Source organism: Onychomys torridus, chromosome 8, assembly GCF_903995425.1.
Source record: "Onychomys torridus chromosome 8, mOncTor1.1, whole genome shotgun sequence".
Lineage (NCBI taxonomy): Eukaryota > Metazoa > Chordata > Mammalia > Rodentia > Cricetidae > Onychomys > Onychomys torridus.
The window spans coordinates 75,211,606-75,278,732 of record NC_050450.1 but is presented as its reverse complement, the minus strand read 5'-3'; the positions used below and the strand labels follow the sequence as shown (position 1 = coordinate 75,278,732).

The 67,127-nt window shown below is 46.3% G+C and overlaps 1 long non-coding RNA gene across 1 annotated transcript; it reads right to left on the bottom strand.

Moving 5' to 3' along the window:
* Positions 1-29,576: 29,576 nt before the first annotated feature.
* On the bottom strand, positions 29,577-42,533 carry LOC118588813. The gene is made up of 3 exons (XR_004945619.1): positions 42,472-42,533; positions 30,029-30,202; positions 29,577-29,606 (listed from the first exon to the last, which is right to left on the bottom strand). It is a non-coding gene; the product is annotated as an uncharacterized LOC118588813 (long non-coding RNA).
* Between the last annotated feature and the right edge of the window lie 24,594 nt (positions 42,534-67,127).

Genomic DNA, 67,127 nt, shown 5'->3' with positions numbered 1-67,127 from the left:
GGTAAGAGTACCAGCTGGAAAAGTTTGTTCTGAGCCTTATGTGGTAGCAATTCCAGTGTTTAGAAAACAGTTCTGAAGACTGGTCCAAGTTCAAGGCCAGTATGGTCTATGTTGTGTGACCCAGACAATGCAGGGCTACATGACTCTTTTTCAAAAATGAGAGGAAACCTGAATACTGTGTTTCAATCAGCAGCCCCACTTGAAGTCTGGACCCTGGTGTGTGTGGAAGTCAGAGGACAAACTGTAGGGATTGGCTCATCCTGGGGATTGAACCAGGTCATCAGGCATGGAGGCAAGCACGTTTCCCCCAATGAGTCAGCTCCCCAGCCAGCTCTCGAACTCCTAGAAGCTGTGATAACTTGCACAAGACCGGGTCTGTCAGCACTCAGTGACACAAGGGGAGGAACTCATCCAGCCCACCACTTCCTTAGGATTTATACCAGTAAGTGGTTAATGGGGGAGAGAGACATTCTTTAGTGATGTAGCCACAAGTAGGGTGCTTCTTATTGTAAACAAACCCTAATGAAACTCACTGGGACACACATAAACAAATGAGGGGGATACAAGACAGGGTAACAGTGAATATGATCAAAACACATTATATCCATGTATTAAAATTATGAATAATTAATATATTCAAATACAACATTATTTAAAGGGAGAGGTATTAATCCTTTCCCTTTCTTGGTGTCCTGTTGACTCTCATATGCCAACAGATTTCAGAACATTAAAAAGAAAGAAATCAAAAGCCAGACATGGTGACAAACCCTTAGTTCCAGCACTCAGGAAGCAGAGGCAGGTGATCTCCATGAGTTCAAGGCCAACCTGGTCTACAGAGCGAGATCCAGGACAGCCAGGGCTACACAGAGAAACTGTGTCTCAAAAAGCAGAGAGAGAGAGAGAGAGAGAGAGAGAGAGAAAGAGAGAGAGAGAGAATTATAATTCAGGGTGGAAACTGAGAAGAAAAAACAAAAATGAGTCCAGTTGGTGATATATGCCTGCCATCTCAGCACGACAGATCCCAAGTGCCAGAGATCAGTCTGGACCAGGCAGCAAGACTGTCTTGGAAAAACAAATGTCCATCAAGTCTACGGTGATGTCATCTATTAGCCACAAAATAAAAGCATCGATCACTGAAATGGAGAGACCAGCTTCTGAGGGGAGAGTCAAGGGAGTGTGGCATGGGGAGCAGAGATTTAAGTCTCAGAATCTGGTCGAAGGAGGCAAACTGTGGTCTGGGAAACAGAAGTGGAGGAGGCCAATGTCCCCAGCCTGTGAAAAAAGGCGTTTGTCAGTGGATCACCAGCTTGACAGTGAGTCAGGAAGGCAGGGCTAAGAAAGGACGGTGGCATTTGGTGTCCAGGAGGCACCTGTGACTGGTTCCTTTGTTTCTTCCCTTGATGGGACTGATAGCAAACTACAAAGGGAAGAGGGGGATTGAGTGGCTCTCGATGAGGCTGGTAACACTCGGCCCCTTATTCAAAGAAATAAGACAATGGAGACAGAGACATTGGAGGGCAGCAGGGTGGTGTGTTCTGAAAGCAAAGGCCTATGAATATGTGAAAAAGACCTAAGAAGGGGATGCAAGCAAACCCTGGGTTGTATCAATTCACCTTTTAGCTAAGACCTACCTGGTTATGATGCCTTCAACAAGTATTGATGAACGCCTGCCTCGCCAGGCCACTGGGTTACAGCTGTGAACCATCTCAAAGAAACCCTGCCCTTGCTCTTTGGCTAGGAGAGGAATCCAGAGCTGAGAGAGGCAGAGTGTGTGGTTGCTTTGGCAGGGATGTTGGGAAGCGAAACCAGAAACTGATGCCTCTGCAACATTATACCCTGTTGCTGAGCTGAATCCCCAGGGGGGAAACAACAATAAAATTGAGGATAAAAAATAAAACAAAGAGGCAGGCGGATCTCTATGAGTTCGAGGCCAGCCTGGTCTACAAAGTGAGCTCCAGGAAAGGTGCAAAACTACACAGAGAAACCCTGTCTCAGAAAAAAAAACACAAAAGATAAAACAAGAGTGGTGCTGCCCTGAATCCCAGCACTGGGGAGGCTCAGACAGTCAAGAGGATCCCTGTGCGTCTTTATAGTAAGTTCCAGCCCAGCCAAGGCTGCACAGTGAGCCCCTGCACCAATATGTAAACGAACAAACACAAGAGGATGAAACAGCGAATCAAACGGAGCTGGGAGAGGTCTCTGATGCCCTCTTCTCTACAGGGATTTCAGCTCTTTGGGCATGGCGGTGGAAGCCTGTAATGTCAGTGCTTGGGAGTTGAGTCAGAACTATAGGCCCAAGCTTGATTTACATAGTGAGTTCCAGGCCAGGCAGGACTATTCGGCAAAACCCTGTCAAAAAACTGGGAAGATGGTTCAGTGGGTAAAGTGCCGCAGGGTGTTTGTTTACACTGTGTGAGGATGTGTCATTGTGATTGGCCTCATAAAAAGCTGAGTGGCCAATAGCTAGGCAAGAGAGAACAGGTGGAACTTCTGGGGGGAGAGAGGAACTCTGGGAAGAAAAGAGGCAGAGATATGCCGGCGAGACACAGAGGGAGTCGGACATACAGAACGGAAGAAAGGTGGAAAGCCACGTGCAAAAATGTACATTAATAGAAACAAGTTAATTTGAGTTATAAGAGCTAGTTGGGAACAAGGCTAAGCCAAAGGCCAAGCTTTCATAACAAGTCTCCGTGTCATTATCTGGGAGCTGGTGGTCACTGAGAGAAAGTCCAACAAGAAAGTCCTACTACAGCAAAGCACTTGCTATGACCTGAGTTTGGATCCCTTGAACCCGCATAAAAGCTGGACACAATAGTGTGAGCATCTGTAACCCCAGTGCCACCCAACAGGAGGGAAAGAAACCTAGGCAGGAGAATTGTCAGAAGCTCAAGGACCAGCTAGTCTGGCACATGGGGCAGCAGTGCACAAGAGACCCTGTCTCAAACAAGGTGGCACTGAGGATGGCATAGAGTCACCTCGGATCTGCGCACATGCACCCACAGAGAAAATAGAGTCACCTCGGATCTGCGCACATGCACCCACAGAAAAAAGAAGAGGGATTTCAGTCCTGTCAGACTAGGACAGCACCTCTACCACCTAATTTAGCTTTAGCTACCTCTTTAGGCCCTGGCTCCAAGTACAGTGGCTTTATAGGATCATACATATGAATTTGAATGGGAATATACATTCTATAACAGACAGGGAAGGAAGTCCAAGTTGGGGGAATCTGGAGATGGGTTGTTTATGGGAGTGGGTTGAAACTGGAAGGGCCAAGTGAGGGAGTGTAGACAAGTTGGAAATAAAGATCTCATAGCCAACAAGCACGGATGGCTAGAACACAGAGGAAATCTAGTCTGCCCAAGAGTATCAGAGAGACGGTGGTATGTCTTTCTTGGTGTGATAGAGCCTCTTCACTATCAGCCATACTCCATTTGAAATCACCTAGGAGACACTTTCCTGGATGTGTCCATGAGGACGTTTCCAGAGAGGATTCACATGAGAGAAGATTCACACTGATGTGGGTGGCAACACCCCATAGACTAGCGTCCCAGACAGAATTAAAAGGGAAAAAAAGAAGGAAGCCAGCTAAGCATTCATGATTGTGGACTGTCCAGAACTTCCACCACCGTGCCTTCCAGCCCTTACGGACTGTGTCTTTTCTTAAACCAGGGCCGAGATAGAGCCTTCCCCTATGTCACGCCCCTCAGGTATCATAGCAATGAGTTTTCCATGCTGTAGGGTAAAAAAGGCCAGTGAGAGAACACCCTGGCCCTGAGACCAGAGCCAAGGAAACACACACTGCCTCTAACAGACTCAGGTCTTGAAATCTAACCAATCCTTGAGCACAAAAACCAACCAGTCTCTGAACTTTTCTCAAGCTCAGGACTAGAGTTCCTACCAATCGTCACCCAGAAAACCTTCACTCTGGAAAGCTCTCCCCCTAAGAAGCTCTATATAAGTCCTGTCCCTGTTCGGTTTGCTGCTGCCTTTTCCACCCTGGCAGAGGCAGCCGCTCTCCTGGATTCCTCCTTCCCAATAAATCTCTTGAGTGAGGTTTGTTGTAATGACTTTCTTTCTCTGGAGCGGAGCAGAGCAGAGCTGTAACAGCTCTTGCTGGAGTGGAGGAACATAGTTGCGGCACTTCCACAGGGAAGCCTTCCCTTAGCAGAGCAGAGCTCTAAAGACCTTCCCCAGAGCGGAGCAAACTGTTAACACTTTGGCTGGGGGAACTTTCCCCTGCTGGAGCAGAGTTATTACAAGAAACCTTCCCTGGAGCAAGGACTATAAAACTTTGCTGGGGAAACTGTCCCCTACCAGGACAGAGCTGTAACACTTGTTGGCATATCTGTCCCTTCAGAGCTGCTCTGTAGGTATTTCTTTGCTTCTGACTGCCAGGATTATCTTTCTATCAGAGCTGTAACATGTACACATGACACCTACTTAGAGAATTCCAGAGTGCAAGATCAAACAAGCCTCTGGACTCCTGGAAAGGGAAGATCGCAAATGTTTTTATTCAAATGAAGTTTCAGAAAACAGTGGGGTTTGATGGGGCTGGAGAGCTGGTTTAGCTATTAAGAGCACTGTTCTTCCAGAGGACTGGCCTCAGTTCACAGCACCCACATGGTGGCTCACAAGCATCCATAATTTAACTCCAGCTCCAAGGATTGGAGAGCCTCTTCAGGCATAAGCACACATGCAAGAAAAACACACATGCACTTAAAAATAAAGAAGTAAACACACACACACACACACACACACACACACACACACACACACACACACGAGTTTGAACCTATGGGCAGTGTGGAATTATGGAAGAACTGTGAACTGATGTTCTCTGTAGATGCATCTGTACCAAAGATTCTGTAGCTGGCTGACCTTGGCTGACTGCACACTATGATTGCAGAGAGCTGAAATGTTGCAAGGCAAGCGCTGACTTCTCTTGGGTCATCTGAAGACCTTTAACAGCCACTTTTGTAACTGATCTCATGTTTCTTGACTGTGATATAAATTTCTCAGAATGTGTTACTAAGTAGAGCACGTCTCTAGCATCCAGGAAGCCTAAGGCTAAGAATACTGGCACATGGGAGAGAGAGCTCCACTTTGTGATTATGCCGCACCCAGTCCATTGCGTGCCACAGGAAGGAGAGAGACTATACTACAGGTTCCAAAGACTGGAAAAGTCACCACAGAAGCGGGGTCACTAATCAATCAGGGCTGCAGGACAGGGACTCAGGAGACTTGCTTTTCCTGACAGCCCTGAACAGAGGTAGAAGCGAGGCTTATAAGCACAAAAATCTCAAGCGTTTGTTGCCAAGTAACTGTTACAATTTTCATCAGTCAGAAAATTAGGGACTTTCTCTGTGTGTTCCATCATTGTCAACCGACACAGAATGAGAGCTTTCCAGGCCAACCAAGCAGATTCATTTGTTCTTTCTGTTGTTAGGGACAGCCATAATGTTTTAGAGAACCGAGGGGCGTAGCAGAATATTTCTGTTGTCTAAGGAGGAGGCTGGGCAGACATTGGAAAGTTATCAGCTTCCCTAGGGCTTGGAGACCTGAATTTTATTTCACCATACAGGTTAAATGGAGTCTGAAGTCAAAATGGCAGAACTTAGGCCAAGGTGCTTTTGCCTGCTCCCTTTATTCCCCCGTGCCTTTATGACTGAGATGCATCTTTGTCTAGGGGCTCGAATACGGGGTTGTATTGTGCCCTTAGAATCACGAGCTCAACGGCGCCTGTGTGATCTCGAACAAAACACAATGGTGTTGACAATACAGGAGACGCACAGTAGAGCAAGGAGCAGGGGGGTTAAGGAAACTATTAAACTTGTAACAAGGGTCGTCAGCCGGGAGAGCCAGTTGACAAGTGATTCATACCAGCTGGAACTGCTTTCTTTCCTTCTCCTCAGTGAGATTTTCTTTACCTTTTGTTAGGATCTCTCTAATAACACCAGAATTGGAGGCGCACGCCTGTAATCCCAGCACTCGGGAGGCAGAGCCAGGTGGATCTCTGTGAGTTCGAGGCCAGCTTGGTCTACAAAGCAAGTTCCAGGACAACCTCCAAAGCTACAGAGAAACATTGTCTTGGGGGGAAAAAAACCAAACAAAACAAAAAAACCACCTGAATTATTGGCATAAAAGCAACATGTTTCTCTCAAAGAAAATAGGTCGTTGGGCTGGAGAGATGGCTCAGAGGTTAAGAGCACTGACTGCTCTTCCAGAGGTCCTGAGTTCAATTCCCAGCAACCACATGGTGGCTCACAACCATCTGTAATGAGATCCGGTGCCCTCTTCTGTATACATAATAAATAAATAAATCTTTTAAAAAAAAGAAAAAAGAAAAGAAAATAGGTCCAGCCCACAGCTAGTCCGTCAATTTGATTTTCTAGGAAAGAGATGGAAGAATGGAGGTGAGAAATTTCTCTGTTGGTTTGTTTGCTTAGGGTTCGAGAGTTATGATCCCCTGTGATCAAGGCTGCTCCTATCAAGAGAGGGAGGAGAATGAGGGGTGCCCTCCTGGTGTGCAGAAAGCCTGTTGTCTCCACATGCGTTCTCCCTGCCTCCCTTTCCCAGTATTCTCAGTGGAATGTCCTAGGGAGAGGCAGGGTGTTAAGCCAAAGGTGCAGGCAGACCAAGTTGATGGGAGGGCAGCCAAGGGGAATGAATACTCTTGTTGAACTTGTGAGGACATAGGTATATACCAAGGAGTAGGGTGATGTTGCCAGGGGTAGAAAACAGGTTCCTTCTTCTCAGAGATCCCCCAAAGGGAATTTGCCTTTAACTTCGGATTTTCAGCCTGTTAAGGAAGCAGAAGCAATGTGGTGTTCTCTTCTGTAACTACTTCCAGCTAAAACTGGGGTGTTGGTTGTCAGGGCCCAGGAAAGGCTAGCCAAAGGCTGGGCAACAGGGTGTTTATCAGAAACATCGGATTAGCTGATCTAGGAGAAGGGACAGGGAGCAATCACGTTGGCTGGACTGGTTTACATCAGCTTTCAGCAAGTCCAGAGCTCAGCAGTTTGTAGTCCACAGGTGTTCTCTGGGTGGCGTCTGTTAAATCTGCTGAGACAAAGACAGACTAAGGACAGAACTTAAAATTTAGAAGCTTAAAAGAAAATATTATATTTGGAAATCAGACTTATCTGGAGTTCGTTTGATCTGTGACAGGTAGATTCAAGCCTTATGACTTTTTTTTTTTTTTTTTTTGACTTCCTGAAGCTTACATGAGGTTTTAATTACCAAAGGAGATAAAAGTTCTAGATACAATATCAGTTTTGTCATACTGAAATCCACATTGTATAAAAAGAAGTTAACAGGTATCTGTAAAACAGCTGGAACATATTTACACCTTGGAGACATAGCAAAAGCTGTGGCTTTGGGTTACCCTGATGAGAAGCACCTTTAAGTCTGTACTTAGAAACAACCAAAGGAAATTAAGATCTTGAACTTGTGACTGAATAAGTAGTCAGCGTTCTACCAGTTTATCAGAACCCCATTTATCAATGCCTAAACTTTAAACCCTTGAAATCTCAGGGTAACAATATTCCTTTACAGCTTGTATTTATATATTGTTGTCAGGACATGGTGAAGTTTGCAAGTCATACAGGGTCTATAAATATCTAAGACCAATGGTCCTGTCAGGTTTAGTGCTTCTTTGACCACTAAGGGAAACACAAGGCAGCCTGAATACTTCATTGCCTGAGAGAGTGCATCAGTCTTTTGGGAACTAGGAGGCACATGGTGCCCCAGGAGCCACGGACTCTAACCTGACAAGCCTCTCAAGGTAGCTAGACCAAGCCAGCTCTGTGGTTCTCAGCAATTTCTTCTCTCTTTCCTATTTTCTTTGTATTATACTTATTAGCACTTGACATTTTATATATGAACTCACTTGATTATTATCTTCTCTCCCAACATCATTAGAAAGTGAGGGGGTTTTTTTGTTTGTTTGTTTGTTGTTGTTGTTTGAGACAGGGTTTTCCTGTGTAGCTTTGCGCCTTTCCTGGAACTCACTTGGTAGCCCAGGCTTGCCTTGGACTCACAGAGATCCACCTGGCTCTACCTCCCGAGTGCTGGGATTAAAGGCATGTGTCACCACCGCCCGGCGAAAGTGAGCTTTATGAGAAAAAAGACTCCATGCTAAAGAATGAATGCTTTTGAACTTTTTTTTTTCTTTCCATAATCATTTACCAGAGACAGGAGTAGTTTTTTTGTTTTTGTTTTTTTGTTTTGTTTTGTTTTGGTTTTTTGAGACAGGGTTTCTCTGTAGCTTCCTGGACTAGCTCTGTAGACCAGGCTGGCCTCGAACTCACAGAGATCCACCTGCCTCTGCCTCCTGAGTGCTGGGATGACAGGCGTGCACCACCACCGCCCAGCAGGAGTAAGTTATTCTCCTTTAGGGAAAAGTTATACCCGAAACCTGTTTATTTGACATGAAGCTTGTGAGCAAGGTAAACCTGTTTGCCTTTTCTTAACAAGAGATCTAGTAGCTCTAACTGACCAATGAACTGACTAATGATCTAACAAGGTGGCCGTAGCCTTGAGGAAAGGAGCTGATTTTCTGCTGTTGCCCAGCTGACAGAGCTACAGTTAGCCTAGTTGTCAATGTGATCAGAGACTTGAAAAGGGTTAACCAAAAGGACAGAAGGTAGTCCATGGTCCGTACCCAGATAGATATCCCAGGCTCCTGTGGTCTCCATGGTGATGAGAATAGAGGAAACAGGACAGCGGTCTTGGCTGCCAGGCCCAGAAGATGAGAGGCTTTTCTGTCGGGGAGGAACATGGGGGACTGACCTCACCTTGTCTAGGCAAAGTGGGGCAATCCCCAGTGTCCTGCTTGTCCACAGTTCAGGCCGAACCCTGGAAAGGCAGATGACACATAGGGGCAGTCTTGCCCAGGAGTTAGCATTACCATAGTTCAGGCAGAGTGGCCCATTGCTGTGTCCATTGTCTTCTTGGAGACCTTGGGAGTCCCTGCTAGGATCTGGGAGTCTCCATCTGCCATTTAAGTTTAAATATCTTAAATGCCATGGTCATCAGATCTCTGACAGTTTGAAGGCCTGAGCCAAACAACCCTGGTTTGTTTTCCGTTATTTGTTTTAGGCTATAACTTGAAAATACAAAAGGAACTAAATAAAGTTTTTCCTGTGCTTGACTATAAGTACTTAGAATGACTATAAAGTATAGTTCAGAACATCTCAAGGCTTAATCAACTTTAACAGTTTATAATAAAAAAAAAAAAAAAATTTCTGCGGGGCAGTGGTGACTCAAGACTTTAATCCCAGCACTAGGGAGGCAGAGGCAGGCAGAATCTCTGAGTCAGAGGCCAGCCTGGTCTACAAAGTGAGTTCCAGGACAGCCAGGAGTTACACAGAGAAACCCTGTCTTGAAAAACAAACAAACAAAAGATTTCTGAATTGAAGCTCTTTCAGTTTCAGTGTTAGACTTCTAACTTATAAACACAGTCTGTAAAAGGAACTTTCTTGATCCTTACATAGTACACCATTATAGAATACAGTACTTTCCTGTATGACTCAGTTTACCAGAATAGCTACAGCTTAACAATGCTAGCAAAAACAGAGATTATATATAAATTCTTTAATGATTTTGTAAATCCTTGTATACTTGAATAATCCTTAAGTAGAGGGAGACATTCTTTAAGCCAATGGTCTTTAACTTTCTGTGGTGCATTGTTATGCAAATATCTGGCATGCAGGCCTCCCTAGGCTACTCTTGTAAAAAGCCCTGACCCCAAAAGGTCATGACCCATAGGTTGAGAAACTGCTCCAAGTTCTTTGCCAGACTGTTTTTTAAGGTCACCATCTTACTCCATCATAAGACAGAAATACCCCAGTTTCTGTTGCTTAGCTGTGGCCCAACATTAGTTGGCCAGTGATTACTCTGTGTGTTTGGAATCTTAGTGCAATCTTCTCAGGGTAAGTCTTTAAGCATAAAAACCATGTTCTGGGTTGACATATTTCAGTTAACAAAAATAGTTAGTTAGAACTAGAATTAAAAGGGTAAAAAGCAAGGTTAGCATATTTGAACACTTGCCCAGAACCGTAGATGCTGATGGATTATTAGGTCTTTGTTTTAAGATTATCTATGCAACCTTCTGATTATTAACCCTGTGTTAAAGTTTTAAGGTAACCTTTTTGTTACAAATATTACAGATTTTTAACCATACTCAGTGACCTATAAGCCAATAATTTCTTAGCCTCTCCGTTCTTGTTCTTCCTGTCCACCGATTCTTTGACCCTGGTCATAGACACTGTAAAAGCAAGCCTGGGTGAGAAAAATGGCGGGCCATAACCCAGTCTCAGAGCCAGCTTTTTAATAAAATAGAACAGCATAAAACAACTTTAATATTATTTATACCCAGGTGACATTTGAATCCCTATTATATCAAATCCAATGGCCAGAAAGCCCAAAGATAAATTCTGAGCCCTTGAGGCCAACTGCAACAGCTGAGCTGTAACCAAGACACACAGAACACAGTGAACTCAGACACTGAGGACCAGTCAGATGCAAACACGCAGTGGCCACATTCATGCCTTCATAACAGACAAAACTTTCATTACTTCCTCCAGCTGTAATTTCAAGGGCGTGGCGGGGAGGGGGGGGGCACACACCAGGTTATCCCACCAGTGGGGCTCAGACATCCTGCTACTCTATCAGCTGGGCCCAAGAGGCAGCTGAGGCATCATCTCTGGGAAGACCATATCTCACAAAGCATAAACTTTTCTTTGAAAACCTTTGAAGCCCTGTAGGGTGAGATCTAGGGCGTAAGAGAAGTTGAGGTGATTTGCCCCATAATCTCAACGTATAAAACAAGACAGAGACCAGAACAGAACAGCAACATTAAAAAAAAAAAAAAAAAAAAAAAAGCTGACAGTTATAAAAACATCGAGAAAGAGAAACCGAAAGTAGTGTCGGGAAAAACAACAAAGCGGACAGATATCCAAACAACCAGGATAACGCTAAAACAGACGAAATAAGACAACGGACAAGACAGACAAGTAAGATGAACAAGACTTCAACCAATAAAGACACCATCCCCCGTCTGCCCGGGAAGCCCCTGGATCCCGCCCCACTCGGGATACTGATCTCATCTCATCTAGCCAGAAACACTTGGGTCCACCAAGCTGGGAACCCACTGTGTAAGAGGTGCGTCTATCCTCTTTCCCGGATTCAGGGAGTTCTGCCATGTCTGGCCTCCTTATTGAGTCCAAACCTTCGGCACCAAAACCTTACCTGCCTCTGGAGGACTCGTGGATTCCCCCTAAAGGATGTCTGGATCCAGTTCCTCAATGGGGCACCTCAGGGGAACCTCCAAATGTTACACCCAATCCACTGTGTACCACAGCCCAGATAGCCGATAAGCATTGCCCTGTTGTGCAAACCCCCTAGCTTGTGAGGCACGTAGGGGAACAAAGGAATTCAGCTAGAAGGCAACCAGAGCAGCTGGAATTCTAGATAGGGGTTGAGTCGACACACATATCTGGTTACCAAGGAAACCCACAAACCGCCCTGAGCCTGAATCCACGCCCCATTTGATTTATGCTTATATATTCGCGCCTCACTTGAATTGTCCAATCAGAACCATTCGCGCCTTGTTTAAACTATCCAATCAGAACCCTTTGACTATTCGTGCCTCACTTTGAATTGTCCAATCAGAGCTTTGTCCAATTAGAACCCTTTGACTATTCGCGCCTCACTTTGACAGAGCTTTGTCCAATTAGAACCCTTTGACTATTCACGCCTCACTTGAATTGTCCAATCAGAGCTTTGTAACCATTCGTGCCTTGTTTAAATTATCCAATCAGAACCCTTTGACTAATGCTTTCCCGCGCTTCTTGCTATAAGAGGAAGGAGGGGGATAAGACTATGGGTTCCGAAGACTTTAATAAATCACCACATAAGCCTGGTCACTGATCAATCAGGCCTGCAGGACAAGAACTTGGGAGCCTCAGTTTTCCTGACAGCCCCAAACAGGGGCAGAAGCCAGGCTTATAAGCACAAAAATCACAAACATCTGTTGCCAAGTCACACTTGCAATGTTCACCAATCAGAAGTTAAAGATTAGGGACTTTCCTTGTGCATGCCATTGTAGACAGAATTTTCTCCGGTCCTGCCTTGCCCAGCAGTCTGGATGAATCTCTCCCATCTATGGTCTCATAGCCGCTTATAAAATAATTACTCAGGGCTGGGGATTTAGCTCAGTGGTAGAACACTTGCCTAGCAAGTGTGAGGCCCTGGGTTCGGTCCTCAGCTCCGGAAAGAGAAAAAAAAATTTACTCAGAGACTTATATTAATTACAAACTGTATGGCCAATGGTTTCAGCTTCTAGCTAGCTAGTTCTTTCATCCTAAATTAACCCATTCCTTTTAATCTATATGTTGCCACGTGGCTGTGGCGTTACCGGTCTGCTGGCATCTTGTTGCTCCATGGGCAGCGGCCGGCATCTCCCTCAATTCCTCCCTTCTTCTCTCTGTATCTCTGCTTGGATTTCCTGCCTGGCTGTAAGCTTTCTTGCCATAGGCCAAAACAGTTTTATTTATTATCCAATGGGAGCCACACATATTTACAGCATACAGAGAGATATCCCAGACATTCCACCATTGTCAACTGACACAAAATGAGATCTTTTCAGCCCAATCAAACAGATTCATTTGTTCTTTCTGTTGTTAGGAACAGCCATAGTGTTATAGAGAACTGAGGGGTGTAGCAGAATATTTCTATTGTCTAAGGAGGAGGCTGGGCAGACATTGGAAAGTTCTCCCCTAGGGCTTAGGAACCTGAACCTTATTTCACCATACAGGTAAAACAGAGTCTGAAGTCAAAAAGGCAGAACTCAGCCCAAGTTGTTTCTGCCTGCTCTCTTCAATAGCTCCCTACCTGACGCCCCACCCATGCAATGAGGAAGTATGCTGATGCATAACCTTTCGTTCTGGGACCATAAAGTTAATGTGACCTCTCCTACAGTGAAACCCACCACTTGAGGGAATGAAGCAGTGTCCCCAGCTCACACTCAAAATAAACTATTCACTTGTTTCTTTCAAAACAGCGTTATTCTTTTACAGCAATCATATTTAGATTTTACTCACTTTTACATGTATCCTCATGTGTTTTGTAAAATTACCTGGCAGAATAGTTGACCTTGTCACATTCCTATTTCTTTTTAACATGGTAACTGAATGTTAGATGAAACTTCCAAAGGTAATTTACAAGGTCACTTTGCTCAAAGTGCTGGCTTAGTTGGGGGTCCTTCTCCTCTTCTTAGATTTCATTTACTTTTTTATGTGTATAAATGTTTGCATGCATGTGTATATGTGCACCACATTCATGCCTGGTGCTTGAGAAGGCCAGAAGAGGGCATTAGATCTCTTGAAATTGGAGTTACACAGGCCATTGTGGGTGTTGGGAACCCAGGTCCTCTGCAGGAGCAGCAAGTGCTCTGAAAGACGGAGTCTTTTCTCCAGCCTCGTGCTTGGATCTTCTTTCTTTTCATCTACTGTGATTTTTCTGATTTATCTTCAGTTAACTCTTCAAAGATGACAGGTAGAGAACATGGTTTCAATATGGGTTTTGGGGGGACTGGGCAGTGGTGGCACATGCCTTTAATCCTAGCACTCTGGAGGCAGAGGCAGGAGAATCTCTGTGAGTTTGAGGCCAGTCTGGGCTACAAAGCAAGCTCCAGGACAGCTACGACTGTTACACAGAGAAACCAAAACCAAAAAGGGTTCTTTTGTTCTGTTGTTGTTTGCTTTGGTGTGTCGGGAAGAGGCAGGGTCTCACTTTATAGCTGTGGCTGGCCCAGGACTTGCTCTGTAACTTAGGCTACCCTTGAATTTGAAGCATTGGTGGGATTATAGTTGTATGCTACCACATCTGACTTGAATACTGTCTTATAACAAGTGAACTTTCCCAATATGAGTTTCAAAAGAGAACCTTCCCATATGTCAAATGTATTTGATCTTCTCTGACCCTTTTTTTCCCCCCAGAGCTGAGGACCGAACCCAGGGCCTTGCACTTCCTAGGCAAGCACTCTACCACTGAGCTAAATCCCCAACCTCCCTTTTTTTTGGGGGGAGGGGGACAGGGTTTCTCTGTGTAGCTTTTGGAGTCTGTCCTGGAACTTGCTTTGTAGACCACGCTTGGTCTTGAACTCAGAGATCCGCCGGCCTCTGCCTCCCGAGTGCTGGGATTAAAGGTGTGAGCCACCACCACCCGGCTCTCTGACCCTTCTTAAAGAATGTTGACAATACTGGAGTGAGAGAAAGCAAGTCAATATTCCCATCAGTGACCAAAAATATTTGTGAGAACAGACAGAAAATGGAAATAACTTTTTTCCAAATAAAGAGATTAAGAACCGGGCGGTGGTGGCACAAGCCTTTAATCCCAGCACTCCGGAGGCAGAGACAGGTGGATCTCTGTGAGTTTGAGGCCAGCCTGGTCTATAGAGCAAGTTCCAGGACAGCCAGGACTACACAAAGAAACCCTTAAGGAATGTCTGTGGGGCTGCAGAACTGGCTCAGTGGTTAAGGGCACTGGCTGTTCTTCCAGCGAACCCATGGCAGGTGGTTCGAAACCATTCTAACTCCAGCCCCTTCTCTGGCCTCTGCAGGCAACCTCATACACATGACACACATGTGCAAATCCATATTCACACATACACATGAATAAAAATAAATCTTGAAAAGAAAAAGAAATGAAGGGCTAGTGAGACCTCTCAGTGGGTCAAGGCTCCCGCTACCGAGTCCGATGCCCTGAATTCAATCTCGAGGACCCACAGGGTAGAAAGAGAAAAATGACGCTCACAAGTTGTCTTACACAAGGTGACATTTCCACACTGCACACACAGACACTGCAGTTGTGGACGATTGCGAGCCATCACGTGAGTGTGGGAACTGAACCCATGTCCTCCACAAGAACAAGTGCTCCTGACTACTGAGCCATCTCTCCAGCCCTATTGCGGTCCTTTGAGACAGGCTTACTCTATGGCTCAAGTTGGCCTCCATCTTGACATCTTTCTGTCTCTACCCTTCTGGTGCTGTGGGGGTGGTGCATGTCTACAGCCCACACCTGGCGGCCTGGGTTAGTCTAGGCTTCTCTCTCATTCCTTATTCTTCATAGAGGAGCCACAGTGATCTCTTCCAAGGATAGACCAGCAGCTGGAGAGATGGCTCAGTGGTTAGGACTATTCTCTGCTCTTCCCGAGGACCTGAGTGTAGCTGCTCCCAGGGAAATCCAGCATCCCCATCTGGCTTCTGAGGGAACACCCACACACATGGCATACACACACACACACACACACACACACACACACACACACAAAATCAAGCTTGTCTGGTCTGCAATCCCAGCACTCTAAAAGCTGAAGCAGGAGGACTGCCATGAGATCAAGACTAACCTGAGCTATCTAGTGAGTTCTAGGCTAGCCTGGGCTACAAAGTGAGACCCTGTCCCTCGTCCCCACCCTAGAAAGAGCAATCTTAAGATCAAAAAAACAGGGAGGGACAGGTAGATCTCTGTGAGTTCGAGGCCAGCCTGAGCTATAGGGTGAGTTCCAGGAAAGGCTCCAAAGCTACACAGAGAAACCCTGCCTTGAAAAACAAACCAAACAAAAACAAACCAAAATAAAAGATCAAAAAACAAAGCCAGGAGTAGTGGCTCACACCCATAATCCCAATATTGGGACACTGGGGCAGAAGAATTACCAAGGGTTTAAAGGCAGCCTGGGCTACACAGTATCAGACTAGCCATAGCTACATAATAAGACCCTCTGTGTGTGTATGTGTAAAACCTAAAACATGAAACATCTGTGCACCTAACACCCATGTGTATGAGTGTTTTGCTTGCATGTGCCTGGTGCCCTTGGAGTCAGCAGAGAGCAGATTCTCTGGAACTAGTGTCTCAGTTAGTTATGAGCCACCATGGATGCTGGGAACTGAAACTGGGTCCTCTGCAAGAGCTGACAGTGCTCTAACCACTGAACCACCTCTCCAGCCCCATCCTAGTTCTTTTCTATTGAAACACCTTATAGATGGAGACAAAGGGCACTTTGAGCCCTACCCCAATTGGAACCCTACTTGAGACCAGAGAGAGGGAGGTTAATGTTTATTCTTTCAGGTCTCTCTCTTGGATCACCTTGGGCTAAAGTCCCACCCCGTGGCGGAAGGACAAGCCTGGGAAGCTTTTCCCTTGGTTTGAGTAACAAGCAAGCTTTCTCCAGTCTGCACTGTGTGATAGCTGCCCTTCTTTTCTTAGCTGGGGAGGTTCCTCCACACCCGTGTAATCAACCTCCTGTTAAACAGTTACTTCCATTTGCCTGTGCCTTTATTTCCTGCTTGTCTTCCAGCCAATTCATCTGGGAAGTCAGCCACAAGATATCTCCCTGGACAGTTTCTTCCTCTTCATCCCCTCCCCCCTACTCTGCTCTTCCCTCCCCTCCCATCCTCCCCGCTCCCCCCCAACCCCCCCGTTCTTTCTTTTTTGAACACATCTCATGTACCCAAGCCTGGTCTTCAACTTCTGATCCTCTGCTTCTATTTCCCAAGAAATAGGATTACAGGCATGCTCTACCATGCCCAGTGTTTATAAGGAGCTGGGAATCCAACACAGGGCATGGTGTGGTTCAGAGGTAGAATGGGGCTAGTCCAGCATGTGGGAGGCCCGGAATTGAATCCCCAGTACTGCAGAACAATCTAAAAGAAGGCGGCAAACAAAGTGGTGCCAGGCCTGACGAATCCCTGAGCAGGTAAAACCAGTTAGTCATCAAGGTCTCACAAGTGACCTCAACCATTTTCGATTTGCACACATAGGCATTGCTCTTTTTTTTTTTTTTTCCAGAGCTGAGGACTGAACCCAGGGCCTTGTGCTTGCTAGGCAAGTGCTCTACCACTGAGCTAAATCCCCAACCTCGTAAGATGTTCTGAAAGATTTTTGTTTGTTTGGTTTGGTTTGTTTTTTTTCAAGACAGGGTTTCTCTGTGTAGCTTTGCGCCTTTCCTGGATCTCACTCTGTAGACCAGGCTGGCCTTGAACTCACAAAGATCCGCCTGCCTCTGCCTCCCAAGTGCTGGGATTAAAGGCGTGTGAGGCTGCTTTATTAAAGAAGGGTAGAAGTTGCCAGATGTGGTGGCACACGCCTTTAGTCCCAGCATTCTGGAGGAGGCAGAGGCAGGCAGATAGATCTCTGAGTTCAAGTCCAGCCTTGTCTACAAAGTGAGTTTTAGGGCAGCTAAGGCTACACAGAGAAACCTCGTCTCAAAAAACATAAAACAAAACAAAACAAAACAACGAAACAACACAAAAGAGGGGCAGACACTGAGAGTGTGGCTCACACAGGTAACCCTGGCATTCCGAAGTCTGAAGCAGGAGGATTGTTATGAGTTTGCGGCCAGTCTGGGTTAGACGGTGAGTTCAAAACCAGCATGGTCAACGTAGCAAGTTCCAGGTCAATCTGAGATACACAGTGAAATTCTTTCTTGAACAAATAAACAAAATAAGATGGGTGTAAGTATATTTTAAATAAAAATTAAAATTAAAAATAAAGCTGGGCGGTGGTGGCACCCGCCTTTAATCCCAGCACAGAGGCAGGTGGATCTCTGTGAGTTCGAGGCCAGCCTGGGCTACAGAGTGAGTTCCAGGAAAGGCGCAAAGCTACACAGAGAAACCCTGTCTCGAAAAAAAAAATTTTTTAATTAACCAGTGATGGAGCTATAATTCTTAGTGCTAACACACAATGTTCTCGGGTACACTACAAATGCTCTTCCCAACCCTCTTCCTCTGTAATGGATCAACTTCCCTTTGGTTGGGTGCATGCCGATTGCTATCGTTTATTTAGGTCTTGCGATTCTGAAATAAACACGTAGAAACTGTACCTGGCGGTACACCCTCGTAATGCCAGTCCTTGGGAAAATGAGGCAGGATAATGAGGAATTCAAAACCAGCGTTCTTTTGTGTTGCTAATTCAAAGTCACGCTGGGCTATTTGAGACCCTGCCCCCAGAAAAGCCACAACAGGGGCTTGGAAGACAGCTCAATCAGTGGTGCATCTGACAGACAATCATGAAGATCTGAGTTCAATCCCCAGAACCCATGTGAAAAAGTCAGGAATGTTGGTTCACTCATGTAACTCTAGCATCTGGGAGGTTGAGGCAGGAGGATCCTGTCACTAGCTAGCCAGGCGGGCTAGCCTAATTGGTGAGCTCCAGGCCAGTGAGAGATTGTCTCAAAACAAGGTGAGGGCTAGAGAGAAGGCTGAATAGTTATTTATCTATTCGTCTGTGTGTGTATGTGAGAGAGAGACCAAATAGAGTTTCCATGCCTATAACACCTCTGAATCTTCCAGAACTTCCCCTCATGGCATAATACCTTCATTTCGGGAATTCTCTCACCTTTTTCTTTTTTTCTGGGGGTGGGGGATGAGGTGGGGGGAGGTTCAAGACAGGGTTTCTCTATGTAGCCCTGGCCATCCTGGAACTTGCTCAGTAGACCAGGCTGGCCTTGAGCTCACAGAGATCCTCCTGCCTCAGCCTCCTGAATGCCAGGATTAAAGGTGTGCACCGCCACTGTCTGTCTATATTAATTAATTTTAATTTTTTGAGACAGGGTCTCATGTAGCCCATGCTGGTCTCTGAACTCCTGACCAGAACCACCCCTCAAAGTGACCGGACAAGAGTGTGCCACCGTGTCCACTGATCTGAATTCCTGCTTTCTTCTCCACAGCTGCTAACCCAACCTGAAACATTAGCCTGTTAGTGTTCTAGTTGCCTGGTATCTTCACCCTTTTGTGGTCTCGTCAGTGTGGTTAACTAATTGGAACCCAGAGTTAAAAGGAGGTGCCACTGATTCTGAGTTCATCGTTGAACCTTGGCCATCTTCCCTGACTTGTGTGGTATAGTCACATAGTGTACTGCTTTTAACAATTTTTAATGCATCAGCAGATCTCGAGCACATGCTTGTAGTTCCAGTGTTTAGGAGGCAGGTGCAGGAAGGTTGTTAGTTGAAGGCTAGCATGAGCTCTATAGAGAAATCTCACACACACACACACACACACACACACACAAACACACTTTTTTTTTTTTTAAAGGAAATAACTCTGCTGGTTACTTTCTTGTTTTGCTATTAAAACAAAACACCGGCTATGGGCCTGCCTGGTGGCTCAGCAATTAAGGCACCTGTCTGCCGCCAAGCTGACAATATGAGTTCAGTCATGGAGATGCACATGGTGGGAGGAGAAAACCAAATCCCAAGGGTTGTCCTCTGACATCCATGCACAGACAAAATTAATAAAGGTAATAAAACGTTCTTAAAAGGATCTGGTAAAGGTAACAGGAAAGAAGGGCCTTTGTGGGCTCCCAGTTTGAGGGAACATTGGTGTGGGTGTCATGGCAGCCGGAGTGGAGGTCACATTATATTACAGCCAGGAAACAGGCTGGGGAATTCTTGTGCCTGACCCACCTTCTGCGTTTTATTCAGTCCAGGACATCAGCTCACGGACTGGACCGCCACGTTTAAGGTAAATTTTCCCACCCCCAATAGCCAGAATCTAGGTAACTCCCACACATGCCCAGCTAATCTCTTGCGGATCCTGTCAAAACACCAGCTTTACCCATCACAGTAGTCAAAGCAGCAGCTTTCAGGTTCCGAGAGATTCTCTTCTTCCTCTGTGGTTCAGAGGTCGCCTCAGGTTATCTGGCTTGGCAGCAAGCACCTTTATCTGCTGAGCCACCTTGCCACCCCAAGGTTCCTCGATTGTGGGCTTTCCTGTATCTGCAGGAGGAAGTCTGTATTGTCGACCTTTGACCTGGCAGAGGTCATGACCTACCTCCTTCTGGAGAGATACAGACAGAAGTGAGCAGGAGTTTTGAGAGGGACTGCTCATGGGATTCTCTCCTTTCTAGTTGTTTTTTCTGTGCCAAGAAACTAGATAGACCAGATAGGAGCTGTTCTGCCACGTCATCGCCAACGCCCCTTAAAGTTGAAGGCTACAAAGGTACACTGTCTGAGGTGTAGAGAGCATAGTACACTCCTAACCGGGAGGATCTGAAATGCTGGTATCTGTGGTGTGTGGGTGTAGCAGAGCAAAGGAACCGATCTGCAGATAGGTGGAGTGAAGCCCATGGAAGGAATGAGGAATTTGCTTACCTTCTTCCAGAGGAATGCCTCAGCACTCACGAGGCAGAGCCAGGATCTCTGTGAATTCAAGGCCAGCCTGAGCTACCAAGTGAGTTCCAGGAAAGGCAAAGAGCTACATAGAGAAACCTTGTCTCAAAAAACAAACAAACAAAAAAGACAACATCAAATTGTTATAAACTATAAATAACTTAATTTTTAAAGTTTCCTTCAGTAGAAATTTCTTTTAGGGACCCACTAGTCTGGTGGTAAGACAAATTTACACACACACACACACACACACACACACACACACACACCACTTTTATTATACTGATCTTTTGAGAAAGCTGATCTTACCACATCTACATTTCTCTTTTCCCTCAACTAAATGCATATCAAATATGTGATAGATGATCCTTAAAATTTGAAGCCGGGCAGTAGTGGTGCACGCCTGTAATCCCAGCACTTGGGAGGCAAAGGCAAGTGGATCTCTGTGAGTTCGAGGTCAGCCTGGTCTACAGAGCTAATCCAGGACAGGCTCCAAAGCTACAGAGAAACCCTGTCTCGAAAAACAAACAAAAACAAAAATAAAAACAAAAAAACTCAATGGGAAGAGGGTCAAGCAGTGGTGGCACATGCCTTTGATCCCATCACTTGGGAGGCAGAGACAGACAGATATCTGAGTTAGAGGCCAGCCTGGGCCACAGAGTGAGTTCCAGGACAGCCAGGACTGTTACACAAAGAAAAATCATGTGCCTGGTGCTGGGATTATTAGAATGTGCTACCATGCCAGGCAGTCACTAGGTTCTAATCCTTAAATGAAACAGGAACATCAAATATAGCTACTTCAGCCTTCTTAAAGTAGAGACCAAGAACAAAATGGTCCTGTGTCACCACACACTGAAGAAAATGTGAGGATCGTTGAGATGGCTCAGTGGGTAAAGATACTCTCTGAGCAAAGTTGGCAATCCTTGCTTGATCCCCGAAACTCACATAAAGGTAGAGGAGAGAAGTAACTTCACAAAATTGTTATCTACACACACACACACACACACACACACACACACACACACACACACACCAGACATACACACAAATGATTATTTTAAGAAGAAATGAGAACACAGTCAAATTTCTTCAAAAGTGCTTGCAGAGAGCCCATTATCATTTAATTTGTCCTCTAAATAGTTTCCCATTACAATGTATCATGTTCTAGGACACAGTGGTGAAAAATGTAGGCCCCTCTTCCGAATGTCCATGATGAAGGTTTTCAGTCAACCCCATGCAGTTTGGCTGGACTAAGATTGTATGTGCGGTGGGACCTAGCTGCAAGTGCCTCCCTCTCCTTGGCTGAGTCCCCATGACAGTCTGCAAGCAGACGGCCCAAGTACCGCCCCTGCCTGACTGGTCCTTTGGGGAAAGCGGTCCTTTCCTCTCTTGCCCCCGGAGACTTAGTGCCAAGTGCTTCAGGTAAAGCTGCCTGTGTACAGCACTGTTTCACAGAGAAACCCTGTCTCAAAAACAAACAGCCGGGTGGTGGTGGCGCACGCCTATAATCCCAGCACTCGGGAGGCAGAGGCAGGCGGATCTCTGTGAGTTCGAGGCCAGCCTGGTCTACACAGTGAGTTCCAGGAAAGGCGCAAAGCTACACAGAGAAACCCTGTCTTGAAAAAAAACAAAAAACAAAAACAAACAAACAAAAAGCTCTCACTGGAACTGGCTATGCAGACCTGCCTGACCTTGAACTCACGAAGATCTACCTGCTTCTGTCTCCAGAGCGCTGGGACAAAAGGGTTGCACCATCACATCTGGCTGAAAAGCATGAGTTAGGTAGGCTAGCTGTGATCTAGGAAGCTGACTCAGGCATGGCAGAGAATTCTCTAAGTAAAACATCTGTGTTGTACATGGTTTTAATCTTGAACTCGCTGTTGACCAGGGCCGTTTCATTTTGTGAATGCCCTAAGCAATTCCAGATGATCTGTCCTTGCGTGGGAGGCTGGGGACGGGGGAGGGAGGAATTTGAGGACTAGGACACAATGTTTCCGGTTGGAGCCAGGCACTCAGAGCACCCGGCCTCACTAAGCATTGCAGGTAGCTTGAGCTCTTTCTGTAGGGAAGGCTTGAGCTTTCCTGACCCAGTTCCTTGACCTCTTTCACACTTCTGAAACGGCTTTGTTAGAGGGATGACGCAACTCTCCAGGTGGATCTGGGACTTGTGCAGAACCACGGGGTAAGATTAGTAAAGAGGCGGTTATTGTAAAATGGCATTCATCCAGTTTAAATGACTGCGTGTGTGTGTACATTCACATACACATGTGTGTGTACGTTCTTCACAGTGTGTGTGTGTGTGTGTGTGTGTGTGTGTGTGTGTGTGTATGAGGTCAGAAGATGACCTCACATGCCTTCCATCTGGTTTGAGACAAAGTCTCCTTGTAGTTCACCACTATGTATGGCAGACTGGCTGGCTGGCTGATCTTGGGGGATTCTCCAGACTCCGTGTCTTGTCTGACTCTCGGAGCACTGGGGTCACCAATGTGTGCTACTACCCTGACTTCCCGTGGGTTCTGAAAGCTGAAACACAAGTTTTCACACCCGTACAACAAGCTTTACCCACTGAACTGTTTCTCAGCCCTACCCAACTCCATTTCTTTGGAAATTGGGTCTCCCTGAGTTGTGCTCACTGGCCTGGCATTTCCTATGCTGATCAGCTGCCCTTGAATTGGCCAGCAATCCTTCTGGCCTCGCCTTGTCAATGCTTGGATTACAGGCATATCCAAGCATATTTGGCTTAAATGACTATTTTGGGAGGTGGTACTACAGCCTATCACATGCTCGGCAAGGACTCCACCACTGACCCAGAATGCCAGATGTTCTCTTTTAAGAAAGCAAAACACAGCTGGAGGGATGTCTTAGCTGTTGAGAGCACTTGTTGCTCTTGTGGAGGACCTAGGTTCCGGTCCCAGCACTCACATGATGGCTCACAACCATCGGCAACTCCAGCTAGCCAAATACTCATCTATACAAAATAAAACAAATAAATCTAAAAAAAAAATAAGCAAACAAAATCAATTTCTTACCCAGCCAGGGCTTTGCTAAATTGTACAGGTTGGCCTTGAACTTATGAGCCTTTTGCCTCAGACTTCCAAGTGGCTGGGATTACAGGCCTGCACTGCCAGGCCCAGCAAATCAGATCATTCATTTCCTTCGATGTCACAGCCTTGCTGTCACCCCAAACCATTTCCTTCCTGCATTACTGCAGAATCGCCCCAGCTTCTTCCCCTCTTCAGTCTGTTATTAAGGCAGACTGCCAAAGCAGTCCAGTCCAATCAGCTTAGTGGTTAGGAGCTCTGGTCTCCTCTTGCAGAGGACCTGGGTCCATTTCCCAGCACCCACACAGCAGCTCACAATCACCACTGAGTGAGTGAAGGCATCAGCCACTCATGTGCACACAGACATACATGCGGGCAAAACATTCACACACACAAAAATGAACAAATCTAAAAACAATATTTTTTTTAAAACTCCAGAAACAAATCTGAGCAGTGGTGGCCTAAAACTTTAATCCCAGCACTTGGGAGGCACAGGCAGGCAGATTTCTGAGTTCAAGGCCAGCTTGGTCTACAGTCCCAGGACAGCCAGGGCTACACAGAGAAACCCTGTCTTAATAATAATAATAATAATAATAATAATAATAATATTAATAATATTAATATTAATATTAATAATAAAATCCAAAAACGTAAGTCAGGATTACAAAATGTAAGCTCAGTGGGTAAGGCACCATGCCAGAGTTTATCCCCCGAATGCACCTGGTGGAAGTGACTACTTGGAATGATCCTCTGACCTCCACATGAGTGCTCCATCACACACCTGCAAATACTCCTACAAACAAACAGTTAAAAACAAAAAAGAGGCTGGGCAGTGGTGGCACACTCCTTTAATCCCAGCACTCAAGAGTCAGAGCCAGGCGGATCTTTGTAAGTTCGAGGCCAGTCTGGGCTACTGGGCTACTGAGTGAGTTCCAGGAAAGGCGAAAAGCTACACAGAGAAACCCTGTCTCGAAAATAGCCAAGAGGCTGGAGAGATGGCTCAGCAGCTAAGAACACTTGCTGCTCTTCTAGGGGACCAGGTTTAGTTCTGAGCACCTATATGGCAGCTCACAAGCATCTAACTCCAGTTCCACGGCATCCAGTGCCCTCTTCTGGCCTCTGTAGATATTGCATGCACTTGGTGCACGTGGAGGCAAATGCTCAAACACATAAAAATAAATCTTTTAAAAAATCAGCAAGGAAGAGCTAGTTACGGCAATGCACAACTTCAGCTCCTCAGCACTTTAGGTGGAGTGGCTAGTGGTTCTCTGTGAGTTCAAGGCCAACCTGGTCTTTTTTTTTTTTTTTTTTTTGTTTTTTCCGAGACAGGGTTTCCCTGTGAAGCTTTGTGCCTTTCCTGGAACTCACTCTGTAGCCCAGGCTGGCCTCACACTCACAGAGATCCACCTGCCTCTGCCTCCTAAGTGCTGGGATTACAGGTGTGCACCACCACCACCCGGCCAGCCTGGTCTTTGTAGAGACCCTAAGAGAAAAGAAACAAAGGAAGAAGGGAGTCATCTGGATGTGCGCGTAATCCCAGCACTGGGAGACTAAGGCAGGAGGATTGTGAGTTCAAGACCAGTCTGGGCTATATAATGAGACCTGTCTCACAAAAACAAAATGGAGACACACACACACACACACACACACACACACACGAAATCAAAACCGAGCAATATCAACAAAGTTATACCTGAGTCTTCTTCTATCCAAAACCCTCCAAGAGGCAGCTGATGACAACCTTTATCTCCAGCTTGAGAGAATTCAGTGCCTTCTTCTGGCCAATCCGGGTCCCTCAATACATATTTATTCATTTTTTAGTTTTTTTGAGACAGGGTCTGTCCATGTAGCCCGGGCTGTCCTGGAACTCGCTTTGTAGACCAGGCTGGCCTCAAACTCAGAGATCCCCCTGCCTGTCCTCCTGGGTGCTGGAACTAAAGGCATGCGCCACCACCATCCAGTATAAATAAAAATTTTTTTAAATAAAATAATCCCTCCTTTGATTTCCTCTTTTTTCAACAGAAAGCCCAGGGCCTTCTGGGGCGGCGTCTCTCTCTTTCCCTCGGCTTCCACCGCTCTACCCCATCTTACTCTTTCCACTACTCAGAGAGTTCTCCCCACACCGGCTCCTTGATCCTTCTCCACACCCCCTGTCCTTGCTTGAAAGTTATCTTGTGGGGTTGGAGAGCTGGCTCAGTTGATATGGTGCTAGGGAGGCAAGTATGTGAACTGGGTCTGAACTCCAGAACCCAAAAGAATTAGAAGACCTTAGGCATGGTCCCCAGCACCCACATTAAAAAAGAAAAAGAAAAAAAAAAAAGCTTCAGGGGTAGATAATGCTGCTCCCACAAGCAACAGGTTATTTAACAAACATTCCTGTTCCTGGTGTTTTTCATGGAGGCCCCATGCTCCCTTGCTGGGGACTGGACCTAAGGCCTCATGTATGCTAGGCAGCTGCAGTCAAGGTCTGTGGAGGCCCACAAAGGTTTCCTAGTGAGATCTGAGCTTGCTTTACTCAGCAGAGCTGCATTAGAGGATTGTTTGACCGTGTGCGCGGTTTCTAGGAAATTAAAGGGTGTACACACGGCTGAGTTAGGGGGAGGTCTTTGCTCCAGCCCTTGGCATTCCTGTAAAAAGCCCTTTAGAAGAGACAGAAGGGGCTGGTGGATAAGGATCCAGGCCTGCCCAAGGGCTATCCTGTGTTTCTGTTTCCTTCCCCTCTATTCTTCCATCTAAATCTCTTATCCCTCACTCCTCAAGAGTACCCTGGGGGAAAACTTGGGAGCGCTCTCCCTGCTGACCTCTCACAATGGTCTCAGAACTATGTTCATAGTTTTCTCTCAGCGTCTTATGGAGAAAGTGTTCTCAAGGTAATGCTTTGCCTACAGCTTTGCTCTTTTAGGAGTACCTTTCACCCGTGAAAGCAGCATAAGGTAATAAAAACCTAACCCTCATAATTAGATGAGTGTTAAAACTCTTTATGAGGTCCCAGTAGAAAGCGGCCAGGTTTTGCCTAGCCTGTGGCATCGAATGTTGGTGTAATCTTTCAGAAGAGTGATGTCTGGACTCTTAAGGAAAAGAAGATAAAGGAGAACTGAAGGTGTAGCTTGGTCTGTGGGTTGCTCGCCTCATGTGTACAAGACCATGAGCGCTCAGGCACACACACTCGTTAAATAAAACAAAAATAAGTAAAAAGAGCCGAGGATGTGGTCTGTGGTTCAGTACTTACCCAGCTTGGAGGAATTCCTGGGTTTGACACTCAGAACTGCAATACTCATACAATTTTAAAAAGACAACTCAGTGTGTTGGTTAGTTTGTGTCATTGATACAAACTGGGGTCCTTTGGGAGAGGGAACCTCACTTGGGGAAAAAAACCTACATAGGACTGGACCACTAGTGTGGTGATATATTGGATCAGCTGAGGAATTGGCAAAGTGAGGTGGCTGTGGCTTGTTCTGCTTCTCTGATCTTCCAGTGTTGACCCCAGTACCTGGCTCCAGGTTTGTTTTTATTAATGAGACCTTTTAAGATTTGTGCTACACACAGGCCAGTCTTTATTAATGATAGATATGGGAGGTCCCAGCCCACTATGGGCGGTACTATCCCTAAGCAGGTGGTCCTAAGGTATATAAAAAGGCAAGCTGAATCTGCAGTTAAAATACCCTCTGGCATAGAGAAAAGTTTTTTTCCAGCGGAATGTCACTGGGTATCAACCACACTACTGCCCAGCCCACAAAACAAACTCCAGGGTATTTTTGTGGATTTTTTGCTTCATTTTCCTTTGTTTGGGCATCTTTTGTCTTACTGGTCTTTTGCCTGTTATTTTGAATTTCATTTTTTGTGGAGAGTTTTCATTTGTTTCTTGTTTGGGGATTTTATTGTTAGTTTTTTTGTTTGTTTGTTTTAAGATTTATTTATTTATTATGTATACAGAAGAGGGTGCCAGATCTCATTACAGATGGTTGTGAGCCACCATGTGGGTGCTGGGAATTGAACTCAGGACCTATGGAAGAACAGTCGGTGCACTTAACCTCTAAGCCATCTCTCCAGTCCTGTGTAGTTTTGTTTGTTTGTTTTGCTTTTTGAGACAGGGTTCTGTATGGAGACCAGGCTGAAAAACTCACAGAGATCTCCATGCCTTGGGACTAAGGGTGTGGGCCACCACTGCTCCGGGGGGGGGGCGGTGTTTAAGAGAAAGAATATAAAATTGAGTGGGAAGGATCTGGGAGAACTAAGGGAGAGGAAAACCACAATGAAAATATATTACATGAAAAAAATGTGTTGGGTGGTGGTGGCGGCCGGGGCAGCAGTGGAGGCTGTGGGGGACACACCTATAATTCCAGCACTTGGCAGGCAGACCCCTGTGAGTTTGAGATCAGTCTGGTACACAGTAAGTCCCAATCCAACCAGAGCTACATAGTGAGACCCTGTCTCACAAACAAAACAAAATAAGCAAAACCGGTTTTTAAAATCCTAAATAAAGCTGGGCAGATCTCTTGAGTTCCAGGCCAGCCTGATCTACAGAGTGAGATCCAGGACAGGCTTCAAAGCTACACAGAAACCCTATCTCCAAAAAACAAAACAAAAAAATTCTAAATAAATAAAACAATAGGGCTGTGGTGGTGCACACCTTTAATCCCAGTACTCGGGAGGCAGAGCCAGGTGGATCTCTGTGAGTTCAAGGCCAGCCTGGTCTACAGAGCAAGATACAGGACAGGCACCAAAACTATGTAGAGAAACCCTGTCTCGAAAAACAAAACAAACAAAAAATAAAGCAATGTGGGAGGCTGGAAAGATGGCTCAGTGGTTAAGGGCACTGACTGCTCTTCCAAAGGACCCAAGTTCAAATTCCAGTACGCACATGGCAGCTAACAATGGTCTATAACTCACAGATCTGACCTGCAGGCAAAACACCAATGCACATATTATATTTATATATCTATAAAATGTGTCTCCTAGCTCCCCAAACCAGAATTTCTTTGTTCTCTCCATTATAGCTGTGTTCTTTCTTTTCCACAGTTCTTGGCCTCAGATTTTTAAACCTCAGCGATATTGATAGTCGGGGGATCCCTTGTTGTCCTAAACATGGAGAGAAGCTCTGCAGTGTCTCTTCCCTCTATTTATTAGATGACAGTAGTGGTGCTCCCAGAAGGTCTTTAGATTTGGACAAACGTTCCCAGAGGCTGGCTGTGGTCTGGACTTCTGGGTGAGAGAGAACTCATGGACTAACCTGGCTCGGAGAGCGGGGCGCTGGCTGCTATACTAAATTCCACCACAGGAGGTCGCCCTAGACCTCATAATGATTTGAATTAGTCCGACATTGGGCTGTGGGAACTACCAAAGGTTTTATCCTTTGGTGGCAAGTGACAAAAGGTTTAACTAAAGCATCTGATTAATTTCTGGTTCAAACTAATTCCAAATAAATGATGTACATTTTTTTTTTTCCGAGACAGGGTTTCTCTGTAGCTTTGGAGCCTGTCCTGGAACTCACTTTGTAGACCAGGCTGGCTTCAAACTCACAGAGATCCACCTGCCTCTGCCTCCCGAGTGCTGGGATTAGAGGCGTGTGCCACCACTGCCCGGCCTGATGCATATATTCTAAAGTATGACATTATTGTTTTCTTTCTAAAAGTTTTGTGTGTGTGTCTGTGTGTGTGTCTGTGTGTGTGTCTGTGTTGTAAACCGTGGAGAAAGCTGACTGGCACAAACTATAGCCTGAACTCTTGGGTGGGATGCCAGTTAAGAACAGGAAAAAAATCATGTAAAAATCTCAGGAAATAGGAAGAGTAGGATTTAAAATGTACTTACTGGTGCCCTCACTATAACAATGTTAATAAAACTGGGAAATTGGGAGTGGGAGGATGGCACCTGCCTTTAATCCCAGCAGAGGTAGGTGGGTTTCTGTGCAGTGAGTCTTTCTCTGTCCTGCCAGCTCCTAAATAATGACATGGAGAGTTCTTATTAATTATGAAAGCTTGGCCTTAGCTTAGGCTTATTTCTAGCTACCTTTGTAACTTAAATTAACCCATTTCTATTAATCTATGTTTTGTCTCATGGCCTTTTACCTCTCTTCCTTCTTGCACTTCCTGTTTCCCCTCTGTGTCCTCTGGTGTCTCTCCCCCATCTAAGTTGATCTCTTTTCTCTCTGCCTGGAAGTTCTGCCTAACCTCTTCCTGACTAGCTATTGACCATTCAGCTCTTTATTAAACCAATCAGAAGACACCTTGGCAAAGACACATCTTCACAGGGCACAAAAAGTTTATTTTATTCCAGGCTGGAGAGATGGCTCAGTGGTTAAGAGCACTGACTGCTCTCTTCCAGAGGTCCTGAGTTCAATTCCCAGCAACTACATGGTGGCTCACAACCACCTATAATGAGATCTGGTGCCCTCTTCTGGCCTGCAAGGACACATGAAAACAGAACACTGTATGTATAATAAATAAAATCTTAAAAAAAAAAAAGCTGGGCATTGGTGGCGCACACCTTTAATCCCAGCACTCGGTAGGCAGCACTCGGGGACTCACTCTGTGAGTTCAAGGCCAGCCTGGGCTACCAAGTGAGTCCCAGGAAAGGCCCAAAGCTACACAGAGAAATCCTGTCTTGGGGGGGGGGTTTATTCCACAACATTTCTGGGAATTGGAGGTCAGCTTGGTCTACATACTGAGTTCCAGGCTAGCCAGGGCTACATAGTGACACCAAATTAAAAAACAAAACAAAAGAATCAAAGCTGGAAGCATGGATCCTCACTGGGCCCAAGATGTTAATTTCCTCACTAGAGATTTCCTTACTGTGGCTAATAAATAGTCCATGTCACACTAACCTTACTGGGTTGTTCGGAGGGTCAGATGAAAGTGTATGAGATGTCTTGCAACCCACGAAGGAAGGGCACCATTGCCTGGGGAATGCGGTTTGTTTTTGCAGCTCCTTGCAAATCTTTCTGTGAATGGTCACATGGAGTGTATGGAGACAGATGGGGATGGTTCAGTCCAGAGATCTGAAAAGAGAATGTTGCTGACTCCTGATTCCTTTTCTGAACAGAAGGTCTTGGGTTAACACTGTAGAATATTATTTTAAGGTGTGTTGCTTTTGTTTATGTTGTATTTGTTTAACTCCGTGAAGCTGTGTTACGGTGACGGCCTAAAACACCTGATGGGCTAATAAAGAACTGAACGGCCAACAATAAGGCAGGAGAAAGGACAGGCGGGGCTGGCAGACAGGAAGAGGAGAAATCTGGGAGAAGAAAAGGAGAAGCCAGAGAAGGAGGAGACTCCAGGGGCCAGCCACCCAGCTACACAGCAAGCCACGGAGTAAGAGCACAGGAAAAGCCCAGAGGCAAAAGTAGGTTAATTTAAGGAAAGCTAGCAAGAACCAAGCCAAGGCCGGCCATTTATAATTAAGACGAAGCCTCCGTGTGTGATTTACTTGGGAGCTGGGTGGCAGGACCCCAAAAGGACAAACAAGGACAGGTTAAGCTGGGTGTAGTGGCTCATGTCTCTAATCCCAGTGTCTTAGTGTTTCTGTGTGAAGAGACATCATGACCACAACAACTCTTATAAAGGAAAATATCTAATTGGGGCTGGCTTACAGTTCAGTCCGTTATCATCACAGTGTGACATGGTGGTGTGCAGGCAGACGTGGAACCAGCAGCAGGAGTCTGTGGGGCATGGCTTGAGCATGTAGGAGACCTCCAAGCCCACCTCTACAGTAACACACTTCCTCCAACAAGGCCACACCTTGTAACAGTGCTACTCCCTAGGGGTCAAGCATTCAAACACATGAGTCTAAGTGGGCCGTTCCCATTCAAACCACGATACCCAGTATTTGGAAAGCCAAGTTAGAGGAAATTGCCTCAAGTTTGAGGCCTGCTTGAGCTGTATATAGTAGGTTCTAAGCCAGCATGAGTGTCTTAGGGTTTCTACTGCTGCGATGAAACCCCATGACCAAAGAGCAAATTGAGGAGGAAAGGGTTTATTTGGCTTACACTTCAGCATTGCTGTTCATCACTGAAGGAAGTCAGGACAAGACCTCAAAACAAGGGAGGATCCTGGAAGCAGGAGCTGATGCACAGGTCACAGAGGAGTGCTGCTAACTGGCTTGCTTCCCCTGGCTTGCTCAGCCCACCTTCTTATAAAACCCCAGACCAGCCTCCTAGGGATGGCCCCACCCACCATGGGCTGGCCCTCCTCCATTGATCACTAGTTGAGAAAATGCCTTACAGCTGGATCTCATGGAGGCATTTCCTCAGCTGAGGCTCCTTCCTCTGATGACTCTAGCTTGTGTCAAGTGTACATACACAACCAGCCAAGACACTGGGATATAGTGTGAGACCCTCTATCAAAACAACCAGACTGGGGACAGCTCAGTCCCTAAAGTGCCCATGGCACAGGCCGGAGGGCCCACACTGGAATCCTTAGCACAGTGTCAGGCTGGGCCTGGAGCTTCAGCACTGGGGGGTGGGGGGGAGGTAGAGAGGGGGATTGCTGGAGTTCATTAGCCAGCCACTCCAACTGAATCAGTGAGCTCTGGGTCAGTGAGAGACCCTGTCTGCAAAAATAAAACGGAGAGGAAGACATCAAGCCTCTACACACATGCACACATCCATGCACCTGTACCTAAACACACACACACACAACAGCAATGCACACATCCATGCACCTGTACCTAAACACACACACACAACAGCAATGCACACATCCATGCACCTGTACCTAAACACACACACACAACAGCAAATTGAGATCTTCAGGCTGGAGTGTAGCTAGCTTAGGGACAGTGTGAGTGTACACAAGGCCCTCCGTTTAATCTCCAGCACTGGCCAGGGTTGAGGAAGTGGGGAGGGCAGGGGAGCACTCTGTGGTATAATACTTGCCTAGCACATCGGAGACCCTAGGTTCAGTTCTCAATATGGGGGTCTGGTAAAGGGGTTAAATGCAGAGAAGATCCCAAGTCCATAGTCTCACCAGTGGCTGCACCTGTCACCTAGGTAGCTTTCTTTGTTATTATTCAAAACATTTTTTATATTGTATTTGTTGTAGTTTAAGAATGGCAGGAAGGAGTCACTTCATACAACAGGGCTCACATGGGAGGTTTATTGAGGGGAGGGGACAAAGGGGGGCAGAGAAGGGGGCAGAGACTGGTCCCTGGGGACTGGAGTGAAGGAAGAGAAAGAAAGAGAGGCGAGGTGGGCAAAGTGGCTGCAGCTGAGGATGTATCCTGTCAGGACTCTAAGGGCAGGCCAGGCCAGACGCCTAGATGCTAACAGTATCTATCTATCTATCTATCTATCTATCTATCTATCTATCTATCTAATTAATTTAGTGTGGGTAGATGTGTGCATGCAAGGACCATGGTCTACATGTGGAGGTCAGAGGACAACTTGTGGGAGTGGGTTCTTTCCTTCTACCACGTGGGTCATGGGGATCGAACTCGGGTTATTAGGCTTGACAGCAAGCGCCCTGCCCCACTGATCCATCTTGATACCCCATCTCTTGGAGAGCTTTTAAAGCCATCTATGCCTCGGCTCCATCTCAAACCAATTAAATCAGAATTGCCTTGGTATGTTTCTAAAACCTCTCCAGATGATTCCACTCTATAAGCAAGTCAGAACTCTGGTTCTAATTTATCTGAAGTCAGCTGGGCCTGGCTTGGTGATAAATGCCTGGAACTCCAGCATTCTGTGAGTTCCGTGTCAGTGAAGCCCATAGAGAGTCTCTGTTTCAAAGAACAAACAATATTCCAGGCCTGCTGGCACACACCTTTAATCTGGAGGCAGAGGCAGACAGAACTCTGTGAGTTCAAGACCAGCCTGGACTACATGATACATTCTAGTTATCGAGAGCTACATAATGAGACCCTATCTCAATAAATATTAAATTAAAAAGTCAGCCCAATTTCATATAGAAAGGCTAGCCTTGAACTCACAGGGATTCATCTATATGTGCCTTCAGAGTGTTGGGATTAAAGGCATGCCTTCCCATCCCTGGCCAATGTAGGTTGTCCTTTAATCCAAGACATTGCTGGAATCGGAATACTGCCATCAGCTGAGGCTAAAATAAAAGATTGGCTAGTCAAGTTGCTAGACACCAGATGATATTGTCTTTTGACGGATGGAAATGGATCCATTTCAGTGTTATTTGAAGAAGGGGGTGCCCAGAGCAGCCCCTAAAGGATGGGTAATTGGCTATAGAATTACTTACCACTCTATACTCTGGTAGTGTTCCAGCATCTCGGAAGCCCCTCTGGCCTTTGTGAACTCAGCTCAGGGTATTAGTTCACCTTGGCTGCCATATTCTTTAGTGAGCGTCTAGCTAACCAAATCATCAATTAACATATAACCCTGTTCAAAAGCACCCATTGCTTGCAGCGGTAGCATACCTCTGCAATTGCAGCAGATTGGAGGTGGAGGCAGGAGGATCAGAATTTAAAGTTAGCCAAATTTAAAGTTAGCCAGCTCTGGTGGTGCACACCTTTAATCCTAGAACTCTGTGAGTTTGAGGCCAGGCTAGTCTATATAATGAGTTTCAGGATAGCCAGGGCTACACGAAGAGACCTTGTCTCAATACAACAACAACAAAACAAAACCAACCAACCAAACAACGGAAACTTTAAGGTTGGAACTTGGGAGATGGCTTAGTATTTACCACGCAAGAGAGAAGACGGGGGTCCAGATCCCCAGCACCCATGTGACAGGTAGGCGTGACTACCTGTCTATACTCCCAGTGCTTGGGAGGCAGAAACAGGGGATCCCCAGAGCAAGCTGGATAGCTAGACTATCCAGATCAGTGAGCTCTGGGGTCAAGAGAAAGATCCTGCCTAAACATATAAGGCAGAGAGCATTAGAAGACATCCAGTGTCTAACTCTGGCTTCCACAGGCATGTACACACACACACACACACACACACACACACACACACACACATGCAAAAGAACACTTATATTCACACACACCCAGGACAAGAACAAAGCACAAGGTCATGCTCACATACATAGAAAGTTTGAGTCCAGCCTGGGTTACAAGAAACCTTATTTTTAAAGACAAACCTGGGCTAGGTGGTGGGAGGCAGAGGCAGGTGGATCCCTGTGAGTTCAAGGCCAGCCTGGTCTACAGAGTGAGTTCCAGGACAGCCAATTCTATACAGAGAAACCCCATAGTTAAAATTGTGTATTGCTCTTGTAGAGGACTAGAGGAGATTAGTTCCCAGAACCAACATCAGGCTGTTCATAAGCATGTGTAACTCCAGTTCCAGGGGGCTTCTGGCCTCCAATGACACATGCACTGATAGGTACATATTCACACACACACACACACACACACACACACACACACACACACACAACACAGACACACACACACACACACACACACACACAGACACACACGTAATTTTTTAAAATAGCAGTCTTGTTAAATTGTTGTCTATTTTGTGAGGTTTTTTTTTTGAGCTGAGGATCTAACCCAGGGCCTTGTGCTTGCTAGGCAAGCGCTCTCTACCACTGAGCTAATCCCCAACCCTTGGTGAGGTTTAAAAGGTGAAAAAGGATTGCTGTAGTGCAAGGCTGTCCAGACGGCTTAGTGAGTATAGACCCTTGCCACAAAACCTGATGTCCTGAGTTCCATCCCTGGGACCCACGTAGTGGGAGAGGAGAAATAACTCCCTAAAATTGTCCTCTGACCTCTGCATGGGTGCCCCCCTAAAACAGATACATGTATGGTAGGGAGTAGTTTTTAAAATGTTATTACAGGACGAAGTAAAATGTGAAGTACCATATACTGAAAAGGAAACAGGAGGTGTTTGTATCAACCTCTCCAGGGTGGTATTTACATTTTCCCCTGACACGCCTCAGTGACTAATGGGGCTATACATCATAAATCAATCAACACGATGGATTCACTCAAAAAAATATCACACTTGACAGCTTTGGATACAATAGGATTATGCAATTGTTCTTTTCTGAAAACCGAAGCCCCAAGCTTCGAGTGTGGTCTCGAGTTTCCAGCTGCCATTTGCTGATGGGCTGAGAGTTTTGCAGATGTCTAGCTGTCTTCCATCCCACTTTGGTTCTATTTATTATGACTGAAGGGATCTTTACCTGAAGTTTTGGGAGCACCTAACGATGACACTGTCTATACAGGACCACAGAGTGACGTCATGGGAGCTAGAGTCAGCACCAGCTTCTATTATTACAAGAAACATCTTAGAGCCAGGGAGTCCCAGGACTTGGGAACCTGAGGAAAGCGGACAATTCAAAGTTATTCTCAGCTACATAATCCAGGCTGGGCTACATGAGGTCCTGACTCAGGAAAACAAAGACAAGGAGCAAACAACCTCATAAGGCAACCGTGCTGAAACAGCCATTCTTTACCTCTGGGCTACCCGGGACTCAGGAAGTTTGAACTGTACGGAACTGGGGCAGGACTCAGTGGTAGAGCATTTGTCTCCCATCTTAGAGGCCCCAGGTTTGACTCTCAGCATTGATAAATAAAGTAAGTAAATTAAAAAATGACAAAGTGCAGTTTAAGACATTTGAAAACTCACCAACTAGCAGGGCAGTGGTGGCACACACCTTTAATCCCAGCACTTGGGAGGCAGAGACAGGTGGATCTCTGTGAGTTTGAGGCCAGCCTGGGCTATAGAGTGAGTTCCAGGACAGCCGGGCTACACCAGGAAATTCTGTCTTGAAAAACCATAAACAAACAGATAGTGAATCAGACACCACTCTGTATGTGAGGTGCTCTGTATGAATGGAAGTAGCTATTTTATTAAAACAAGTTCATGCCCAGAAAGGTCCAAGGTACTTAGCAACAGTCTGGAAGGCACATCTTCAGCTACATTCATGCCTGAAAACAGTGACTTGGCCGGAGCTGAAAGCAGTTATTGTACATAAAGAAACAAAGCACAGTTACAGTGTCTGTCCACACAGGAAGATGGCACCAGGCCCTCCTCTGTGACGTAATGCCACGGGACTTTACTGATGGGTGTGAGGGGAGAGCATTCAGTCAGCCTGTGAAGGGCCCTTCCCCCTCCTGACAGGGGCAGAGCTGGAAGTTTTCCCAGGTGGGATGAGAGAATGTGCAGCCTTTACCCTTCAGGAAGTTTCCATTGTACTGTGATTTTTTTTTTTTTAATACAGCCTGCCCCTTTTATTATAGAACATCCTGAAGTTTCAGGTCCAACATGTTCATACTTGAAAGCAGGACTGCTATCCTGTCATCAGCACACTGAGAACAGACCCCAGCCATTCCAGCCTGATTCCCACTGGGTGCAACTCAGCCAGGAACCTGTCGGGAGGAGCCACCAGGTGCCAGGTGCTGAAAATGCACTGTTGATCTGATAAGTTCTCGCCAGCGGGGCCTGGCAGAGAAGACAGATATCTGATAATTCTTCCTAGGGAGTGTGGAGGGCTGGGTGATGTAATGGAGCTATGAATAAAGTGCTATTCAGGGCACTGGGGAGAGAAACATTAATTTCGTTAGGGAGGGTAAAGGAAAGTCCTTTAAAGAGACATTTGATCTGCTCTTTGGACTGAGTCACCAGGCAAAAAGCTTTACTTCCCTTTTCCAGTACCGGAGATCAAACCCAGAGCCTTGAACATTCTAGGCGAGCACTGTACCACTGAGCTGTTCCTACTTATTTATTGGTAGTATCGATATTCTTGATTTGTTTTAAATATTAAAGATTCTTTCCAAGTTTGGTAGATAGATGTGCTGAGACAGATTTCAGGTGATTGGATCCTTTAAAAACACTGGCCACCCCCAGCGATGGAAGCTGGGATATGGTGGTGATCCAGTAACAACTGGCATTACAAAGGAAATTCTCTAGGTTTATACACAGACTTTAGAGGGTAGGGGGGTCTCTGAGCTTAGAGGATGGATTTCAGAGATCAGCAGGTCAGTGAAGACCACTAGATAGGATATAGGAAGCTGATCCTACTGTCCCAACCTACCTTGGGGCAGTTACATGTTAGGAACGTCAAAGCTTAGGAAAGGTATAGATGGGTCGTAATGTGTGACTGATCGCCTCTACAGTAACAGACTGACCTGAAGCTTACATTGTAACCCAAGCTGGGCTTAAACTCACAGAAATGTTCCTACCTCAGCCTCCCAAGTGCTGGGATTACAGGTGTAACCCACCATACTCTGCTTGCTTTAATTTTTTTTTAAATATAAGATTTTTTTTGTTTATCTGAGATAGATTTTTCTATACAGTCTTAGCTGTCCTGGAACTCATCATGCTCTCCAGGTTGGCCTTGAACTCACAGAGACCTGCTCACCTGAGACACCCCATCCCACCCCTAAAGTTGGGATTAAAAACATGCACCACTACTCCAGGCTTATTTTGATTTTTGAGACAGGATCTCACTCTCAGACCAGGTCAGCCTTGATGCTTTAGCCTTCACCCTAATGCCAGCCTGATGTACAGAGTGAGTTCCAGGACAGTCAGGGCTACATAGAGAAACCCTGCCTCGGAAAAACAAAACAAAACAAACAAACAAAAAAACCAAAAAGAAAACAGCAAGTGGTTGGCGTTATGACTCCGTTGACAAGAGTGTTTGCCCAGCATACACTAAGCCCCGGGTTCCCCAGGACCATGTAAACCCGGGCATGATAGCATTATCTGTCGAAACTGGGAGTTAGAGGCAGGAGGATGAGGAGTTCAAGGACAGCCTGGGCTACATGAGGTCCTGTCAAGGGAGGGAGGGACAGAGGATGGGAAGAGGATAACATTGTCATGGAATTTACACTTTAGAATAGATGGGATAGAAAACAAACCAAATCAGTGAACAAGATGACTTCAGGAAATCTCTTGGTATAAAGCAAATAAGTTGGGTACCGCAGTGCTTGAGGGTCAGGAGATGAGTAAGACTGAGTGATCATGGAGAGCCCTCTTGAGGAAGCATTTGACCTGAGATCCAAATGTTAAGGAGGCAAAGGTGTTTTGGGTAGAGGAACAAATAAAAACTGATTTAACAGACCACAGTTTGAATATATCTCAGAAAAAGAATCATGACCTCGGGCTGGAGAGATGGCTCAGAGGCTATGAACACTGGCTGTTCTTCCAGAGGTCCTGAGTTGAATTCCCAGCAACCACATGGTGGCTCACAACCATCTGTAATGAGATCTGGCTCCCTTTATCTGGCCTGCAGAAATACATGCAAACAGAATATTGTATACATAATAATAAATAAATAAATCTTTGAAAAAAAAAAGAATCGTGACCTCAAGTGAACAGATAAAGACTTTCTCTTTTCACTCATTCTCTAAACAATAGTCCGGCAACCGTTTACATGTCCTTGGACGTGAGCTAGATATGTTTAAAGTACATGAGAGGATGTGCCCAGGGATGTGAACATCTGCATCTCCAGGGCTTGGAATCAACATGGAGGGGCGCTGGAGCCAATCTCCAGTGGGTTTCAAGAACGACCTCCTAAATGTCATACAACTGGCGTACTGGAGAATGGGAAGACGGCCTGACTTGATCAGTGTGAGGAGAGGACAGATCTTGTAGGGCCAGAGGGTTTGGCAAGCCTGGTGAGTGGGCCCTAGACTACCAGAAGGCCTTTGTTTTGAAGAAGTACCATCTGGCTAAATAGAGAATGAATTAGAAGCAGGGCGAGGTACTGGAGGGCTGTAACTTCCTCAAAGCAAGAGGCTCAGATCATGGTGGCCTCAGTAATGTCTCACAGACATGCTAAGAACAAACGTGTTTTTTGTTTGTTTGCTTATTTTTAGTTTTTTGAGCCATGGTTTCTCTGTGTATCCTGGTTAGCCTGAAACTTGCTCTGCAGACCAGCCTGGCCTACAGACCAGGCTGCCCTCGAACTCACAAGAGATCCACCTGCCTCTGCCTCTGCCTCCTTAGTGCTGGGTTTAAATGTCTTTAACGTGGCCATCACCTTCCACATAACTGGGTATTTTGACGTAAAGTAGGTGTGACCTTCGGGTGGATTAGGGTGTGGGGAGAGAAAGGGAACAGAAGATGGGATTATTTCAAATGCTAGGCAAGGTCAAAAAGGGCCAGCTGTGGTGCTCATGGCCTCTAAATCCCAGCACTCAGGAGGCAGAAGCAGGAGGATCATCCACAGTTCAAGGTCATCCTCAGCTGTGTGGAGAGTTTTGGCTTACAAGGGATCCTGTATCAAAAAAGCAAATCCAAACAAAATCCAAGTGGGGGCTGGTGGGGAGGGGACAAATGAGAACAAAGCATAATGACACATTTGAATAAAAATGCTATAACGTAGCTGGCAGCCTTTAATCCCAGCACTCAGGAGGCAGAGGCAGGCAGATCTCTGTGAGTTCAAGGCCATCCTTGGCAGTTTCAGGACTGCCAGAGCTGTTACACAGAGAAACCTTGTCTCGAAAAACAAAAACCAACCAACCAAACAACAACAACAACAACAACAACAAAAAACCAACCAAAATGTAACCCACTGCTTTATATGTTAATTTTGAGTTAATAAAAGTGAAAAAGAGGGGTTGGAATGTGACTTACTTTGTAGAATTCTTGCTTAGTGTGCAGCAAATTCTGGATTTGATGCCCAGCACTACATAAAACTAGGTATGGTGGGTAAATGCTTAGAACCCCAGCACTTCAAAGTAGGGGAAATCTTTGGCTACATAGGAAGTTCAAAGCCAGTCTGAGTTACAGATGGTCTCAACACAGATGCATGCATGCACACACTCATGCACATGCACACACACAGAAACAGAGAGAGACACACAGACAGAGATACACAGAACTTGGTAGTACACACCTACAATCCCAGCATTTAGGAGGCTAAGGCAGAAGGATTGCTGTGACTGTGAGGCCAGCCTGAGCTATAGATTTTGCTTTCATCTTAAACAATAAAACAAAATGAGGACAGATAAAAGTAGTCTTGAAGCCAGGCGGTGGTGGCATACGCCTTTAATCCCAGCACTCGGGAGGCAGAGGCAGGCGGATCTCTGAGTTCGAGGCCAGCCTGGTCTCCAAAGCGAGTTCCAGGAAAGGCACAAAGCTAGACAGGGAAACCCTGTCTCGGAAAAAAAAAAAAAAAAAAGTAGTCTTCAGGCTGGAACTATTGCTCTGAAGCTAACAGGGCTTGTGCATACCTAAGTAATAGGTTTTCTGTCCCCTGCTAATAGGTTTCTCCACTAATGCAGTAAGCCAGATCAAACCAAATTGAAAAAGTATAAAAAACAAGTTTAGTTCAGCAAAGCAGCTCCCTGGTGGGTTCTCCAGTCCCAGAGATAGAGGCTGGAGAAGCCACACGCCCTAACTAAAGCAGGGAGATTATATGGGCTGTACATGAGGAGCATGATGTGTCTGCCACAAGCTGGGTTTGTGCCCAAGTGTGGTCAAAAGTTGAATGCCTTAGGCGGGGACTTTGAATGTTAGTAACCTCAGGGGAGTCTGTAGTAGCCGCCAAGAGTGTGGAACACTGGGCTTTTTGGTGCCTTCCCTTTGTTTGGAGACTCTGAGAAGGCAGGGTTTGGAGAGAGAGGTGGGGGAGGAGAAGGGAGAGAGGACTGGGGCTTCCCTGATCAAGCAGAGGTGAGGGGGAGGTTCCAACTGAAGACTAAGGACCTGAGTTTGGCCCCTGGAGTTTAGGGGCAAACTAGCCGGAAGTTCTCAGAACTGGTAGCCTGGAAAAGAAATAACAAGAGGGACCCTACTCAACAAGGTGGCAGCTGGGCTGTGAGGATTCTCCTTTAGCTGTCAAGGTTACAGTGCATCTCTCTGATCTGTAATCTCCCTTTGCTCTCAATGAAGTTATCTTGAAGGGCTGGAAGGGTGGCTGAGTGGCTAAGAGAACTTGCTGTTCTCCCAGAGGATCAGGGTTCCACTCCTTGCATCCACATCAGGTGGCTCACAACTGCCTGTTTCTCCAGCTACAGGGAATGGAACTCACCTTTGACCTCTGTAAGTACCACATGCACACATAAAAAAACAATTTGCCCGGCAGTGGTGTCGCGCGCCTTTAATCCCAGCTCTCGGGAGGCAGAGCCAGGAGGATCTTTGTGAGTCCAAGGCCAGCCTGGGCTACCGAGTGAGTTCCAGGAAAGGTGCAAAGCTACACAGGGAAACCCTGTCTGGAAAAAACAAACAAAAAAATAGTTTATAGACGCTTCAGAGTCAGCCTTGTGGACAAATGATTTGTCTGCAGAAGGCATCAATTCTACATTATCTGTCTGATGTGGATAGCTAGCTAAGACTGATCATTACCCTTCTATGCAACCTTTTGAATTGCCACTCTATTATATTGTTTTCCTTATTATTTTGTTCAATATCTCTGCAGATTAAGTATATTGGATTACAGACAGCAAACAAAACAACAAAAAATAAGGAAGAAAGAAAACCAAGTTAGTTCTCCAACTCCATCCCAGTTTCTCTTTCTACCTTTGTAAAACAAACAACAAAAACAAAATGGAGGTAGAGAACTGACCCCCACAAGTTGTCCTTCCCTGACTCCCACCTGTACACAAAGACACACCCACAACAAAATAAATAGACTTTAAAAATCGACCTTGAAAAATGACAAGAGAAGCCAGTCATGGTGGCCCAGCCTTTAATCCCAGCACTCCGGAGGCAGAGGCAGGTGGATCTCTGTGAGTTCAAGGCTAGTCTGACCTACATACTGAGTTCTGGAACAGCTGGGCTACATAATAGAGACTCTGTCTCAAAAAACAAAATAAACCAATAAATTAAATAAATATAAAAAGAGAAAACAAAAAGCCAAAAGTAACTTTCTTCACAGCAATAGTAGCACTTACTTACGTGGCCAAAGTTGGGAACACGGGATTGATAATCGAAGCTAATGGAAAAGAATGATTGTGAAGGATTTGGGAATGAGGAGACTCGGCTTGGCATCACAGAAGAGTAAAGCTTCCAGAGACAGCCAAGCTGATAATGCATGCGCCTGTGAGACCAGGAACATTTAGCCACGGTTCTTTTCTTTTCTTCTCTCTTTTTTTAAACTGGGTCTTTTGACTCTGAGTACATTTGTCGCTGTCTTCTACACAGTACTTCATCTCTGTGGTCCTCAGGATAAATATCTATTCTCAACTGTCCATCGGCCGGCGCTTATTTCCTCTCTATAGGTTCTCAGAATAAGACCTAGTCAAGCAGGAAATGGCGCTCAAGATGGGCACTGACTAAAGGTGTGCTGAGGGCCAGTGAGGGTGTTTGGGTTTAGAGAGAAAGAGGGCAGGTTCTAGCACTTAAGTCCCCCCCCTCCAGCCCCCCACAGACACACACTTCTTTGTCTCAGTTCTCCTTTCTTACCTGTCAACTCACAGAGCTTGGCTTCTTTGCCTGGGAGGATGCATGATCTGGCTTAACCATTTTTATTTTTTGCTGGCGGGCTGATTCTATTGTTTTCCAGGCCCTTGGTTCTGTGGCCTCTTCCAATCGCCTGCAATCACACAGCAGGCCTGCAGGGGGCCTCAGAGCACCCCACACCAGGCAGGCTTCTTTAGCTAATGTTACCTTTTATTTAAACAGAAAACAGTAGCTTCCAATCTTGTTACATAACATACCAGTATCGTAGGGTGCCCAGAATCTACTGTTAGGGAGTAGGGACCCTGTAGATACAAATATACTCACAAATATAATAACACAATATTGCAGAAATGTAACAAGTTTGATTTTTTCTGGCTTTTTGTTTGTTTTTGTTTTTGTTTTTTTGTTTTTTTGAGACAGGGTTTCTCTGTGTAGCTTTGTGCCTTTCCTGGAACTCACTCTGTAGACCAGGCTGGCCTCGAACTCATAAAGACTCACCTGCCTCTGCCTCCCAAGTGCTGGGATTAAAGGCGTGCGCCACCACCGCCTGGCTTTTCTGGCTTCTTATTTGACACTTTAGAGATGGAAGGGACTTCATTCAGGAACCATCTTAGTTCAGCCCTCCTTCTTTATGTTTGCAGTAATAGGAATTGAATCCAGAGCCCCAAGCACACTAGGCAAGATCTCTACTGTGAACTCCTTCTCCAACCCCCCGGCTCTTCCTTATTTTAGGCTGTGGGAACTAAGGCCTAAGGACACAAAGGAACTTATCCAGGAGGAAGCCCTGGGCTGGTAATCAAATCTGAAGAATTTAATATATATTCTCTCTTTTTTATTTTTCAGACAGGGTTTCTGTATAGCTTTGAGGCCTATCCTGGAACTCACTCTGTAGACCAGGCTGGCCTCAAAGTCACAGAGATCGGCCTGTCTCTGCCTCCTCTACTTCCTGAGTGCTGGGATTAAAGGCTTGTACCACCACCACTGCCCGGCCAATATATATTCTTAAAGATTAAACCTTAAACCTTTCAAGTTTGTGATTAATTAGCTGAAGGCTTTTTGCCCTTAGGATTTAGACTCTCAAAGTAGTCAATTGTAACCATGACAATACCCTTCCACTGAAACTGATACCTACTATCGAATATGAGGCAGTTTTTACTAACTGAATTCGTACCTAACCATGTGATGTACATTAACTGGAGACAACTTGGTTGATTGCAAGTACATTAAAAACAGCTGGGTGGGGTTGTAGGTGACATTTTGAGTCACCTGGGGATCTACCCAAACACCACACTGGGCTTATGTGTAAATTACTGAGTAGGAGACAGAAGTTACCTGGACCTCCTGCAACACCTCACATCCAGAAACCTACGTTTTTTTCTTTTTTCTTTTCTTTACATAACCTGGGCTGGCTTGGAACTGGCTATGCAGTTGAGGATGACCTTGAACTTCTGATCCTTCTTCTGGCTCCACTTTCCAAGCCCTTGGGTTATAAGGCATGAACCACCCTGCCCAACTACCTTGCGATTTCTTTTTATTTTCTCCTTTCTAAACTGTCAATGAAAACATGTTTTTGCCCCCACGCCATGCAGAACCCCAGTGGTTCAGTGAAAAGGCTGGACTTGCTCTGTCCTCTGGCTCTGGCAGGAATTCTTTATCAAATTGACCTGCTTTCCTGCTGGAAGACTCTGCCCCACTCCACCCACCTGGTGCCTCCCTGGATTTCCCGACTGTCATGAGTTTATTTTTTAACCTTCTCTTCCTTGAAAAGCACCACCCCACTGACCCAGAATGCCGGCTCCTCCTCTTCGGTCATGTTGACCATTCCTATTCTACTTTCTGGGGCTAAGCGACCTCATTAACTTCTGAAGACCCTGGAAAAGCATCAACACTAGGGCACCTTAATTCCTCTTAAAGTCCTTCATGCATACTCTCCCATCCCCCACTATTGGGGATTGAACCCAGGGCCTCTCACACACCAGGCAACCCTTTTCTAGTTTTAACTGGTTGAAATTACTATCAGGAAGAGAGAATTGTCTCTGCTTCTGAGCAGGGCATGGGTGGGCCTGGTTGAGACTGGTACTTTCTTATTAAGTCCACCTGCCTTGAAGTCTGAGGGCCACTTCTGGTATAACTTAGGCTCTGGGTCAGGAATTATCAAGCGAAGGGAAGAATTACTCTCTCGAGTCTCCAAGCAGAAGCACTATAAATCCTACTTCCCAACATAGCCCCAGGTCCTGGGAATCCCAGTAAACCCAAACAAACAGCCTCCTATCTCAGAGAGCTCACCCATCCCTATCATCCCTCCTCCCAGCCCCGCCCGCTCGCTGCCGGGACTGGCGGGACCCGGACCTCGCCACACTCCTCGCACGCGCGCCCCGCCAGGGCGGAGGGGCGGGTGGGGGTGGGGGGCGGGAGGCAGGGGAAGCAGGGGCGGAGTTCCGTCCTCCGTTGATTGGCTCCTCGCTGATGGGCTGCGGCCGTGCCGGACCAACCAGTGGCGTGTTGCTATGTGCTGAGCCGATGGGATAGGCGCGGGGGCGCGTCTGTCACCCGGCAAGCCCCCGGCCCGGACTCCGGAGGGATGCGGAGCGGCAGTGGCGGCGGCGGTAGCGGAGACTGTGGCTTTAAGAGCGCGCAGGGAGCGCTGGAGTCAGCCGTGCAGACCTTCGTCGCCAAGCACTCCGGAGCCGCCGAGCCTGGCGCTGGCGGGACCGGGCAGCCTGCCGCCAGGTAAGGGGATCGCTGGCCGGTCGCGCGTGGGCGTGGGGCGCTGTCCGCGCGGCTTCGGGCTGTGTGCCCTGGAGGCGGTCGGGCTCCCGTACAGCCTGCCGTCCAGCTCGGCTGGGGCGATGCTGGCGAGGTCCCGCGGGGGCTCCCCGAGGGTTCCCGGGGCGCCAGGGGCGGGGAGCAGGCTGCCGCGGCCACGTGACCGGTTTGTTTACAAACACTGGCGCGCGCTCCGAGTTCGGGGCTCCGGGAGGACCGCGAGCTGATTGGCGATAGTGGGGACCCACAGATGTGGGCGCTGCCGCTTCCCTCGTTTGGCGTGGTGCCCCCCGCGGGTGGCACACGGTGGCACCGGGCTGTGTGGTCTCTGTCTCCACCGAGACACTTGGGTCTGGGGCACACCGCTCTCAAAAGTCCCCAGAGTGCTTCGCCAGCCCCAGGCCGAGGGGACCGCAGCGAGTTCCTGCCTGGACGCTCCCGGCGCCTCCCCAGCGGCCTTGCCAAGGGGTGGGCGCGAACTCTGCTGCCAGACCCGCTGCGGGGGGCCTCTGCGGAGGGTCCCTCCCCGGAGCTGGCTCCTGTCTCTCCCTGCTTCAAGTTTCCCCTACCTGGTTGCTGACTCCCTTCGGGTGATTTTCCTGAAACAGTGGTGGCATTACTCGCGTCTCGATGCTGGCACTTGGGAGGGGGAGCACGCCTGTTCCTTTGGACCCCTTGTGCAAAGAACTGCCTGCTAACTCTGACTTCACTTTTACCCACCGCTTTTTAAAAAGCCGAGTGGACCTCATCCTCCGATTTACCCAGCCTTCCGCAGCCCGACCTCTGGAAATGGCAAATGGGTCTGCCCAGGAGCTCTGCTGGGGTTTTTGTTTTGGCCTCCTGGTTGATTCATTTGTTGTTGCCACGTTGTTGTGTCTTTGAGCTACTGACTTGGAGAGTCCAGGGCTAACGACCGCCCTCGCTACCAGTCTTTTGTCCTCTTCATTGTAGGTGGGCTGTGTCCAGAGCACTGGGCAAGACTAGGGATTATTGCTTTTCTGTACCTCATTTACAGAAACATTAGAGGCACAAGGGAATTACAGCAAATCTCAGACTTGTAGCTTTGCGATAGTCTGCTTTGGGAGTTCGCAGAATCTGATCAGTAAGATGGGGCTCACACTTCCCCACCTCCCTTTTGACGCACGCTGCCATAGGCTTTACCTGAATTCAGCCTACCAGTCTTCCGCTTTCTTAGCATTTAATGCTGATAGTCTTACTTTCGAGGAAGTTTCTTTCTTTATAAATATTTTTTAAATCCTGTAGTTTACAAAATAATGGCTTTATTATGACATTTTTCATACATACGTATCATTGTGCTCGGTTCATACTCGACTGACTGTCCGCCCCGTTTTTTTGTCCTGAGCTGTGATAGGAGAGTCTGTGAGTTCTTTACACTGAAAGCAAGCCAGCCTTGCTTTCTCTCAGTAGAGGAGAGCTGGGTAAAGGTAAACTTCCCTTTGGCACTATGATTGGCTCCTCCTTTCATGACAGGGTCAGATGGGGAGGAGTGGGGGCCTGAGCTCATGTCCTGCCTCAGTCTCAGCTGGACTCTGCCTTGGCAGTTTAGAATTCACTAACACCTTTTCTTGGATCTCTCTGCTTGAATTGAGGTAGGGGTGGAAAATGAGAAATAGCCTACATAAGAATACAGTTTTTTCCTAGCTAGGAGTAGTGGTATATGACTAACCCCAGAACTCTTGAAGATATAGAGGCAGGTGGATCACTGCAAGTTTTGAGGCCAACCTGGTCTGTATAAAGGGATTCCAGGCTAGACAGGGCTATGTAGGGACACTTTTTGTTTTTTGAAACAGGATTTCTCAGTGTGTAGCCCTAGCTGTCCTGGAACTCACTCTGTAGACCATGCTGGCCTTGAACTCACAGAGAACTTGAGACACTCTTGTCTAAGAATAAACAAAAACCTTTCCGTTCTTTAGAACCATGATTTTCCAGCTTTTGTGGGATCCACAGTAAGGAATATATTACAGCAATGTGCACTGGCCTGCCTTCCACTGAAAGAAGTTCTGGGAAGCAGTAACTATTACTCACAATACCTGCAATATTCTGGGTTTTTTTCCTACTTTATTAGAAAAAAATTAGCTAGTAGTCATGACTCATTAATTTGATTTCCTAACCAAATGGGTCATGACCTTCAGTTTGAGAAACATTGGTTTAGGGCGGAGGTCTTCAAGCCTGAATGTGCATGATGGCCATAGGAGTGTTGAGAAATACAGTGGTTAAAAGAAGAAATATGTGTGTGTGTGTGTGTGTGTGTGTGTGTGTGTGTGTGTGTGTGTGTGTGTTTTACATATACATTAAACACATATGCATATGTACAGTGTGTTAATTACTCCAGAGAAAGTTACTTTCACTCTGTCTCATTTTGAGACAGGGTCTCGTCCAGGCTGGCTTTGAACTTTTGTTTGTTTTGTTTATTTTTTGGTTTTTCTGAGACGGTTCCTCTGTGTAGTTTTGTGCCTTTCCTGGAACTCACTCTGTAGCTTAGGCTGGCATCAAACGCACAGAGATCTGCCTGCCTCTGCCTCCTGAGTGCTGGTATTAAAGGCGTGGGCCACTACCATGGGACCTGGCTTTGAACCTTTCTACAGTACTCCAGCCTCAGCCTCCATAGTGTAGAGATTGCAGGCATTAGGCACCACACACCTGTTTAGAGTTGCTAGTTGGGGCTGCTTGCTTTTACATTCGGTGACCCCTTAGATGATGGTGCAGGTGGCAGGTTAGAAACACCGGTCTACTGGGGGTTGATGGCAGTGAACATGGAGAACAGATATGGTGTCAAGGCAGGTAGCTGTCCCACACAGGTAGCTTTCAGATCACTCAGCTGCTAGCCAGTCACCCTTTGGGGCCTGGCATGGTGGTGGACACCTTTGGTCCCACCACTCAGGAGGCAGAGGCAGTCAGATCTCGTTCTGCCTGATAACAGGTGGGGCGACAGAGTGGGAGCCTATCTCAGAGGCTTAGGCAAAGAGGGCAGCTCATGCACCCGGCTTCACTCCAGCTCATGTGAGGCTGCTGCTCACTGCGCTAGAGCTCTGGATGCTTCTGAGTGCGTGGGGGGCTGGAGATGTGAGCAGTGCTGACAAGCTGCTGTGCTGTTCACAGATTATGTGCATTTTCATTGTCGTAATGATGTTAATGGTTCTGAGGCAGTCACTGTGCCTAGGGGATTAACAATTGGCCAGCAGAAGAAAGGATTGATTTTGTTTAATGTCTGGCTGGTATTCCAGACTGTGTAGCCTGAGGGAAAGGCAGGCTGTGACTTTATTTTGATTTGGGGGTTGGGGGCGGGAATCAGGGGCTTGTCTATCATCTGATGTTAATAAGAGACTCAAGTTCCCACATCTCTTGCCTAGTCAGCTGGTTCTTTCCACTGCATGGGCACAGTGTGTGCAGGTGGGTCTTCTTAGTCATCGGTTCCTGACGCTTTACCTCTGCCTTCGAGTACAGATACACATAAACACACTGGTGGAGGGAGCTGCACATTCAATTCCCCCTCTTATTTTGTCCAAACAGGTTGGTGGAAGAGATTTCTTTTAATTAAAGCTGCAGTTGAGCCTTACAAAGGATACTTAATTATCCAAATTCAGATTCTACTATGGTCTTTCTTGGCAAAGAAGTGCCTTGTAGGAGAGCATTCACTGTGAGATTGTTTAAATTAACTTTAATAACGCTCCATTTGACCTAGCTGCTCATATTCAGTTTTGAGCACATAGAAAAAAAAAATGGAAGCAACCAGAGTGGCAAGGGACAAGAAGTCTTAGTTAGGAAAAGAGGGGAAAGGAAGGGTTGGGAAGGAGATGAGGCACTGCTCCCCTTGTAAACGATCTCAGCATTCTCTGGGTCTCTCAACCAAACCGCTGGGTACTTTGACAAGCACAAAGCATCATTTGAATTCTAGCCTACAGTGATGGAGAGCTAGCCAGCACCCTCCTGCCTGCCTGCCTGGCAGCTAAAGGTATTTTGTTAGGGCTGACAAGTTTTGGGTGATGTTATCCATAACAAAAGGTGCTGTCTGCTTGGGTCTGGAAAAGATTGATTGCTTCTGCCTGATTTCCCCGTGGGCTGTGGCGGCCTCTTCTTCCTGCACTTACTTCAGTGTAATGCAACTTCATTCTCGGTGTCCTCCCCATCGGCCCCACCTTATCACCTGCCTTTCATCATTTCTGCTGCAACTGCTTGGGCCTTTGTGAAGTTTCTGAAACACGCCATGCTGTCTTTGAGAGTCTCTTCACGGTGCTCACAGGCTGTCTCCAGGCTCGCTGTGTGCCCAGGCTAGCCTTGACCTACTGGTCCTCTTACCTCTACCACATGACTGCTGGGATTACAGGTGTGCGTCAAATTTAAGCCCTTTTCTTCCCTTCTGGGTCATAGCTTTATCTTTTGTTTTTATTTTTGTTTGTTTTTTTTTCTTCCAAGACAGGGTTTCTCTGTGTAGCTTTGCTCCTTTTCCTGGAACCCACTCTGTAGCCCAGGCTGGCTTTGAACTCAGAGATCTGCCTGGCTCTGCCTCCCGAGTGCTGGGATTAAAGGTGTGTGCCACCACTGCCCCAGCCACAGCTTTATCATTTTTTTTTTGTCTTTTTTTTTTTTGTGTGTGTGTGTGTGCTTTATAGAGCACTTTGAGGAAATATTATAACATATAAAAACTACATAAAATCTTGCTTGCCACCTGCACAGTGGTGAGCTTTATCTTTAAAGATTTATTTTCCTTGTATGAGTGTTTTGTCTGCATGTATTTATGGTGCCAGATTAGAAAAGAGTATCAGGGTCCCGTAGAACTGGAGTTCTGATGGTTATGAACCACCATGTGGGTGCTGGGAACCAGACCAGAGTCCTCTGCAGGAGCAGCAAGAGACATAATCTCTAATCCTCCGTGTTTTTGTTGTTACTTTCCTTTAAGGAATGAAAGACAGCCCCTCCCAGACTAGTTATCAGCAGCTCCCCACCTCTTTACCCACAGGCTTTTTTAACCCCTTAACTTTGTTTTGACAGTTTCTCGGTATCTGAGGCTGGTCTTGAGATTTATTATGTCGGGCCTCTACCACCCTAATAGTGGATTTAGTTACAGGCTGAGTTCTATGTCTTGCTGGTCTTTCATGCATGCTAACTAAGATAGCAATCTATCAAAGCTACATCCCCAGCCCCCAACTTTATTATTATTTTGTAAAATCCGTCTACTATCATCTGGAAATACATTGTCTTCTTGTTTATTGCAGTGGAGTATTGAGAGCATCCATTGCTCACTGCTGACAGTACTTGGCATTTAACAGGTGCTAGATAAATACCTGTTGGTTAAAAGCCTAAATGGCCAAAGGAGCCAAGCTTTAGTCTCTAGAGCAGGAAGCCTATTATTTATTTATTTATTTATTTTCTTCCCCCTTTGGCTTTTTTGAGGCATGTTTTTTCTTTGTTGCCTTACTTGGCCTCCAACTCACAGAGATCCACCAGCCTTTGCTTCCTGAGACAGGGTTTCTCTGTGTAACAGCCCTAGCTGTCCTTTGTACACCAAGCTGTCTTCGAACTCACAGAGAACATCCTGCCTCTGCCTCCCAAGCACTGGGATTAAAGGCATGAATCAGTATTTTTAAGAGGATACAAAAATAAAATTTTTGTCTTTCTTGGAATGAAGATAGTATTTTCACAATTTCTTTTGCATTTTTCACAGATTTTGTTTTTGTTTTTCGACACAGGGTTTCTTTGTGTAGCTTTGCGCCTTTCCTGGATCTTGCTCTGTATCCCAGGCTGGCCTCGAACTCACAGAGAGATCCGCCTGCCTCTGCCTCCCAAGTGCTGGGATTAGGGACGTGCACCACCACCACCGCCTGACAGTATATATATATTTTATTCCTGTAGTCTATTTATAGGTTACCAGTCTCTGAAAGCTCCATGGTCGCTTATTGTTAACAAACATCTCTTGGCCCTTCCACTGACCTCACTCTGGGTCTCACTGTTGGTTTTTTTGCGTTTTTTTTCTTGACATGCATTAGCATTTCTATCAGTAATCACATATTTCATTAATATCAGCAGGCCCTACAGTGGAGCTGAGGGCCTGGCTTTGGAATCAGAAAGAACAGGATAATTAGCTCTGTGACCTTGGGCAATCTACAATTCTCTAAATCTTTGGTCCTTATTTGTAAAATGGGACTAATAATAGTTGCCATCACTCAGGATTTATGAGAGGATTAAGTGAGAGAATACAGGGAGCCCGGAGGTTGGCACCTAGGAAGCACTCAGGGCCTGCTATTAATAACAACATCAATGGTGTGAGGTGGCTTCTCATTCCCAGCTTGCAGGAGTCCATTCCTAATCAATTGATTGGCAGTGAGTGGTGGGCAACTACCAAGTCTTAATTTATGTTAACTAAACAAAGATCAGAAACACACTCAAATCTGACAGAACTGAATTGGAAATTATTTTATTTGGAAATTATTTAGTCTCACTGTGTAGCACTGGCCTCAAGCTCACAGACATCCACCTGCCTCTGCCTCCTGAGTGCTGAAATTAAAGGTGTGTGCACTATCCCAGCTGGCTGGAATGGAAATTTAGAGATTATCAAATTGCATACAGACTGTTGTCCAACTCTTTTTTTCTTTTGAATCTTAAGATGGGGTCTCCCCTCTTAACAGCTCAGGCTGTTCTGGAGCTCACTAGCTCCAGCTGGCTGCTCTTACATTAGTTTCCTATTTAAGACTTAGTGTCTTTGGAAGAAGTAATATTTATGGAAGTTTTAGAAAAGGCATGATGTTAACTGGGAGGTGGTAGGAGGCAAGAGTAGGTGGGTCCCTGAGTTCAAGGCCAGCCTGGTCTACAGAGTGAGTTCCAGGACAGCCAGGGCTACACAGAGAAACCCTGTCTTCAAACAATCATACATACATGCTGTCTACCTGTGGCCACTCTTGTTTTATCCTTGATTAATCAAGCTGGACTGACTGGAAGCTGCCTACTGAGGCCCTCTTTTCTCCAGAATGCTTTCACAAGTGAGTGTCCCTGCTTTAACTGGAAACCCCGGAGAAGGAGCTTTATATAACTTGATTCTGCAGTTCTCAGGATTTAGATTGTTGAAGACAACTACAGCCTCCTATGTCTCCTTTAAGGAGTTTGAGGGAGAAATTATTTGAGAACATAGTGCCAGGAAAAGCTTTGGCCCTCTGAGGAACTGGTATGCTGTTTTTTTTTTTTTTTTAGAATTGGAAATTTATAACTGTTCATATTTCTGTTTTTGCTTTGGCTGTTAGGAAGTGCAGACCCAAAACTGGGCACAATTTAACTAACTCCATAGAGGCCTGCACCCTAATATATTTTCAGTGTTAACTTTATAACTTTTTTTTCTAATTTCACATGAATGACTTGTAACTTTAGATATAAACTAGACTAGATATATGCTGGATTGGGAATTGAATCTAGTTATTGGTTTTGTTTTAGAAACCTAAACACTGAGGCTTATACAGTCAAAAAGGACTTGCTTAAGATACAGCACTAATCAGGTAAAGCATAGCTCAGTGGGTGCCAGGGAGGTGGACGAAGAAGCTCCGGAAACGTGGGCTAGGTGGAACTATGTGAAACAGGGCTTCGATTGTTGGCATTGTATAGACTAGGCAAGGCAGTGCACATCTGTAATTCCAGTGCTTGGGAAGTGGAAGCAGGTAGATCAGCAAGTTCAGGGCCAGCCTAGGATGTGTGAAAAACAAAAGCTGTGTCTCAGGTCAGAGGTTCTTTCTGTTCCTGCATTTGTTAGAGGAGTACCCACTTCTCACCCAACCCGAAATTGCCCATAATGTTTCAATCCTAAGCAAAGCATGCTTCCTCCAAGATGGGTAAAGGACCCTTTTCCAGGCTGGTGCATCTCTCCAGTGTGGTGCAGTGTTGCTATCTGCAATTTTGTTTTGTTTTTTTTTTCAAGACAGGGTTTCTCTGTGTAGCTTTGGAGCCTGTCCAGGAACTCATTCTGTAGACCAGGCTGGCCTTGAACTCACAGAGACCCACCTGCCTCTGCTTCCCAAATGTCAAAGGCATGCACTACCACTGCCTGGCTTGCTACCTGCATTTCTGCTGCATGGCTGCTCTGTCTCCCCAGCTATAGGGCAGCCCTTCCTTGTGATCTTGAGAATGGAGCATGTCCAGACAAGATTGCCAGCTCAGAGAGAAGCAGGCCTGGAGTTCTTTTGCATGTTTCTCACTGGGAAAAAGGTTATGAAATGGCAAAAGGGTACCACTGGGCTCAGACAGGGTCTCTGGGTGAATGGTAATTGAACTTTGTTCTACCCAGTTGGCTTTATTTTGTTTTGGTTGATGGACGCCTAGTCCTGGGAGACACTGACCTTCCCAATGATTTGCAGCGTTTTGTTTTTCCAGTTCCTTTTGGGGATATAATAGCTGGGGTTTGGGAGCTTAAGATTGGCCACAACTGCCAGAGGAGAATAATTGGGACCAGTAGAAAAACTTCTAACTTGGGGCTAAAATGTCATCTTGTTTTTTTGTTTGTTTGTTTGTTTGTTTGTTTTGTTTCGTTTACATGGGTAATAATCGTCCCTCAGATAATAAGACCTTTGGGGGATAAAGATGAGTCCATAGATCTGCCCCCTACAAGCACACTCTCCAACCAGTGATGAAGGCACATGTGTAAGTAACCAGGGCACAAACCAGAAGGAGCTCAGTGGCTGTGGAGACAGGGAAAGAAGGGTGAGGCGTTAGAGGTGGGCCTGAATAAAGAGGGTCTAAGTGGGGGCCGTGTATACCCCAGGGTGCAGAGCGGAGAGGATGGGGATGCTGCTGCTTGGGTGCCATTGCTGTAGCAAGGGGCAACTTGGTGGGAGCAAACTGTGACTCCCATTCTCTGCAGAAATGAACCAAGTTGAGCAACTTGGAGCAGGTTCACTGGCACCCCTTTAAATGTCCTCAGGGGAAAACTCCCTAGCTTCTCTTTCTCAGTTTCTTGTCCCCACTTTGTGTGAACCCCTGACTCTCCTGCCTTTACCTCCAAAGGCTGGGATTTGAAGGTGTTTGCTTTCTTCAGGATTTGAGGGAAAGGTTATCCTCACACCTAACTAAAGCCTCACACTGAGGGCTCCACTAATAAGAACCGAAGCTAGATTAAGCTAGTGCCGAATCTCTCATCTTCTCCTCTGGTTCAGGCTGTGTGTCCTCCCCCTCACCCCCCACCCCGTTTTTCCTCAGTTTTACACTTATTATCTTACGTATGTGGATGTTATGCCTGTGTGTGTATGTCCATGCTCCATGTGTGCACCTGGTGCCTGAAGAGGCCAGAAGAGGATGTTGGATCCCCTGAGACTGAAGTTATATAGATAGATGGTGGGTTCTGGAAATTGAACCCAGGGCCTTTGGAAGAGCAGCCAGTGCTCTTAACTGCTGAGCCATCTCTCTGTTTCTGCTATGTATTGTTGAAGTATTGAATCTGATAGCATTCCAATGACATCTCAGATACATATTATATTATATATATTATAGGTGTGATACATACCTATAATCCAAGCATTTGGAGGTCAGAAGATTGTTTCGATTATGAATAGGCCAGCCTTAGCTATGTATCTTGGTCACATGTACACACCCCACCCCAACGAAACCAGTAATTTGTGTGTGTATATAATTTTTATTTCATTTTTGTGGTGCTGGGAATTGAACCCAAGGCCTTGTGCCTGGCAGTCAAGCAGCATTTCTGCCACTGAGCTATATTTCTCAGTCCAAGAAATAGACTCTGAAAGTGTTCCTTTGCATTTGGAGCATTCCACCATCCCTGTATCTATATTATTCTATATCTATCTGTACCTCTCTAGCCCTATATTTTGTTTTTGCATTTTAAGACAGCGTCTTAGCAAGCCTCTCAGACTGTCCTTGGCCATGCTGTCCTACCTTCCTCATAACATATAGATTCTTCCACTTAGCATAAACTCTGGAGGACACAGGGACCAAGAGGACATTTCCCCAGACCGCTTCCTGTTCGTCTGGATAGAAAGGATCCACCCCAGGACTAGGGAAGCAGGAGCGGAAGGTGCACGAAGTCAGGGTCAGTTAGTTACGTCACCAGTTTAAGCCCTCTGCTCAGGCTGGCCTTGACCTCTCAGCCTCTTGCCTCAGCCTCCCAAACACCAGGGTTTCAGGCATGCACCCCCACACCCAGCCCAACCAAGCCTCCCAGGTCTGGACTTCAGGTCCAGCTTTTGGGACGCCCCATAAACTAGCTCTGCGGAAGCTTCTTAAATGGAAAGGCTGACTTGGCAAAGTGCGTGTAAATCTATCCTCCATGCGCTAGGCCTGAAAGGAGCAAGGCTTTATTTGTGAATAAGGTCTGTCTGCTGCTCCCAGGTAGAGAAGCCCAGAGAGTCACCATGGAGTCAGTCTTCCCTGGCAGGCAAGTGCGCTGTCGTCTTCTGTGCAGCCTTTCAATGCTGTGTCTCTCTCCCCTTTCTCACTCTCCATTTTAAAAAATTTCAATTTCCAGATTTCAGTTGTTGAAAGGCAGGGGAGCTCAGGCACAGACAGTCTGTATCTAGAATGTGGGATTTATGTGAACCGGGGATAAAAGAGAGAAAGCCAAAGGCATTCTGACGGCTGAACAGCAGAACTGTATTGGCAGGTCGGGGATGGATAGCTTGTAGTTAATTGGAGCCCCGGCTGTGCCCTGGAGACCCATCAGTGAGAGAAATCAAGGTCGTGGCGGTGCCCATAGTCCAAAAGACATTCATTAATTCAGCAGATAGTTGAGTTTGGGAGCACAGATGCATCAACTGATTAATCACTTCTGGAATGGCAAAGATGGAGCTGGATAGACTGAGCGGATGAGTTTTGAGGGGAGGGGATCAGACTGGAGCTTGAAGACAAGGGGAGGTTTCTGGGAGACATGGGCTTTGAAGAGCTGCATTATTTCCTTTGGGGAGTAGGTAAGTTGGGGGTCACACTGGGTCTCCCTATTTAGCTAAGCCTGGCCTGCAACTCACTTGCCTTGGCTAGCCTCAAGTATACAACAGTATTCTTGCCTCCACCTCCCAAGTTCTGGGATTCCAGACAAGACCACTCTTAGCTTAAGTCTCTTATTTTCTAAAACTGTTCTCAATCGAGCTTCTAAGTGGCTGTTTTTCATTATAGTTCAAGTATAGCCCTGTCTAGGGACAGAAGAATGGGATAGCTCTTTGGGTCACACAGACCATAGACTGAATGTTATTTGTTGTGTTTTAACCAGGATTGTCATCTGTGAGCATGATCAAATACAAAAGGCTGGCACTAAAGGGTGGCAGAATTGGCCTGGAGGAAAAAAGGGTGGATTAGGCCCTCTCCTGCATTCAGCAGAGGCAAAGTTGAGAGGTCCTATGCTTGGCCTGACCAAAGTCCAAGATCTATGGTTTAGACTGTGGGTTTTGTAGGGCATCCTGGGAGAGGATGCCTGGGTTGGGAGTCAGAGCTTCTCTAGGGTCCAGAAGGTACACACAGCCTGGGTAGGGTCACGTGGGACGCTCTCACGGGGTATAGCAGAGTATGAAGGCTCAGGAAGGCGGAACAGAGTATCACAGCGGACAGGTCAAAAAACAGGTTCACGCAGCGTGGCTCATCTGGGCTGTGACCTCACAGTGCTGAGTCTCAGACACCATCTACCAGCCCTGGTTGGTGACTTGGCCCCTCAAGAGTTAATTGCCTTTGTGGGGTGTTAATGCTGAGTGCCATTAATGGAGGAATGCCCAGAATTAGGTATGAGACTTGAGCGGGTGTGTGAGAGTACAGGAGAGCAGGTAAGCAGAGAATAGGTTTAAAACCACCAGTGTGGTTCCACGAATCCGCTCATCGTCCCTGATTAACCAGTTTTCAGGGCTCCCTAGTGTGCTGAGTGTGGAGTCCTGTGAAGCCACTGTGAAGGATAGGTCAGAAAACTAGACCTTTTCAGGCACTTCCTTGTCCTGGGGGATAAATTCTATCTCAGAGAAAGGTACTCATTGTGTGCGGGGATGAGGGGCCACCAGCTCTGCTCAGGTTTGATTTGTGCGAGGTAGTAAGGGATGAGCAGCCATTTACGGGGCACAGGAGATAGATTAAAATACAACAGGTCACTGGAATAATTTGAAACAGAATAGTAACTAGCTTGGTCTGTTAGACAGGTTTGGAGTAGAGTGCCGAGGCTTGGCGCAGGCTCTTGGTACCCCCAGAGGGGTTTGGACTGTGCCCTGTAGTCCGGTAGGGAACTGGTACAGGCTTTGAAACATGAGAGAGATGCACTCAAATTGTGTTTTAGAAATAGAGATCTAGAATGAGCTGGAGAAAGAAGAACTGAGTCAGCGAGTCGGGAAGCAAGGGCAGTAGCTCATGGTGAAAGGACCGGGCTTGTGAGGTACTGCTGTTGAGGACTGCCATGGATGATAGAATTTAGCACTACTCGGGCTGGGGGGTAGCTCATTGGTAGAGTGCTTGCCAGGCATGTCTGTGGCCCTGGGTTTGATCCCCAGCTTTATAAAAAAAAAAAAAAAATCCGGCCAATTAGCCAAACCATACAAACAAAACAAAACCAAACAAAACCAAACCAAACAAACTAGAGTCAACTGATTAGGGACCTGAACTATAAAAAGGAAAAGAAAAGGAGTTGCCTGCTTGGTCAATGGGGTCTTTAAGGAGATGGAGTGGGACTGAGGCCCTAACAGCTAAGGCTCTGGATTCAATCCTCAGCACCTACCTGGTAGTTCATGATCATCTGGAACTCCAGTTCTAGGGGATCCAATGTCCTCTGAGCTCTGCAGGCACCAGGCAGTCTCTGCACATAGAAACACTCAATACATATAAACAAATCTAAGCAAACTAACTTACAAGGATTAGTGAGAATGACTCTGTGGGTGTAAGCCTGGAAAACTGGGTTCGAGACACCTCTGAGAGTTGTCCTCATGCCTACCCAGGTGCCATAGTAAGCATGTGCAGGCATATATACACACATCCATGTATACATACACATTCACACAATAAGAAAGTTATATTTTAAAGATGTAGTACCTACAGGGAGTTGAACCCAGGGCCTCATGGGTAGGTAAGTGCTTGTGGTGGTGTGAAAAAATGGCCCCCACAGGGAGTGGCACTATCAGGAGCTGTGGCCTTGTTGGAGGAAGTGAGTCACTGTGGGGGTGGGTTTTGAGGTCTCTTGCTCAAGCTTCCCTCAGTGTGACAGACAACTTCCTGTCGCCTGCAAGATGTGGCACTCTCAGCTCCAGCATCACGTCTGCCTGCACACCGCCATGCTCCCCGACATGATGATAATGGACTGACCCTCTGAAACTGTAAACAAGTCGCCCCAATTAAATATTTCCCTTAATAAGAGTTGCCGTGGTCATGTTGGCTCTTAACACCTAAGAGAGTGCTCTACCACTGAGCTTCATCCCAGCCCATGATGTCCACTTTGGTAAGCTTAGTTTGACGTGTCTTCTTAGGCGTTTACTAGAAGTGCCCTTTAGAAAGGGGGGGAGGGGTCAAAGGTGCAGAAGCAGCAGCATGCTCCAGCTGAGAGTTTGTAGAGGCTTTTGAGGGAGAAGGTTGGGAGAAAGAACATCATGGAGAAAGTGGAGCCTATGAATCTTTGTTTTCAAGATACAGACAGGGTCTTGCTTCTTTGTAGCTCAGGCTGATGGAGGCTTGCTTTATAGTTTGTTTAGGCTGTTCTGACACTAGCAGTCTTCCTGAGTAATACGATATAGGCATGCACCACCTTGCCCAACTGGGTCCGTACAGCTTAGGGAGAGGACCTGAATGCCTCACCAAGGCTGAACAGTGTGAGCAGTAAATAAATAACACCTGGTTTCTTCCACTGAGGCCCATGATTTTGCTACTCAATCTTGATTGTGATTGACGATAATGTTGAAGCATTGCCAGGAACTTCCGTAGCTCTCCATTCTTCTTGGAGCATTAACTATATGATCCAACAAGACCATTGGCAATCCAGAGTCTTGGCCTGCTCTGCCTTGACCCCCCTCTTGAACTGTAGTTTGATGTTTGTTGGAAGGATGTGCCAAGCAACATGCAACGTGGTCACATGATATAAACTCTTGTGATATTCTTGTTTCTGAGACAGAATCTCACTGTAGCCCAGGGTGGCCTAGAACTCACTATGTAGGTTAGGCTAGCCCTGAACTATGGCAGTCCTCTTGCCTCAGCCTGAGTGTTGGCACTATAGGTATGAGCCACCATGCCTGGTTTATTCTGGGATTTTTGTATGTTAGATTTTTTTCATTGTCTTCCCTGTCCTCAACAGGAAAATTTCAGAAATTTGTATACTCAATTCCAGGATGCTTTTATAAACCTTGCAGGTCGGAAACTTTGCTTCCCCTGATTATGAGTTCAAAGCCAAATTTGCATTTGAACTCCAGCAGTATTTTAGCAGTTTTAAGAGCATTCATTTCAAGCTGGGCTTGACCTCCTTATCATATATGTACACATGTGGTGTATATACTCATACATAAGACTGTATGTGTGTGAGTATGTAAGTGTGCACATGTATGCACCAAGTAATGTGGGTGCCGTTGAACACCAGAAGAGGTTGTTAGATTCCCTGGAGCTGGAGTTAGAGGCAGTTGGGATATTTCTTCCATGGGTTCTGGAAACATGGGTCCTCTGAGAAGAGCAACAGGGCTCTTACTGGGCCTTTTGTCCGGCCTGTCTCAGTCAGTGTTCTATTGCTGTGAAGAGATACCATGACCTCGGCAACTCTTATAAAGAAAATATTTAATTGGGGATGGCTTGCTTACAGTTTCAGAGGTCAGTCCATTATTGTGGTTGGGAGCATGGTGGCATGCAGGCATGGTGATGGAGAAGTAGCTGAGAGTTCTACATCTTGATCCACAAGCAGAGAGTAGGACCCTGGGCGTGTCCTGGGCTTTTGGGACCTCAAGCAAGTCTACCTCCAGAGACACACACACTTCCTCCAACAAGGCCACGCCTCCTAATCCTTCTCAAATAATGGCACTCCTTGGTGGCTTAAGCATTCAGATATAAGCCCATGGGAGCCATTCTTTTTCAAACTATCACAAAGCCCTAATTTTGCTATTTTGGAAAAAAATAATTTATGTGTATGAATGCTTTGTCTGTGTGTATGTCTGTGCACCATATGTATGCCTGGTGTGCACCAGAGGTTACAAGGCATCAAATCCTCTGGACACAGTGAGTTCCAGGACAGCCAGAGCTGCACAGAGAAACCCTGTCTCAGAAAAACAAAACAAAAGCAAGAACTCTTCCTCTCCTCTCAGTTCCTCTTCTACTTTCACGGCCTGTATATTTTCAAATTTAATTCTAGATTCCACATGTCACGGCCTGTATATTTTCAAATTTAATTCTAGATTCCACATGAGAGAAGTAACTTTTTTTTCCCCATAATTTTACTACCTGATCCTAATTTTGTAATGGATTTTAAATCTTTCTTTTTTTTTTTTTTCCTTTTGCCAGAGCTGAGGACCGAACCCAGGGCTTTGCTCTACCACTGAGCTAAATCCCCAACCCCGGATTTTAAATTTTAATGCATAATAAATACATTTTCTGTTTGTTTGTTTTGTTTTTGTTTCTGTTTTTGAGACATGATCTTATTACGTAGACCAGGCTGTCCTGGAACTACCTGCTCCTGCCCGAGTGCAGGGATTAAAGGCATGCACCACCATAATTGGCCCTGTATACACATTATGTAAGTTATCTTAAATCCATTTTTGGAGCTAGGGTTTGAAAGGAAGCCATCAAATTCCAGCCAAGTGGCCCTAAGTGTCTTCAGAAACTTTATAGATCTTTGCATTATTTTCTATTTTGCAGTTGCAGACGTATCTTGTAATATTTTGATCTTCTTGATAAGCAGCTGCAGCTACTTCTGCCCAACACCCAGTATGCCGTGTGAGTTGGCGGATGTTCAAGGAGACTGTTTCTTTCTCCACACAGATGTGCTAGCAGATGTGAGCTTCCCCAGGTAAATTACTGCAGTAAGAGCCATGTCATCCGCCAACGGATGTAGCAGGGGCACCATTCCGCAGCCACTAATGAATGGACTTTCTAAGACCAGCATGTTGTGTGACCTTGCTGAATTGAAGGCCTTAAGAAAATGAAGGTTGGTGCATGGAAGGTGGTGCTTCACTGTAGGACAAGGTTCTACTTAAACGTTAAAACATGAAATCAGAGGGCTGGAGAGATGGCTCAGTGGTTAAGGACACTTGGTCTTTTCAGAAGACGCAGATTTGATTCCCAGCACCCACATGGTGACTCACAGCAAGCTATAACACCTGCCCAAGGGCTCTCACACCCTCTTCTGGCCTCTGAGGGCACTGCACACATGTACCATAGACACATGGAGACAAAACACTCCTGCATTAAAAAAATTTTTTTTTGAGACAGGGTTTCTTTGTAGCCCTGTCTGTCATGATGGAACTAACACTGTAGACCAGACTGACCTCAAACACAGATCTCCCTGCCTCTGCCTCCCAGGTGTATATCACCACTACCTGCAAAAAAATATTTTTTTATATCTCTCCACCCCCCACATTTTTTAAAAATCAAAATCAGGCTGGGAATGTCCATGCAGGCCTTTTGTTTTATTTTTCAACACAGGGTTTCTTTGTGTAGCTTTGCGCCTTTCCTGGAACTCACTCTGTAGACCAGGCTGCCTCTGCCTCCCGAGTGCTGGGATTAAAGGCGTGCACCACCACCACTGCCTGGTTTGTTTGTTTGTTTCCATTTGTTTTGTTTTGGGTTTTGAGATTTGAGGCAGGGACTCATTGTGTAGCCCTGGCTGGCCTGAACTTGCAATATAGACCAACCTGACTCAAACTTGGAGCCATCTTCCTGCAGTGTGCCATTACACTCAACTCATGACTCTTTTTCTTTTTGTTTTTGAGACAGGGTCTCACTCTGTAGCCCTGGCTGGCCTGGAACTCTGCCACCTCCTAACCACCATCAATCAGCCAGGGCACAAGAACACTGGTACCTTTGGTCTTGGGAGTGGGAACAATAACTCCTGTGCCCTTTCCTCCTTGTTGGTAAGAATGATTGTAGCTAATGAGGGCAGTAGAGAACCCTGTGCCAGGTGCTGTTAGAATATTTCAGCCTTTATCATTGGATTCATCTCCCCTGGGACGAGGGCACTGTTATCTGCCTTCAGGCATTCTGCCCAGTGTTAATGCAGCTGGTGAGAAGAATCCAGACCGAAGCCAAGTTTACCTGCCTCCAGGGCCTGTTTTTTCTATGTAATCCAGGCTTTCCTCAAACTCATGGCATCTTCCTGCCTCAGTTTCCCAAATGCCAGCTTTACAGTACCACCACACATACCAGAGTTGGCTGAAGTCTGAAGGGATAGGTGAGGGCTTGGGTGAAGGAACAGGATGAAGTTGGACCAGACTGTAGCAACAGTAGGGAAGCGTGAATGTGAGTGTGGTGTGTTGGAGCCGCAGAATGGTTCACATTGTCCCCATCCAAAGCGGCGTCATTTTATTTTTACTGACCACCAAGAATGAGGGAGCGCTGGGTCATCTCATTTAATACTTAGTTGGAGAGGGGACAGCAGGGTCTGCAAGTTGAGGAACTTGCCAGCAGTCACCTAGCTAGGAGGGAAGAGAACTCATTTGTGAGATTCTAGAGCCCACCTCTAGTCCCCTTCTGCCTGCTCAACTGAAGAAACAGCACAGGCACATGTTAGGGACAGCCTTGTCTTCCCTGTGGCAGTTCTGTCACAGAAACTGGCCAGCTTCTGAGGCTGTTGTGGGATGCTGCTGCCTGCCTTCCAGGTCACCTCTCAGTTACGGTGTAACTAAAGAAAGAGTATTTGCCACTCTTTCCTCCCAGTGACACCTGGGAGGTACAGTTGTGAATCTCAGTGGCTACTGTGACTCCCCGGTGGGAATGGCCTGTCAGTCTGAAGCCGCCTCCCCCCGCAACACACGCACAGGCTCAGCATGTGTTCCCTATGCCTTTGGCTCTGGAGATGGTATATCTGAGATCTTTGTTTTTAATCATAATATTTCACATTTTTCTTTCCATGGGGATCATCGTGAGCCAGCTGGTGGTGGTAGAAAGTCTTTCTTTTATTTCCACTGTGGATTATTAGTTCACTTTAGTGCTATTTAAATGGTACACAAGCCCCGAGGCTTTTGATTATGTTGGAAATCAATTGGACTTTGCAAAAATGCTCAACAAGTTGGACTTTTGTATCCATGCACACTGTGGTACCATTAGCAGGGACCAAAGTTCAGAAATTAAAATGTGCCAAGTCCTGTGGCCCTGTATGTGCAATTAATTTCTCTTCAGGAAAATCAATGCATTTCTTTATTGAGAATTAAGTCAAGCAAGATTTTAAAAAATCTCCTGTAAATGGTATGATACCTATTCTCGGTTGTCAGCTTGACTGCATTTGGAATTAACTATAAACCTAAGTGCCCAGGTACACCTGTGAGGGATTTTTCTTTTCTTTCCTTCTCTTTTCTTTTACTTTTGCTGTTTTTCCAGACAGAATTTCTCTGTAACCTTGTATCTTCTGGAACTCCCTCTCTTCTGTAGACCAGGCTGGCCTTGTACTCACAGTTCTATATCCACATGTGCTCGTGCATATACGTGCACACACGAGTGCATACACACCCACCCACCCACCCACAGGTTCCCCCCCTTATACACACACATGCTGAGATCAGAGGTGTGCACCACCACCACCCAGAGAGATTTTTTTCTTTTTTCTTTTTTTTTTTTTTGAGATTTTTTTTTCTTAATTCATTTGAAATAGGAAGACCCACTTTAATCAGGATCTTTGAGGTAGGGAGAGTCACCTTTAGTCTGAACCTCACCTTCTGCTGGAAGCCTATGTAAGGACATGAAAAAGGAACTTTTTACTCTTTGCCTGTTTGTTCTCACCGACCAATCCACTGGTGCTAGAGACTCCTTCAGGATTCAAGCATATGCAGGAGACCAGCAGAGACATCCAGCCAGTGAACAACTACTCCCTTCTTAGACTTTCTGTTGGTAGACAGCCATTAGATTAGCTGGACCACAGCCTGGACTGCTACCTGGACCAATGTAATAAATCCCGTGTGTGTGTGTGTGTGTGTGTGTGTGTGTGTGTGTGTGTGTGAGAGAGAGAGAGAGAGAGAGAGAGAGAGAGAGAGAGAGAGAGAGCACGCAAGAGTGAGAGAGAGTTCTGTTCCTTTAGAACCCTGACAAGTGGGAAGAACACTAGGTGATTAGGTGGGTTGTTTGGTTTTGTTGTTGTGGTGGTTTTAGGGCCTGGTGTTCATCTTTGTTTTCCTACTCGGCCTGTGTTATTTCTGACTAGATACAGACTGCCTCCTGCTACTGCTTCACCATCTTTATTCCAGGATTTTTTTTAAAGAGAGAGCGTGTGGGTGCTCCTGCCTGTGAGCGCAGGTGTGGCACTGGGGTCAGAGGCATTGGATCCTCCCAGGCTGGAGTTACAGGCTGCTGTGAGTTATCTGGTGTGGGCACTGAAAGCTGACTCTGCCAGAGCAGTACGTGCTCTTAACCGCCCAGCCATCATCTCTCCAGCCCTCCTGCTTCACTACCCTTCTCTCTTCTTCCTTCTAGGTCTTTCTAGCTTGTCCTGGACCAATTGAACATGGTAACATTTCTAATACTTTGTCTGCCTGCCTTGCACGACCTGCACCCCCCCCCCCCCGAAAATGTCCCTTCTTTTAGGATACTTCTGAAATTACTAAAGAACAATAATGCAAGATATGGTGGTGCACATCTTTAATTCCAGTGCTCTGGAGGCAGAAGCTTTTGGATCTCCAAGTTCATGGCCAACCTGATTTACATGGCAAGTCCCAGGACAGCCAAGGTTACATAGTGAGATCCTGTCTTAAAATAACCCCCACCCAGAGGACAATGAGTCTGCCACAGACAAGGCAAATGTCCATGGCCCAGTCTTTCCAGGGTTTTCCAGCACCATGCAGCCTGGGCCAATGCATGGTAGCATTTCCTCTGAGTCATGGTGAGGTATATTGCATGGATCCATGTTTGTGACCTACTCAACATTTAATACATGCTGCAAATGCTTATTCCGTTGAAGGAGCTGTGAATGCGTTTTTTGGATTCAGGGCATAACAAGGAACCTCTGCCTGTGTACTTTTTTTAGGCTTCCTACAGAGGAGAAGTGAGAAAAGAAATAATTCTACTCCAGGGAAATGCATAATTGAGAAGCTGTCTGCGTGCATAAGGAAATACTCTGTGGCCTCTGTAAAGCTGCCCGCCCCGCCCGCCAGGGCTGCTGTTTTCCTTCCTTGGTGTTTGTGGAAGACCCGGGGGTTCATGCTGCTCACTCTGGCCTCTGGGCAGCCAAGGCTGTGGACTTGAAACAGCTGGGCATGGTGGTGCACACTTCTACTGACAGTTCTAGGGAACTGAGGAAAGAGGTCCCAGGCCTGCCTGGGCTGTGAGAAAAACAAAAACATAACCCAGACCAAACAAAAAGAACCCCCATGCTCCCACCCCGCTAATACCACAGAGGCACTCGGCATGGACTGGAACTGAGTGCTGCCTCCACTTTCCTTTGCCTCTTCTGGAATTTTTATCCTTGCTAACATAACAGCAGAACAGGAATATTGGAAATAATGAGCATATGTCAGAAAACCCAGTGGAAGGGCCGGGGAATAGTAACCCAGCCCTGTCAGCCTTTAGTCCCCACAGGCTGGCTTGGGATCCCAGGCATCTGTGTACCTGTTGTGGCTAAGCCTGAGGGCACGGTCTAGGGTATCATTTACACCTCTGTCCACTGCCAGTATTTCTTCTGTAACCCAGTTCTTCGTGTTGAATCTGTGGGAGACTGAGCAGGGAAGATATGCCCTGGCCCCTGTGGGTCTGGATCTGCATCAGACAGGTCACACTAGAGATGTGTGTTGGGCATAAAGCCCACATGGCTCAAGGATGCTGTGAAGAGAATTGTTCATACTGTCTTCATTGTAGTGCTGGGCAATGGTATTGTCCACGGAGAAAGGTGTAGTCCAGATGTGACAGCTGTGGTGAGGAGAATGAAAGGCAGGTGGGATGGGATGGGAGCAGCCTCCTAATGAGAGACTTGGCTCTACTAGTTAGTGGATTTAGAGGAAAAAGAACATTATGATTTGCAGGTTTTCTCCTAAGTCGAGATGGATCCCAGACAGTCCAGAGAGGGCGAGCTTATCCTATTTGTCTCCCTCCCCCATTTCTCTAAATAATTTAATCTTCAAAGCATGTTGCAGGTGTTAATTAACACTCATGACTCTCCTGGGAAGGTAGGCAAGGGGGACCGCCTCCCCTATTGGTGAAGTCAGGGAATAGACAGGTGCAGAGCCTCAGGTAAGCAAAGGCTGGGAGCCCCATTCCTCTCCCATTTTTGGTAGTGTCCTATGTCCCCAGTACAGTGAGAAAGCTGAGGCTAGTTAGTGGAGTCTTCTACAGGACGTAACGGGAGAACTGGGAAGTAATGTGCAATTCACGGTCCTTAGGATTTTTCAAATGTTATGCCTTTGATTTAATTCGTTTACTTGCCTTTTAAAATACACGTATCAGTACATACACTGGGCATCTTGTCAGAGCAAGGGGTTGTAAAGGGAATCACTTCTCGCAGACAAGCTGGCTTCCACCTTTCGGGAGCATTACTTCATGGATCTTTTGTGTCCCCACACTTTTATTCCAGCAGAAGCTGTTGTGTGGTTTGCGCCCCTGTAGGTGGTGGCTTCCAGGGTTGGCATGCTCTTGGTGTCTGAAAATGGATGAGATACAAACAGGACTACTGGATGTTGTGAAGAGCTGTAGAGCTACCGAGTGCTGGGGTGAGGATTTCTAGGAGGTCCACCCCGGGGCCTGCAAATAGCCCATCTTCAGTCCTGGTCTGTGTCCCGGGACGGTGGTGATGCCAGTTGATTGGTACCTGTGTAACTCTTGTCAAT